At 34.3% G+C, this 63,655-nt stretch overlaps 1 protein-coding gene and 1 long non-coding RNA gene across 2 annotated transcripts in view; both read left to right on the top strand.

Moving 5' to 3' along the window:
* The window catches only part of LOC124368636, a 1,998-nt gene extending 370 nt beyond the window's left edge, over positions 1 to 1,628 (top strand). Inside the window, exons 2-3 of the long non-coding RNA XR_006922976.1 lie at positions 545 to 651; positions 1,535 to 1,628. This is a non-coding gene — a long non-coding RNA (uncharacterized LOC124368636). The remainder of the gene's footprint in view (positions 1 to 544; positions 652 to 1,534) is intronic.
* A 34,372-nt stretch (positions 1,629 to 36,000) lies between these two features.
* On the top strand, positions 36,001 to 62,891 carry LOC124370010 (proliferation-associated protein 2G4). The gene is made up of 8 exons (XM_046828284.1): positions 36,001 to 36,158; positions 46,938 to 47,066; positions 47,478 to 47,583; positions 50,190 to 50,352; positions 51,785 to 52,006; positions 56,891 to 57,116; positions 58,419 to 58,546; positions 59,777 to 62,891. The coding sequence occupies exons 1-8, from the start codon at positions 36,074 to 36,076 to the stop codon at positions 59,873 to 59,875; spliced, it is 1,158 nt and encodes a 385-aa protein (XP_046684240.1). The 5' UTR covers positions 36,001 to 36,073; the 3' UTR covers positions 59,876 to 62,891.
* The last annotated feature ends 764 nt before the right edge of the window (positions 62,892 to 63,655 follow it).

Below are 63,655 nucleotides of genomic sequence, written 5' to 3'. Positions count from 1 at the left end.
ATACCGGCACTGTATCAATCGTTCTAATATGTATTTTTTTTTATTAATATTAATTGGTTTCCAACATTCACACGCACTGGACTTGTTTTGCTTTTGTTATTTGTAAATTATATTAACTCATCTATTCAAAAGGGATCATTACTTAACAAAGATATTAGAAGATACGATCCTTTGCCTTCATTAAATGAAAGAAGGGAATGACCTTTTGTTTCTTGTGTCTGAGGAAAGTTTTATTATCTGTAGTAATTATAGTCGTTATATAGTTTATATGTTTGTTTAAATTGTTTGTGTTACATGGACGTTAAGTGTTTGCATATAACTCAATCTTCAATATCTCATGTTGTACCATTAGTGCTGGTAAGGAATACTCTATTAAATATTACGTATCGCTATGAAATAAAACCAGTATGCCCTGAAATACAGGGCTAGAATATATTTATCAATGTTATGCACACGTATAATAGAGTATATTCACTGTATCCTTGTTAGTTTTTACATAGGTTAAGGTTTACCTCGCACTAATAAAGTGTATATATGTTTCTAGGACCATCCTCTGCCATCTTCCAGCGTGCTATGAAAGTAGCAAGAGATATTCTGGAATGTTAGGCCAGCCACAGCATCACCTTTAAAGAACATTGATGTCTTGAGTTGGTAAGTTGTGCACAAATTTGGACCTGACTGATCTCTCCCCACACCCTATTTTTTCTTGTCACCACAGACAATAATACTTCTTATCTCGCAAATTAATTATTAGAGGTCCTACTTCAGAATTACTCACGGCAACGTAATATCCATATATTATCGTAGCTAATTACTCATATATATATATATATATATATATATATATATATATATATATATATATATATATATATATATATATATATATAAAGAAATTATCTATTCACCCAAATATTTCATTCAACTGTATTATTTTCTTTACCTTTTACATAATTAAAACACAATTTATTACTAAGCACAGGCTGTACTGACCATGTCAGCAATCATTCTAATACTATTAATTGGTTTTAATAATATTAATTTGTTTTCAAAAATGACACTCACTGGACTTGTTTTGTTTTCGTTATTTGTAAATTATTTTAACTCATCCATCCAAAATTTTCAAAAACCACTACTTAATACAGAAATTAGAAGATACGATCTTCTGCCTTCATGAAATGGAAGAAGAGATCACTTTTGTTTCTTATATCCGAAGACTTATTTAACTGTAGCAATTTTGATCGTTTTATAGTAATATATTTATTTAAAGCGTGTGTACACATGGACGTTTAGGTGATTTCAAGTAATGTAAATCTTCAATCTCTCATGTTGTACCATTAGTGCTGGTAAAGGATATGCTATTAAATATTATGTATCGCTATGAAATAAAACCAGCACGATCTGAAACACACAGGCTAGAATATATTTATCAATGCTATGCACACGTAAAATAGAGTCTATTCACTGTAACTTTGTTATTTTTTACATAGGTTAAGTAATACGTCACATTAATAAAGGGTCTATATCTTTCTAGCAAAATCCTTTGCCATCATCCAGCGACCTGTGAAAGTAGCAAGACATATTCTGGAATGTTAGGCCAGCCACAGTATCGTCTTCAAAGAACATTGTTGCCTTGTGTTGGTAAGTTGTGCCAAATTAGGTATCAAGCATTTTGATAACAGCTAATTGGATTATTTTATTCTTATTAATTATCTGTTTTAGGGAAACAAGGAAATAAGATTTTTTCCAGGCATTTAGTGATGTAAGTAATTAGTAATACTGCGTTATGGATTTCTGTAAAAATCCTTCATAATCATTCCTTCATCAGTGAGACACTTTAAACAAAGAATTGACCCATTATGTAATACTGTACAGTTCATCTTAAATGGCAATAAATAAAGATTATTATACTGTTTACAGCAAATTTACTGGAGTACACAACGGATGATTAATCAGCATAACATCATCCAATCACAAAATTTTAGAGCAGTGATTCCCAAAGTGGTCCAGGTGGACCCCCAAGGGTCCACGGGAGACTTGCTGGGGGTCTACGTAGGCGTGAACAAAAATTGGGGGTCCATAAGATGTTAATGGGGGTCCACGAAAAATTATCTGCTTTTGATAGTAAAGAGCAAAAATGTAAGCACAGTTTTTATAAGGGCCTACCTACATTGTTTTAAGTACCTAACTAAGCAGATAATATTTTAATACGGCAAGCGACTGTTACTTGTCCAAACTTGCGTATTCTATATTACGTACAAATTCGTGTACATGTACAGACTTGCAAAGAGCTATCCGCCCGACAATGCTTAATGCTTGTTCAGACATGAACTTGATCACCACTATAAATACTTGATGCCAAAGGCAAACTCATTCATTTGTTTCCAGAATTTCGAAAAAAAGGTGTGAAAAAATTTATATCAGTGTTTTGCTAGTGCCGGAGAAAAGTAAGTACATACCTTTTTTTTGTTATAGTACTTAAGTATTTTGTTTACGTGTACTAGTCGGTTGATCACAACTGCTTGTATAGATAGGTAACTTAGGAACTTACTGATATTTTAATTGTCCTCTTTCGATTTGATGACAAACACAGCACGTTTTATTCAACTGTTTTTTTTTCGCGAGAGAAGCACTGTCTCTCTAAAAAGGCCGAATAAGCAATAGCAATTAATTTTGTAATTTTTCTTGCAAATAACTACTAATTTTATAAAACAGTAATTTCACAATCATTTTGAAGTAACTATTTTATCAAAACTATTCCTTTTCGGAAAGAGCGAGCGGTGCGCGGGCGACGGGGCTAGAGCTTCGATGACAGTTTGTCACGTTTTAACAATGAAGCCGCAGACAAAAATACGCAAATACACGGAGCGCGTGAATTCATTGATTTGATGAAATGTTAGTTATCGTTTTTATGGACAATCTTGGGATTTCGACTTTTATTTTTTCCTACACAAATATGATCAGTATTCGATACTGAGTAGGCTACACCAATTTTTATTTTTACTATTAAAAATTAGTGGTAAATTAGGCACTTTAAAATTGGTACCGTATTGTGAAAACGTCTGTATTTGTCTTAGCGGTTTATTAGTTGGCCCCTTTACAAGCCGTAATTCTATTTCCGCGTGCTGACAAAGGCTGCGGTGTGATACCTATATTCAGAAAAAAACTTGGTTACTAAAACATTTTGTTACAGGTAAGGTAACTGACACGAAACATGGCTACAGCAAAGAAAAAATGTCGACAATATAGTGTCGATTACTTGAAATATGGTTTTGTTCCATCAGAGGCAAACAATTGCCCATGTGCCTATTATGCAACAAAGTTTTGAGCAATGACTCTATGAAACCATCAAAGCTCGAAGATCATCTAAAAAGGTGTCATACTGATAAAATAGGTAAAGATTTAAAATATTTTTAAACATTGAAGGGAAAATATGAAAAGAGACCCACCGTGCACAGTATGTTCGCTTCAACATCTCAAAGTAACGATCATGGCTTGCGGGCATCTTACAATATCTCATTACTTATAGCAAAATCTGGAAAACCGCACACTATCGAAGAACAATTAATTTTACTCGCTGTTGAAAAGGTTTTAAAAACTGTTTTGCACAAATCTCCATTTGACGTACTAAAAAGAATTCCGTTAAGTAACAATACTGTTCAAAGACGCATTGATGAAATGAGCTCTGATATCGAAAGTTTTTTGTGCGATCATCTGTAAAAAAACTCATTTTTCCATACAACTGGACGAGTCAACGTTACCCGGTAATGAAGCATTATTATTGGCATATGTCCGATTTATTATGGAGGAAGAAATTCACGAAGAATTGCTATTTGCCAAAACTTTGAAGACTGACACTAAAGGCGAATCAATATTTAATGTTCTGAGTAATTTTTTTACGGAAAAATCGATTCCATTTACAAACATTATTACAGTGGCAACAGACGGAGCTCCTGCAATGGTCGGGCGATATCGTGGGTTTATAAGTCATCTCAAAAGAATTATACCAGGACTTACAGCTATTCATTGCGTAATCCACCGACAACATCTTGTGGCAAAACATTAAGTGACAGGTTGAACCGATCTCTTCATTTTGTAATAAAATCTGTCAACAAAATCAGAAGCAATGCATTGAATACGCGTTTATTTGCTCAATTGTGTGATGAAAATGATGAAGACATCCAACGACTGCTGTTACATACTGAAGTACGCTGGTGGTCGAAAGGTGCATGCTTAACGAGATTTTACTCTGTTTTCGATTCCGTATTAGAGTTCCTAGAAAGTAGAGATCCAGATTTAAGAAGAAAACTTGATCAAATTCAAAGCAGACATTGCGTATTTGACAGATTTGTTTAAAAAATTTAATGATATCAACTTTTGCAGTTACAAGGGGACAGCCTGAATTTAATAAAAACAAAGGGGATAATTTCGGCTTTTCTTGGGAAATTGAAATTTATGAAGCAAAACATTAGTCGGCGCGAATTCTCTCAATTTCCAAACTTGTCGCAGGTAGAATGTATTGATGAGGATATCCATACCTACAGTCAACATTTAAGTGCCCTGCATGATGACTTCAAAACCAGGTTTGAAGTTATGCTGACGATGGATATACCACCATGGATCATAAATCCATTTGAATTTGATGAAACGGAAGTGGCCAATGTTGTATTACAAGAGGAGCTGCTCGAGCTAAGCACCAATGAGGAGCTGAAGGTGAAATTTAGAAAAGGCTACCAAAAATTTTGGCTGCAAGCAGAAATACCCGAAAAATATCCTGGACTGTGGGAAATCGTAACGAAAGTTTTAATAGCTTTTCCCTCGTCATACCTTGCCGAAAGGAGTTTTAGTGCCGTTACAAACCTCTTAACAAAAAAAGGAGCAAATTAAACATCACAGAGCGGGGGATTTGCGATTATTGCTCACAAAAATAAAGCCAAACCTTGATCGTTTGCTGACACTTCATCAAATACATCCTTCCCATTAATTAATATTATGACCTGAACCTATATTACCTTATTAGTTTTTTCTTGTAATTCTATTCTTTTAATAAATAAAGTGATATAAAATGTACCATTTTTCGTTTATATTTTGCCTATCGGAATCTAGGGACAGAACTCAGAAGTGACACAATTCTTATTTTTTGACGACTTTAAGAATGTGGTAGAAATCTAGCAGCAGGGGGTCCACCGAAACCAGTAAAATTTCAAAAGTGGTCCACGAGAAAAATAAGTTTGGGAACTACGATTTATAGCATCTGGTATTCAAAACGTTACCAGTACGGAAATACTAATTTCAAATATCCAGTATTTAAAGCGTTACATGTACGGAAATACTGGTTTAGAGTATCTAGTATTCAAAACGTTACCAGTACGGAAATACTAATTTCAAATATCCAGTATTTAAAGCGTTACATGTACGGAAATACTGGTTTAGAGTATCTAGTATTCAAAACGTTACCAGTACGGAAATACTGATTTCAAATATCCAGTATTTAAAGCGTTACATGTACGGAAATACTGGTTTAGAGTATCTAGTATTCAAAACGTTACCAGTACGGAAATACTGATTTCAAATATCTAGTATTTAAAGCGTTACATGTACGGAAATACTGGTTTAGAGTATCTAGTATTCAAAACGTTACCAGTAGGCCTACGGAAATACTGATTTCAAATATCCAGTATTTAAAGCGTTACATGTACGGAAATACTGGTTTAGAGTATCTAGTATTCAAAACGTTACCAGTACGGAAATACTGATTTCAAATATCCAGTATTTAAAGCGTTACATGTACGGAAATACTGGTTTAGAGTATCTAGTATTCAAAACGTTACCAGTACGGAAATACTGATTTCAAATATCCAGTATTTAAAGCGTTACATGTACGGAAATACTGGTTTAGAGTATCTAGTATTCAAAACGTTACCAGTACGGAAATACTGATTTCAAATATCCAGTATTTAAAGCGTTACATGTACGGAAATACTGGTTTAGAGTATCTAGTATTCAAAACGTTACCAGTACGGAAATACTGATTTCAAATATCCAGTATTTAAAGCGTTACATGTACGGAAATACTGGTTTAGAGTATCTAGTATTCAAAACGTTACCAGTACGGAAATACTAATTTCAAATATCCAGTATTTAAAGCGTTACATGTACGGAAATACTGGTTTAGAGTATCTAGTATTCAAAACGTTACCAGTACGGAAATACTAATTTCAAATATCCAGTATTTAAAGCGTTACATGTACGGAAATACTGGTTTAGAGTATCTAGTATTCAAAACGTTACCAGTACGGAAATACTAATTTCAAATATCCAGTATTTAAAGCGTTACATGTACGGAAATACTGGTTTAGAGTATCTAGTATTCAAAACGTTACCAGTACGGAAATACTAATTTCAAATATCCAGTATTTAAAGCGTTACATGTACGGAAATACTGGTTTAGAGTATCTAGTATTCAAAACGTTACCAGTTACGGAAATACTGATTTCAAATATCCAGTATTTAAAGCGTTACATGTACGGAAATACTGGTTTAGAGTATCTAGTATTCAAAACGTTACCAGTATACGGAAATACTAATTTCAAATATCCAGTATTTAAAGCGTTACATGTACGGAAATACTGGTTTAGAGTATCTAGTATTTAAAGCGTTACCAGTAGGCCTACGGAAATACTGATTTCAAATATCCAGTATTTAAAGCGTTACACGTAGGGAAATACTGATTTAGAGTATCTAGTATTTAAAGCGTTGCCAGTACGGAAATACTGATTTCAAATATCCAATATTTGTAACCAGTATTTGTACTCAGTATCGCCGAGTAACGGTATCAGAAGTACCGGTTACAGGTTCGTACTGATTTAGCCCATCTCTACAGTTAATTTAATGCAACAGCTGACAGACAGCGACCTGCCGCCCCACCTCTCCCCCGCACCACTCCTCACTGCCTGTTCCACACGGGCTATGCTCTTCTTGAACAGCTGTTTGATAAAAAGAACAACTGGTCAGCTGTTTGTTTACGAAAAGTCTAACGCGTCGTCTACTTTTGATATATTTTTTTTAAATCTTTTTCAAAAAAAATGTGTTTAAGAGTAAAATAGAAACTGAAAATGTTTATAACTTGAAGAAACTCAAGCCATGGATAAATAATTTTATTTTTTGAAGTGAAAACTTCTTTAGGCGCGTTGAGCGTTTTGGTAGAGGGTAAAATCCTCGGTTCGCGTCACCGACATGCTAATGATACTAACCTGCATGAAAAAGTCAGTCTCGCTGTGTTTTTAACCGTAGACTTGGCCGCGGACTACTAACCTGCATGAAAAAGTCAGTCTCGCTGTGTTAAAACTGTCCCGGCGGAGTATTAAAACAGACTGCGAAAATCAGTGACCTTTACGGCTTCCTCTCGCGATTTAAAAGTGAAGCCAATGTCGTTACAATTCTGAAAGATGCGTCAAATTAAAGCTCTTAATATTGGCAATCTATTGGTTACATTTTTAAATATTAAAAAAAATTTTGAAATAATTTTGATTATTGTTTACATTTTACATAGCGTTTACAATGACAAGAAAAAAGTAGTAAGCGAGGATTTTTTTTATTTTTTGGTCAGACAAAATTTGTCAGCGAGAAAGTTGTGTGAAAATAGATGAATATTTTTTTTTAATTTATCATTTTTTTATTGGAAGTTTAGTTTAGCCTGTAGTAGCGTATGAAGTGATGAGTGAACGTTTCTGCCGGAACTGTAGTTGGCGCATTGGCTCACTGATACCGTATTAACTCAATAAATTAGTTTGTTGTGCAATAAAAATACCTTTACGAAAGAACCAAGTTAATTTAACTAATTTATTAGTTTTTAAAAATATTGTGGGTTTAATTGTTATTGCAATTATATACTTTATCCGTAGCAATAACTGTATTATTTACAACGGTGTTCAACTCACTGTTGTTCACTCGGTGTTTACTCACTTATAAATGAATAATGAAAACAACGAATATATTTTTAAACATTTTTAATATTTGTACGAATATTTGTATTTAAAATTTAGCATTATTCATTTTAATTATGTTTTTAATATTTAACCTCTTCATCATGAAATGAGTATTATTACGGTATAAGATTTATCTTACTAGCGTGGTAAAATAGATTTCTCGTTATTTGATAATATTTGTTCGTGGATTTTAAAATTGGAAAATTAAAAACGCGTCACATTTACAATTACAGATGTACTGCTACTATAACGTATTGTTAATTACTCTCAACTTAATAGTTCCGTTTTCACTTCTATCGGCAGTCCCACGACTGCTGTATTTTTTTTTTAATTAAGAAAAGAAATCATTTGTATAAGCTTGTGAAAAAACGTCCTAATAATGAACATTTAAAGGAGTACTATACATATTTTAGAAATATATTGCAGAATGATATCAAACGACTAAAGATAACTTTTATAAGTAAATTTGAGAGGTGTAATGGAGATTCCAAAGGAACATGAAAAGGTATAAATGAATTGACAGGACAGTCTAAGGTAAAGTTAGACATTAATAATGAGTTAACTAACGACTAAAATATAATGACAAATTAATTTAATAATTTCTTTTTAGTAGTAAATAAGATAGGGTTGGATGAAAATTTTGACCCAATTTTTGACACATTACCTTATAAGAATTATTTCCTAGAGATTATCAAGTGCAATCGATGGTTATTGGCTCTGGTCTTCCTAATGATTTATCATTAGATGCAGTAAACTCTTTAAAAAATAAAACATCTCCTGGCATGGATGGTATCAGTTCATTTACAGTAAAAGTGTCATAGCCAAAATAACAAACTGTTTGCTTCACTTAATCAATTTAAATCTCAATACTGGGGTATTTCCCGAAAAATTAAAAAATGCTGTAGTGATACCAGTTTTTAAAAGTGGATCAAACCCTTTGTAATAATTACAGACCGATATCATTGTTGTCTTGCTTCTCCAAGATATATGAAAAATAATGAAGATGAAACTTCTAAACTTTCAAATTTTTTAGCCACAAACAATTTGGATTCAAAGCTGGTCTTAATACAGAACATGCTTTATTGAATGTTATGCCTGATGTTTTTAAAGGTTTAAGTGAGGGTAAGTGGATTATTTTTAGATATAAAAAGCTTTTGACACCGTAGATCATAGAATGTTATTTAACCAATTATTTCAGTATGGTATAAGAGGAGTAGCTCATCAATGGGCTCTAAGTTATTTAAAACATATTATTAAAACAACATATGAAATTTAATTCTGTGCACAGTGAAATTGGTGAAATAAAACATAGAGTACCACAAGGGTCAGTTTTAGGAGCAGTTTTACTTATGATGTATATAAACAATCTTTATAAAGGTACATTAACATCTTTTGCTGATGATACAGCATTTTGCTATTCTGAAGAAGATTGGTAAATAGTAGAGCAAGCTATGAACAGTGATATAGAAGCACTTAAATGGTGGTTCATGTGAATCATATAAGTGCTGAAAAAACAAAATATGTAAATTGTAATCTCTGAAACAAAACACTTTTTAGAACCCATAAAATACAAGACAATAGACAATAGACAAGAATCTTTATTTGTAGTTTCTTCAAGAAATACAATGGCGTCAACAGAAATGAAATGATATTTTATGTCTCTTGCTTTACAATATTGTAGAATTCGTTAATAGTGTAGACAGGTCGTTCCACTAGCCAGTCCTGGAGACGTCTCTTCAGTTCATTTCCTCTGAGGTTTTTGAGGTTTTGTGGAAGTGAGTTTAGAACTTTACGGCCCAGGTAGGATGGTTTTTTACTAAAATGTGTTGTCCGATGGGTAGGAAGAGGGTAGTTTAATGCTCCTCGTGTATTGTATGAATGAATGTCTTCATTCCTGGGAAAGTCCATCTGGTCGGTGTAAATGACTGCTGCAAGAAGATAAAGTGCTGTTACGGTTAGGAGCTTCAGTGACTTGAAGGCATCTCTGCAGCTGTCTGTATGATTCAGGTTTGCAAGTGCTCTGACTGCTTTTTTCTGAAGGACTAAAACTTTATTCATGTTGCACTCAGATGTTCCTCCCCAAGATAGTATTCCATATCTGATATGGGATTCGACAAGAGCATAATAAGCTGCTTTGGCTGCATCTGTGCTTGCAATCCACTTTATTCTTCTTATCACGTAGATGCCTGATGAAAGTTTTTTTGGTGAGGTTGTGTATGTGGTCATTCCATGAAAGATCACTATCTATAGTTACACCCAGTAGCTTTGTTGTATTGTCAACTATAATATTGGGAGTTTCCGGGATTTGCTCATGTCTTCTGCTGAAGTTGATCTGAGTGGTTTTAGACAGATTTATTGCGAGATCGTTTTGAAGACAGTATTGCATTGCATTGTCAGTTGATGTTAAAATGTCCATGTGTAGTCCGAGAGGTGTGTCATTTGTAAAAAGTAGAGTTGTGTCATCTGCATATAAAATGGGTTGAACCCTGGGGTCATTAATGTAATTAGAAAAGTCATTGGTAAAGAGTATATATAGAAAAGGACCCAGGACTGACCCTTGGGGTACTCCTCTACTTACTGGAAGTTGTGTAGATCTATACACACATTTTTTCTTGTTTGCAATTTGTTGAATTTCAACAATTTGCCTTCGACCAGTTAAATAGCTGCCCAGCCAATCTTTTGATAAACCTTTTATCCCCAAAGTTGGTAGTTTTCTCAAAATGAGATCATGGTCAAGACAATCGAATGCTTTACTATAATCCAGCAAAACGGCCGATACAAGCTTCCCATCATCCAGGTGATCAGTTATTTGTTCAATCAGACTTGTGAGAGCTGTGGTTGTTGACCTTCCTTTAAGAAAACCGTGCTGGTTATTTGATATCAGGCTGTTTTGTTCAAGGTGTTTTGAAATACGTGAAAGTGCTATTTTTTCTGCTATTTTTGAAAAGGTTGATATCAATGAAATCGGGCGATAGTTTTCTACTTTTGTAACTGGACCTTTTTTATGCTTCGGATATATTTTGGCAATTTTCAAAGAAGATGGAAAATGACCAGATTTGAAGGATTTATTTATAATGTTTACCAATGGTGGTGCTAATTGTTTAGCACAGTGCTTTACAACTTTTGAAGGGACTTCATCCAGTCCACAAGAAAGCTTAGATTTGAGGGAGGATATCACTGATAGGACTTCTTTTATGGTTGTTGGTGTAAGATTCAATAGCTGTTCGTTAAAGTCTGGAAAGGTGAGTGGTTTGGTTATGTTTATGTTATCCAGTTTTTTTTCTATTTTCTTTTAGTGTGGAATCTGCTATTGTTGAAAAATGGTGGTTGAAGAAGTTAGCTATTTGGGAAGTATTACTTAGCATATCCCCTTCTACTTCAAGCATGAGTTTGGATTCTTCTTTTTGTTTAGACTGCTTTTCTGAATTTATAATGTTCCACAAGGCTTTGGGTTTGCTGTCTGAGTTAGAGATATATTCAGCAGTGACATTTCGCTTAAGATTTCTTAGCTTTAAATCATAAGCTTTCTTTTTTGTTATCATAAGTATTCTGTCGTTTTCGCTTCCAGTAAGTTTGTACCTGCGTAGAGTGGTTAAAAATTCTTCTTTGAGCATAGCTGTCTCTTCGTCGTAGTGGACTCTCAGTTTATTTCTTGTTTTTATTCTAACCTGTTTTTTGGGGCATACTTTATCTAATGTGTACCTTACAATCTGTTGAAAGCAGTTATAGGCCTTCTCTGTGTCATGAGTTTCAAACACACTTTCCCAGTTTTCTTCTGCAAATTCACTTCTCAGACAGTTGAGGTTCTGAGTAGAAAAATTTCTCTTTTCACAAGCAGGTTTCTTGGAAGGTTGTTCGAATACCACTTTCAGAAAGCAGATTTGACCAGTATGGTCTGAAATACCAGCTTGAAAAATTGTAAAGTCAACAGTGTCTTGTGAGATGTTTGTACAAATACAATCGATGGAGGTTGTTGATAGGTTAGTTATTCTTGTAGCTGGAAGGGGTAGCCGTCTAATACCGAAGGTCAGCAGTTCGTTTTCTAGAAGTGTGCTGTCTGAATTTACTGTTAGGCGATCTATATTTATGTCTCCTATTAAAACAAAGGGTTTGGTTTCAGGTTGGATTGAGGTAAGTATATTTGATAGAAAGTCAACGCCTAACTACGTTTGTCCAGCTGGTGAACGATATACACCTAGTAAGTAGAAGGACTTGTTCTTGATGTTACATTTTGCTAATGCAGCTTCAAAAGTTAGTTCTAGACATTTGTCTGCTATGTCAATGGCTTCTACCTCTATAATTGATGTTTCACGGATATAGATAGCAACTCCCCCCAATCTGTGGTCTTCACTGCTATATTCTGTTACAAGATTGTACCCAATGATGTTGGTAAGTGACAATCTATCTTGGCTGAGACCGTGCTCTGTTAGGACTACAAGTGTTGGATGTAAGTCGTTCAAAAGGTGATTTATTCTTTCCACCTTATTTTTTAGTCCTCTAACATTTTGGTGTAGGATAGTGATTGAGGTGGTTTGGTTTGTTTTTGTGCTGTGTTCCAAAAGGTTCTGGTGTTTGGCTTGTTTGTGATCAGTTTGTATTTTTCTCTCTTGTGGATTATACCTAAAAAATGAGAATCATTTAATAGTGAGGTATGGTCTGATTCTCTGGATGCTGTGTGCGAGATATCTATGTTAAGATTGTGTGGAGAGTCCTGCCCTGCGGTTTTTGACAAAACATGTTCAACTTTTTTACAGGCAGGGGATATTGTCCCTAGGCTATCTATATATTTGTTCAGAAAGTCTTCATATGTTTCTTCTTTTTCCAGTTTAGTAGCAGTCATTGGTGGTTTCCTGTCTTTAACTTTGTGCACTGTCAGAGTGTTGTTTCTTGGTGGTCTAGTAGCCGTGACTTCCTCATAGTTTGAGTGTGTATTGTAATGCATTGCATTTGTGACAGTATTGCTTTTTTCTTTTACATGTTTTTTGTTTTTTGCTACCTGGAGAGAAATGCTGAACTGGTTTTGGCGCTGAACTGGTCTTATTTTACTTGATGCTAAGCTAGTTATTTTTGAAAAAGACCCTTTCCTAATAATAGGTGTGTTTTGTGTTACTTTCACAGATGTGTTTGGTTCCAGCTTATTTTGATTTTGCATTTGTTGGTGTAGCATCTGTAACTGATGTTCCACTTGGTCTTGACGGGTAGTTAGCTGAGTGAGTTGGTACAGTACAAGAGCAAGATTGCCTTGCTTGTGCAAGTCTGTACCAGTAGTTTGCGCTTCTGGAGAAGTAAATTCTATCACCTTGGTGTGTAGGTCAGCACTTAAAGTTTGCGTTTCCACATTTTTACTTACTCCAATTTTTTGATTTCTTGTATCTCGATTTGAGGTAATGTTCTTTTCAAGATTTCTAATTGTATTCTTCAAGTTACTAATTGTCTTTACATAGTCATCAATAAATTGTCCTTGTTTATTGCCGTGCTCTTCAAAAAAGGCTTGTGTGTCTAAGCGAAGTTTCTTTTCTTTTTCCAATTGGACTTGCGTTTCAGAAATATTCTGTAGTAGCCTTTCTATTTTATTGATGAACTTATTTTCTTCACTTTCCATCTTCTCAATCTTTTCTTCCAGAGTTTCTATTGTAGCGTCTAGTCTAATATTTTTCTCCTTCAGGAAGTTATTTTCTTCTAGAAGAGCTGCTCCTATCTTTGCGGCCATTTTTAATTTTTCATCATTATCTTCTAGATTGTGTAGAACGTTACTCTCATTCAGACTGCGTTCGAGTTCATCTAATGAGGTACACAAGACATCTGGGCTTTTGGAAGAGCTAGCTTTATATGCCACTTCTGCTTCAGCTAGGGCTTTGTTAAATTTTCCATTTTTTAAATTTTCTGTTTGTGGTATACCGTGGATATGAACGTTTGTAGAATATAAAGATAGACAGGACTCTTTCACTGTGGCTGTTGTACTGTCACCAAAAAATGTAACAGAAAATGTTGAGGCTTTGTTTTCATGTTTTACTATTTCTGATATTGTGGCAGGCCAGTGACGTATTCCTTTTAGTTTAGCGAAAACTATGTCCCCCTCTGAGAATTGTTGTTTATTGCAAGCCATATCTAATAGGCTCAAAACTGAAGTGGGTCAGTTTTTACAGCCTGCAGTTTTGACAGAATCCTATTGCAATACACTGTTGTTGTCTGGTTGCATTCTTAAATCAGCAGGCACTGACAGATGTGGTTGATATTAGATTGGCTCAGTCCTCTTGGTAAACTAAAAATTTACTGAGCCAGTTACCTTCGGATTCTTGGATGTGATTCAAGCAGTACACTGTTGTAGTCGTGTTGCGTCGGTGAGATGCAGGCACCAGTGAGTGTTTGCTCTTTAGCTTAGAGTGGTAGTAGTCTGGTGCTCTGGTTGTGAAGGATGTCAAGTTATTGAAGAGTTATTGATATATTATTTGCATAATATTTCTGTCAGAAAAGAAATACTTGGGAATAAATATTAAGTTAGTTAGTAATAATAGTTAAGGATTGCAAGTAATCAAACTTGTTCATTATCAGATAACACAAGATGCATTAAACAACCTCAGTCAAGTTTCAAGGTCAACACAATCAAGATAATAGTCAAAGCTTTATCAATTGTCAATGTCAAAGTTCGATTGTGCTGTGGTTGGGGATGGAATAGTCTCAGACAGGAAACTACCACAGTTATCAAATGCAGGTTATAACTTCTTGTCAAAAATAAAACTAAGAGATTGTTAATATTACTATTTCCTTATTGAAGACACTGGAAGGAGTGTTAGTTTTTAATAAAATCTTGACTACTTGCAGTGATTTTCACAACCCTAAGCTTTTTAAATAATAAACCACAGTTAATCCAACAGTCACAAAACATGTGATTGAGTGAACTGTATAGGTGAGTTTTTTACAATGTTATTTATCCCTAATACTTAAATTTATGGAGTAAAATTTACTATCTCAAAATTAGTTAAATACTTAGCCAAAACACCCTTTACACTTTTCTTTCTAAAACACTAAAAAGAACTTGATTAACACAGTATATAATTGGCACTTGTTGTCACACACATAAGCTCAGTCACAGTCTCACGGTGATGTCAAGTGAATAAATGAATAAATGATTTATTTCCATATAAATAAGGTAAATATAAAATACATGTAATAAATGGAAATAATGTTGGCCTGTTACTAGTATATGGCCAACATGAGTTCAGTATTTTTTACAAAATATTATAAAGCTCGAGCACGCCTGCATTACTATAAATACAATTTATTACAAATCAAAATAAAAAATCCGCAACATCTGTTGCTAACAACTGTGCTAAATTAACCAATTCATTGTTTACAATTTTACATTAAATGCAAGATTTACCATTTAGATTGAGATAGGCTAAGGCTAATAAACGTAAATAAATTCGCAGATATACATGGAATTTACTTGCAAGTAAATATACTTTTTACTCGACTACTTACTTTTTATATATGTTCAGTTTCATACAAGTTAATATTTCCTTCACTGTGTGTGACAAACATAAGAACAAACAGAACAAATTAAGAAAAAACAATGATAGCTTATGACATTAAGAGGTATACAATTTTTATCTAACTTAAGACTGAATTTAAAAAGTCAATTTCGGCGTTTTGTAATAGCCAAGATTGCATTTGATTGCAGAAACCTTTTAAATTGGTACACATTTTTATATTATTTGGTAACTGGTTGAAATACTTAGGGCCATTGTACCCATAAGCCTGTCTAAAAATAATTTTGTTAACTTTTGGGATTCTAAAAAAATTTTTATGTAAACTTCGAGTTTTATAAAAAAGAGTATTAGTGCCTTGATTTCCGCTTCTGATATAGAACAATCTGAGAACTTTAAATATATATAGATGTTGGATCGGTAATATTTTTAATTCAGAATAGATAGGAAAAGAACTTTCCCATTTTCGTTTTGCCTTAATGATTCGTATAAAATGGTTTTGTGTAACTCTTAGTTTGTCTATTAAGTATTTGAAAGCTTTACCCCAACAAATTATTCCATATTGAATTCGAGAATGAATTAATGCAAAATACAGTGAACGCATCAAAGACTGGTCACATATATTTCTTCATCATCATCATCATCATCGTTAGACGTTTCCGTTCTCACGGGTCGTCGTACACAGCCTCCTCCACTTTAGTCTATCGTTCCATGTCTCCTCTTCATCCACCTGTATTTTCTGTAGTCCCCTTCTCTCTATGTCTTTCCACACTTGGTCCTCCCATCTTCCTCTCGGTCTTCCTCTTGGTCTTCTTCCTCCTTCCTCCTTCTCCAGTGCTATTCTAGGCATTCTATTATCTCCCATCCTCTTCACATGCCCCATCCACTGTATTCTTCTTCCTTCCATTGTCTCTTGCAGTGAAACTACCTTCAATCTTTCTCTGGTTATTTCGTTCCTTATTCTATCTCTTCTTGTAGTCTTCTCTATCCCTCTTAAAAATCTCATTTCTGCAGCTTGCAATCTGCTTAAATCATTTTTAGTCCACGTCCACGTCTCTGCTCCATATAATAAAATTGGTTGGAAATAAGATTTATACATCAATACTTTTGATTCTTTCCCAATGTTCCAACTCCACACAATCTTCTTTACCATATTGAAAAACTTTCCACTCTTCCATATTCTGTTTCCTATCTCTTCTCTTATTGTGCCCCTATCTGTTATGATACTTCCTAAATAACAGAATTCCTTCACCTTTTCAAGTCTTTTTCCTTCAACTAACACGTCTTTGTTATTTCCATCCCTTCTCTCTACTTTCATTACTTTACATTTTTGTATGTTCATCTCTAAACCATATTTCTTCGCCACTTTTGCCCATTTGTTTAACTCTCGTTCTAACTCTTCTTCCCTATTTTCCCATATCATTATGTCATCCGCATATGCTATTGTCTTAAGTTCTTCTGCTCCTCTGTTTCCTTGTACTTCTAGAATAATTTCATCCATTATAATATTGAAAAGGAAAGGTGACAATATGCTTCCCTGCCTTACTCCTCTCTCTGTTTTAAAAGTATCTGTATATTTTTCTTCAATTCTTACCCTGTTTTTACATATGCCGTACAGGTTCTTTATTCTTTCTACTATTCCCTCACGCAATCCTCTCTTTCTCATACTCTCCCATATCCTTTCTCTCAGTACCTTATCATATGCCTTCTGTAGGTCTATAAACGCTACCATTGTATCTTTTCCGTATTCCCACCTCTTTTCTAACACTTGTCTCATCACAAAAATAGCATCCACCATTGACCTACCTTTCCTAAAACCACATTGCTCCTCTCTTCCTGTTTCTTCCAGTACTGGTCTAATTTTCTGCAACAGTATTTTTTCATAAATTTTTTGTGTATGGCACAACAAAGTTATTCCCCTGTAATTCTCGCATTTTTGCTTATTGCCTTTCTTAAAAATCGGCACTATTATTCCCATTTTCCAGTCTTCTGGTATCTTCTTTTCCTTCCAAATCACTCTCATCACTCTGTACAACCATTGAATTCCCAATGGGCCCGCCGCCTTTATCATCTCAGCCGTCAGCTCGTCTATTCCCGCAGATTTCCCCTCTTTCATCTCTTTAACCGCTTTTTCCAATTCGCACATACTAAAATCCTCTTCATCTTCTGTTTCCTCTGTCATATCTCTTCTTTCCTCTTCATTTTCTGTTCCTTCCAGTAGTTCCTTAAAATACTCTTTCCACGTCTTCAAAACCTCTTTCTCCTCCCATTTGATTTCCCCTGAAACATCCACCACCTTAGTCAAAATTTCTTTAGGTTTCGTCTTGTTCCTTATCACCCCATAAAAAATCTTCTTATTTCCTTTGAAGTTTGATTTCAGCTTTTCTTCAAAATCCTTCCATGTCCTCTCCTTTGCCTCCTTCATCATCTTTGCTGATGCCCTTGCAAGTCTCTTCCATTTATCCCTCTTTTCGTTTGACCTATCCTTAAACCATTCTCGCCAAGCTCTATTTTTGTTTTTAACTGCTTCAGCAATTCTTTCATTCCACCAAGGGGTCTCTTTATCCCTTCTTTTACCTGAAGTTCGTCCACATGTTTCTTCTGCAGCTTTGACTATAGCATTCTTGAAATTTGTCCATTCCTCCTCTCCTGTTTTGACCTCCCCCTTGGGTATCGTTCCTCTAATGTTTATTTACAAACTCCTCTCTAACTTTCGTATCTTTTAACTTCCATGTCTTGATTCTTGTTAGTCTTTTGCATGTATCCTTTCCAAACCTCATTCTTTGAAAATCAGCTACCACCAGCCTGTGATCTCCTCCCATACTTTCACTGGGTATAACTTTTACATCTGCCATGTATGGCTGCAGGCATTTCCTCACTAATATATAATCTATTAAACTTGGCTGTTCACCATTCCAATTGTATCTTGTGTATTTGTGGCTATCCCTTTTCTTGTTCCAGGTGTTCCCTATCACTATATCATTCCTTAAACAAAAATCCAGTAAATTTTCTCCTTCTAAATTCCTTGTTCCTACTCCATAACATCCCATTACCTCTTCATATCCTTGTCTAAACTTACCCACTTGTGCGTTAAAATCCCCAATTATTATTGTTCTCTCTTCTTTTACTTGTCTTTCCAGATCCTCTTCAAACTCTCTCTTCTCATCGTCCGTGCATCCTGTTTGTGGTGCGTATACCTGTATTATGTCCATTATCTCCCCCTCCATTCTGACCGTAACCTTAATAATTCTTTCACTTACCACATCCACTTTCATCACTCTGCTTGTCATCTTTTTGTCCATGACTATAGCTACTCCATTTCTTCTTCCAATTTCTCCTCCAGACCACCAAATCCTGTATCCCTGTCCCACTTCTCTACTTCCACTACCTTTCCACTTTGTTTCACTGATTCCCATTATGTTTATTCTTCTTCTCTTTATCATCTCTACTACCTCTTCTAACTTGTTCCTAAGCGTCACAACATTTATTGTACCAAATCTTAACCTTAAACAATTGCCGGGTCGTTGCCGTAAATTTCCATCCTTTCCGAGGCTGTTCTTATTTTTGAAAGCAAGTTTTATCCACTACCGGCTTGCTAGACCTGACGTAGCTTCACCAGAGCCCCGTTAGCCGTCTCTTTGAGCCGTTGCCCGTCCCTCACGACGAGGACGAGGGGTTGGACTTAGAGGGACACATATATTTCTTAAGAAGTAGAATTTTCTTATATTAAAGGCAATTGACTTATGTAAGTTTACAATATGTTATATGACTTATGTAAGTGTATTGTACGTGCAATAAATAAATGTTCTATTGTTGAAAAGGTTAACGACGTTAAATATCTAGGAATTTATGTTGATTCTGATGTTAATTGGAAAGTACATTTACAAAAATTAAAAGAAAAACTTAACAGCACACTTAGATATTTCTATTTCTTACAAAATATGAGAAGTACATAGATCTTGAGAGTGCTGTACTTTGCCATGGTACAAAGCAGGATTGAATGTGGAATAATTTTATGGGGCAATACGTATGAAATCTTCTTAAATCCTATATATTTTCAACAAAAGCATTCAATAAGATTGATTTAATTTTAAAGTAAATTTGAACCCTCATCCCCATTATTCTTATCACAAAATATTTTTACTCTAAAGTATCCCTTCTTGTTCAAAGTTCTGAAATTGTTTTATGATAAAAGTGGAAATCTTCCTCAGAACAAAAATACGTATAAGCTATGCATAGGAATTTCAACCTCTATACAGTTCCTAAGCAAAACAATACATTTTTACAAGAACTTTTAACTTTATAGCACCTAAAATTTTTTATAAATTGCCAGAAAACATAAAAACTTCACCTATTAGGAAAATATTCCTTGTGAAGTTAAAAAATGGTTGCTTGAAACTGAAGTTGAACAAATACTGCTCTTGCAGCAATGATTATACACTTTTGTATGTATTGTATAATTAAGTATTGAGATTCATTTTAAGTTATAAAGTTATTTTTAAAGATGAAGTGAACTAACAGTAGTACAGGGAAGAATATTTATTTTATTATTATTTTATGTTTTTCATTGTAAAGATGTATGTTTAAGAAATGGCATAGATTTATTTTTAGTTTTATACCACTTAAAAAAGTATAAGTATAATTTTTGTCTGATTGCACATTAAACATTTTTTTACTAATGATTGAACCTCTAAACAGGCTTAGCCTTAGAGGCCCTAAATTTTCTCAAATTATGTACTGTATATAATTGATATTTAGTTGTAGAATTAGTGATGAATTGAATTTTTTATTTAATTTCTTGTCTACAACAGTTAGATAGTTTGATTTACAATTTATATGTAAGCGTTTATACAAATATATATAATTTTATTCTTGAGGTCAGACCTGGTTTCTAAGAAATTATTCTAACAAACCCTTCACAAATCAAGGTACATAAATATCTGACATTGTTTTACACTAATGTGGAATGGTAAGTTGGTTATTTTTGTATACATCCACTTATACCTTTTCCATTTCAAAAAATGACAAATCAGTAGTGTCAATATTTATTTACACTTATTTTGTGTACATTTTCCCATTTTTCTTTTGTTTTATTTATACTCATTGTTTGTTCTCATATTTTTTCAACTATAAATGGCACAATACAAATATAAATGTTCAAAAAAGGTATTCCATCTTACAATAAAAAGCTTAAAAAAGACTAAACAAACTTACTTTATATTAAGTACTACTTATATCACGCAAACCAAGTACCAGGTACCCCTTGGGGTTCCAGGTACTGGTCGAACCCCCTTGGGTTCGTAAGGGTCAGTATGGCCCATTTTCCAAAATGGGGTACATAGAAGATCTCAAAATTTTGGAATGGCTACTTCCTTACTTTTAATTATTATATAGGGTTGCTCTGAAAATTCTAGAAGATTTTAAACACAAAATAACAATACTTGCCCAAAATGTTCATCTTACCAAAAAAAATGTTCATCCATTTAGAATTTTGAACTCTGTATTGAGAAATAAATAAACAGCCAACCCTAACTATATAATTCACTGAAAATAATTATTATATTTGTATTGTTTGCTGTAATGCTCAAGTTTGAAATAAAATATTATTAAACTTCCTCTTTCAAGAAAGGTATTTCCCAAAACAAAACAAAAATTTTAATCCACCACAATTTCAGACAGGAAAATGATTACAAGTATATTCAATCAGAATTTTTATCATGTAAAGACTGTACGAAAAGTCCAATTTTAAAAGAATTTTGAAATTAGTTGGTCTCAAGTATAAACTTTTTTATTTATCCTACTAAAAAAATTAATTGTTTCTTTATAGTTGTTTTAGGTGGTATATTGGAATCTTATTGGCAAAATAGATATCAGAGCACCCTTTCCAAGGTACTACAAAGGTGATCTTTTGTACATTGGAAAAAAAAAAAAAAAACGCCAAGTAAAAAGTTGGAACTAAGAAATAAAAAAACTTACAATGTTCCACGAGTTACATTATAGATAAAAATAAGTAACAAGAGCACTTATGAATAACTTACATATTTTAACTCACTATAATGCATATCTTATGACATAAAATTCATAATATAGTTGTTTGCAAAGAACTTTGAGCCTATTTAACTATTTAATAGTTAACAGCGTAACTTCAAGAGTTGGTAATTGAGCAAACTAATTAATTTTTAATTTGCGTATAATTGACCAAATTTAGACAGCTATACCTTACAAAACTCGTTTAAAATTCAAAACTTGTTCTTCCAAAAGTGTATTCCAAAGATGTGTAGAGAGAATGACAAGTGTATATGGTGATATTAAGTCTTGGCGTGTTCGGAAACATAACATTAAGGAGGTTTTGTCAGTGATAGACAATAGACAATAGACAATATCCTTTACTACAATTTCTTCAAGAAATGTTACAGCGTCAAATTTAAGTCAAATTAGTGTAATAGGTACAAAGTGAAATGAAAAGGCTTCTTCAGTGTTATGTGGGGTCTCCCCCAAGTAAAGAATTCATTTAGGGTGTAGAAAGCCTTGTCTAGCAGTCATCTCTGTAGCTTCCTGTTCATCAGCACAGGGCCTCCAGCTTTCAAGTGGTCTAGTATCTTGTTTAGCATCTTCACTCCTGCATACAATGGTTTCCTTTCATACATGGCTGTTCTGTGACCTGGCAGCACACAGTTTCCTGCATATCTGGTGTTGTATTCATGCACGTCACTTTGTTTAGGGGGGTCTTTGGTCACACAGTAAAGGACAGTATCTAGGATGTAGATGGAAGTGACCGTCAGGATGTTCAGGTTCTTGAAAACATCTCTACAGCTTTGTCTTGGACTTAAGCCTGCTATTACTCTGATTGCCCTTTTCTGCATACCCAGGACGCGGTTGAGATTGCCCATAGTGGATCCACCCCAGACAGTAATACCATAGCGTAAATGGCTTTCAAACAATGCACAGTATGCAGTCCTTGTTGCCTCAGGGGTACTAGTTGCCTTGATTCGTTTTATGGCATAGAGAGCTGACCCGAGTTTTAGGCAAAGATTGTCCACTTAATTATTCCAGGATAAATTTTCATCAAGTGTTACACCTAGGTGTTTGATTTTATTAGCTGCTGTCAGGTTGGGCATTTCAGATACTGTAGACTTTTTATTCCCAAATGACATCTGCTTGGTCTTACTTTCATTGAGAACTAAGTCATTTTTCATACAGTAGTCTTGTGTCATATTGAAGGCAATAAAAGTGTTCACTTCTAGTTGATCTACGTTTCTGTTTGCAGTGATGGTGAGGGCGAAGACGTTGGGCCGTGATCACTTCCAGGTCTCTTATTTTGTTAACAGTCAAGGCTAAGCCCATCAATATTGTTATTAAAGGCTTTGCTTTCATTGCTCCACCTGTACGTCACTTTGCTAAATTGGGTTCATGGCATTGGCACAACATAAGTTATTGATACCATCAAGGGAACACTTGAAATGTTCTTTATACTTAAATGTTGCTAATTTTATTCTGCTCGTTCATGTTGTTTTATGTTAAATAAATATAATAGAGTATAGAGTTTATATGTGTAATGAATTGTATATTTTATTAATAATGTTTTATTTATCTTGTCTATGGGTAACTGTTTTGTTAGTTGTTTTACATTTTATTATATCCATATACAATTTGTGAATATTAAAACTTTTAAATTAAATTATTATTATTTTTCATTAATATACAGTATATTTATAATTTTATATTATGTTATTACTAAACACATACTTTTTTTTGTTTTATTGGAAATGTAAATGCAAATTTGTATTTAAATATTTTGTAATTTTTCTTCAGTTATTTTATTGTTTGTATTTAATTGCAGAACTCTTTGAAAACCGTTAGAAAATAGTGTAACTGTACTGAGGTGGCTAGTATTATGCATTAAAATTAAGATGCTTAAAATACACACTCAATAAATGTTAATATTTTATCAAGTTATATATTTATTTTCTTCCTAAAAGTCTCCTTATTTGCTAAGAAACAACACTTTAAAGAGTACAATGAGATACATATAAATATATATTGTTACAAATTAAATTAAAAAGAAATTACACCATGTTGACACAATTTAGTTTTCTGAAGCGATGCCTTCTGACAAAAAATCAACGAGGAAGCCGGATTCCATTCTCAAGCCTGGCCAGACCTGACCGAGGATATTTGGGACAATGGGACTTTGACAGGTGCAAAACTACTGAGGAGCCCTTCCATATCCTGTTCTAAAAATACAATATACTGTCTTTAGCTTTCGTCTCCTGTATGTAGTTCCAACATTCGCCGCACCTATGGAGCGGTACAGTCGACAACGAAATATTTGCTGGATGGATGAAGCCGGGATTTGTGAGAATCCATTCCACCAATAAGTGAATTGCTTTCTTGCAATTCACTTATACAGCCATTAAACATTTCAATGCATTCATAATAAACTATGGTAACAGTCTATTGTACGAACCGAAACCAAATTTAAGTTGAAAGCTAAAGAATATGTGAAAGACCTACATTCTTAATTGTTTTATTTTTATTGTTGTGTCACGTTACATATAGTTTATCACATAGTTTAAAATTTTTTATATATTTAAGAGTTTATTATCATATGTCTACTGTTGAGCTGCCATTGTTGAAATTGTTTTTTAGATCTATATATTGTTGCATTTGTTACCGTTGTATATACATATTTTATATTAAATCTGGTTTTGTTGAACTTCTATTGATCTTGGTGCACCTTGGATCTGTTAAATTTGTACCACCATCTGATTATTGATTTATCACATTATTAATTTATCTTCTAAATGAATTTTACTATTAAATGTCTACTGCCAAGCTATAGTTGTTGAAATTTTTTTTAAATACCTTAATAAATTTTTTACAGCTTGATTCAGTTTTGTATTTAATCATGTATTACTGACATATATATATATATATATATATATATATATATATATATATATATATATATATATATATATATATTAAATCTGCCTAAGTAGTCCTTAAATTTGTTAAGCATTTTACTATCAATTGTTTTTGTTTGATACTGATTTATTTGTTTATAATATCTAAAAATTTTGAAACATGTTATTTATTTAAATTTAAGTTCACCCTCTGCCAAAAGATGACTGGATAGGCTTCGAATATACTTTGCCAACGGTAGTATATATGACAATATATTAAAAAAGAATTGTTTTTCTCTTCCACACGTGCTTTGTATGGAACGTGGAATTGTATTTTTTGTAAACTATTTGAATTATAAAGTTTTTTGTGAACTGTGAACATTTGAGAGCACTGGCAGAGGTTGGGAAACACTACCATTACACTTGATAAGAATATGAGGATGATCACTCCTGTAACTCCTTATACAGTGTAGTAAAGATCCCCACACGTCATAACCCTTCAGCTTTATCAAATGCCTTGCTGAAGTCCAGGTGTATGCCCACCTGAGAGTGGACATAATAAACTAAATGCTGACATAATAAATTAATGAAATATAATTTAGTTAGTTGTGGTTGTGACACCCAGCATGTTATGTTGTTCTGGGCAAATACAGGTTTTTAAGGTGATAACATAAACTGCTAGGATAAAACTAAACGTCTTACAGAATAATAGGATTTGGAACTTTTGTCATTGTTTTATTTTACAAAAGGTATAACACAATGTTTCGAGGATTGGAATCTATCCTCTTCGTCAGGTGAGGGAGGTAGTAGTATATACAAAAATATAGAACAGAAAGAAGAAGAGAAGGGAAAGAAAAGGGTTCAAACATACCCAAAAGCTGCTTGGACTATAGTCCAGGCGTTGTCATTGCAGAGAATGCAAGTCTCCAGCATAAGTCACGAGTACGAGAAACACAATCACACATCACACCAGCACGGATGAAAGTGGGATACTAACACGAAAATCGATGTTGGCTCTTTCTTTGGCACCGCAACGTATCAACTGAAAAAGTGGGACAGGAAGGCGATGGTCAGGAGGAGGAAGGGGTAAAGGTAAGCCGCATCCGTTCCTATGTTTTGGTCCTGGACCTTGGTGTCATGGTGTGTGTACGAATTTTGTTGGTTGAGGTTTCTTTAATTGGTATAGTCTTTTTAGGTTTCCTAATTAGTTCTTTTTTTAATATTGGCACCAAAAGCAGCCCAATCTCAATTAGCGGTTGGTCTGCTAATTTTATGTATGAAGCCTCAATAAGTTTTCGTTTAAAAAATTCTCCTCACCGTGTATTATGCTTCATCCCATTTCATTTGATGATCCTCAAAACGTTGTGTAATACCTTTTGTAATATATAACGATGGCAAAAGTCCAAAATCCTGCTATCATGTCAAACCTTCCACTGTCAATAACAAATTTCAAATGTCTTAGCTACAGTTTATTTTATTCATTGCATACTTGGCTGTATCTTCCGTTCCCAAGTTGTATTTTGGAAAAATTGTAATTTTCCCATGTCAATATCACTACCAAACCCCATTTCAATTTAAAAAAATTAATTTCAACAATTTTAAATGTAACTGTTATATTACCGTACTCTTCTGATTTTTGCCAACGATATCACACTTTCTTAAACAGGACATTTAGCTTAGTCCAACTTTTCAGTTTAAAAAAGCTTTCTTAGAATGGCCTTCAGTCTGTTTCTCACTATTTTATGATTATACAATATATCATTATCTTTGGTTATCCAAAACTTATTTATAAACTTATTTGAAGTTTTATGAATTAAACAATATTCTGGTTTCCCTAAGGGGCCTGTTTTTCTTAATGATTCTTTTAAAAACAATAGACATCATAAATATTTCTAATGTTTTTTGTAATAAAGTTGTTTTGCCAGTAGATGGCATACCATCAAAGGACCTGCACTTTTCTTTGGCTAAATTAATTCAAGCTTGTCTTGCACTTTGGGGGTATAAAATATTCAAGTGTATATTGTTTGATTACAGCCATAATAAAATTGGTGTGGAGATATCAGAAATGATAAAAACTAATTTGAAGTACTGAACAAAGAGATCGCTTTTACTGGAAGGTTTATTTGTTACAGATGAGTCAAACGCCATGTGAGTTGAAATAGCAGGGTTGCTCTTTAAGCAATTTACAAGAGACTACAAATATTTTATGTTTGAAGGTATACTGTCTTTCAAATCTTCCAAGACACTCAAAGTGACACTTTTGCACAAGATTCTAGCAGTCTCTTATAGTTCTTCGAAAAGTTGTAGGAAAATAAAAAGGCTGTAGGAAAATAACATTTTGAACGCTACATGCCACCATTTCTTCATGATGACAAGATGCTTCAAAGTCATTGAAAAACCACATAAATTCCAGATAATCACAAAAACTGCCAAAAGGCATGCTCTGGACTTTCCAAGTCGATTGTCGAAGAGATGGCTATAAACTAAGCCATATTACACTTTTGAAAGTAAAAGTTGACAGTTATTGAGTATTAGTTTGACATTTAATTTCAAAATGCAACTTTTCACCACTCAGTATTAGTGCAATAGCCAGACAAAACCAAGCTCATCAAATGGCAAATTTATCATAGTAGGTTTGCAATTCCATACTAAAAACATGATCTAAACCGATATAACAGAATCTCAGAATTCACACAACGGTTCATTACAACATAATTTGAAAATAATACAACTACCCAAGCAATTTGGTTAATTATATTGAGACTTTTCAGTATTTATAGTTAATTTTGCATTACTTGTATTGTCTATCAGAATAAAATGTGTCTACTATTTTTTAAGTATTAATTTCTGAAACATCCTTAAGGTTTTTGAATCTATTTTAACCCACTGCTACATTATCATTCAACTAATAATTAAATGACTTCAGTGCTTGTGAAAAATTAAGAATATTTTTTTGTGTGAATAAATTAAGAAATATTAAATGAACACTACGTTGCTCATAGTGCTAACCATATCATGGCTCCTGGAAGTACAAAACCCTAATTTTATATTCTACTAGTATAAAGTTTATCTCTTACTTTGATAATTACATACTTGATTATTTTATATATATTTGATAAACTTCATTCCATAGCACACTTATTTAACTATTATACATGTCTCTTGGTTTTATATCCTCCTACATTTTCAAGTAACAATTTTAACAAACAACGTTCAAGACAAAACTAGCACTGACCACAAAGAATTACATGTGTTCTTGTATTTATAATGGAAGGTGAGAATAAAGTGAAGTTACTTATAAAGCATTAGATCTGAATAGGAATATTCTTATTTGGAGGCGAATAAACAAGTGCTTAACTCGTTAAGAAGCAATTGCTGTATGGATTGATAAATATTTAAAAAAGTATTAAAATTGTTTATTTTAGCTATTACTTCAATATAGTCCTGGTCTTTGTGTTTTTATCCGTGCCTAAGTCGATTGTGGTTTGAGTTTGTACTGTTTAGTGTGCTCGGGATATGTATTACTTGTGTTTATAAATCACTTAATGTTTTAGGATTAGTAGGAGGAAAGGATACTTGTAATTTTTTTGTAGAGCTACTTCTCTTAAGAATTTATTCTTTACATGACTATTAAATATCTGGTTCACTTGAAATCTGAAGAAGTGTGAACCCAGACTTACTTGATTTTTGTAGCGCAATTGCTTAAAAAATTTAAAGCAACAACTTTTATTCATTTCGTTTCATGAACAATGACTCCAGTCCAGAAAATCTTGAACTAATGCTCAGCAAACACAGTAATAGCTGTTTTATTCACTTAAAATTGTATAATTTCTCAAAATATCCAAGTAGGAGCAATTACTTAATTTTATTCACATTATCTACCATGTAGCTCTAGAATAGTTTCTTTTAGGGGGGGGGGGGGTTATACCAGAGGGTTAATTATAATTAAATAAATGCTAATTAAATTTTTTTTATGAAGAAGTACATAATATTTAGTGGTACAACGTTTTTTAAGAGTAAATACATTACTATCAATGGGTAAAAAAATTACAATAAACACAGAAAATTATAATACTAATGTCAGTCATGCAATTTTAAACTTTCCTATCTCAGTATGTCTAACACTTTAAAAATTGCTTCCCATTGCATATAGATATCCGTAGTTTTCCAGGTTTGGCAAGGCTGAACGAAAAGGTTTGTGGTGTCGAGGATTTCTATCATTGGTAACTAACATCAAGGATGCTCGGAATTAAGTGATTATATAATTAAAAATATATTTTTAAACGTTTTTGTTTTCAACAATTTAGGTGGCCACGAGGTTTCAGGCTTGTTGTGAGAGATGAGAGGTTTCAGATACTTAGTATTAATGTAATTGAAGCGACTGTAACTGTATTCTCCTAGATTCAAATGTGATCTACTTTGTAAACGCTCTGTTTATTTCTAAAGCTAAGAAGAACATTGATTAATTAATGTGAATTTCACAACATACAATGTTTTTCTCTTATACATCCTGGTCCTATGGCTCTAACAAAGGGTTGTTGTACTAGTTTTAGTACCTTGAGTATGACATAGAGTCCAAAATAGGAACCGCTGTAATACGGAAAGAGCAATAAAGGCTGTGCAGAGGGAATTACTATTCTGGATAGTTATAATTATAGTATAAGTACGAAAAAGTTTCGACCTCCTGCTCTTACATATCGTGGTTCTGTATTGAACTCATACTTTGGAATTTGTATCCCAGTAAGTATATGTAATGGCAACACAAATAGGGTTATTTTTGGATGGGAATCTAACTTGGGATGAGTACATTTTGGCTTTGCACAAAAATTATCTCTTCCAGATTATTTGCTCTTAAATCCATGTTCAAATATTGCTCAATAGAAATTCAAAAACCATTTACTATGCCCATATACATTTTCATATAACCTCTTTGGTGTTGCGTTGTATGGGGCCACTAATAATAAAAATCCGCAAAGCATTCTGCAACTTCAAAAAAAGGTAATAAGAATAATACTAAATTTAAAGGTCCAGGATTCTGTAAAAGATTATTTTTCTAAAGTGGGAATTTTAATTGTTTATGGAATGTATATACTTGAAACAGTAATGATAGTAAGATCAAATGTTTAGAAATTATCTCGATTAGGGTCAAGTCACGACTACTTTACTCGAAATAGAAACCAATTGGCAGTTTCCAACACTAGTTGGAATTTCATTATAAGAAACCAAGCTCGGCAGGAATTAAGTTTATAAATACAATTCCAAAAGACTTACTCAGTATAGAAAATAATTTATTGTTCAAAAAAACGCCTTAAAATATCTTTAACCAATAAAGTTTTATATTCATTTGAAGAATTTAGGCAATACAAAAATATTTTTAATAAAATATTACTGATGCCGTTCTCTATTTGTATGATTTTATATGTAATTGTACAAATATATGAATAAAGTTGTTTTGAATTTGAATACTTTAGGTATTTCAATAACTATTTGGTTATCCTACCTAAATATCATAACATGTTCACGCTGACCATGATATTTTAGAGGTTTTATCAAGAGCACACTATACATGTAACGTTGGACAAGATCGTTTGGGCTCACTGGCTATAGGATTCAGGTAGACTTTGGTTGTTGTCTTCTACCAATCGCTGCTGAACGAAATCCAGCTTCTGCCTGTCTGTACCTGTGCATCATATGCAGAGGTGCCAATCTCTCCCAACGGCTATGACGGGGCTAACAACTTTTTCCTGTGTTTAGTGGTTATGGAAAATTGATCATTGATTTCATCATATGATTACTGGTTCAAAATATCAGCTCCACTACTTAAATTAATGAACTATTCAACCAATTGTCACTCATGCTTGTTCTGAGCAGGTTTCTACTATTTTATCCAACTCATAGCTCTTTCAGCTGAACAGCTGATTACAGAGAGAGAAAGCTCCAAGAGATGAAGCTCACTTGGTGTACAAGCGTGCTAGAAGAGGACTGAGTATGAAAAATAACAGTAAATGCCTCAAGTGGGAAGAGCTTAGAGATGACACTGGTCAGGGCATGCCAATGTTCACAGAAGAAGAATTAAAAAAAACCTGCAAGAACACTTCGAAACAAGAAAGCTCCAGGGTCAGATGGCATACCGGTGAAGTTCTGAAGGTGGCTGTGCAGGTTTGCCCGGTAGTACTCCTGAGGATGTACAGCCGCTGCTTGGAGAAGGGCGTTTTCCCAAATATCTGAAAAAGATAGCGTCTAGTCTTGATCAGCAAAGGTAAGGGGGTTCCATCAGCGTACATGCCTCTCTGTATGCCCGATGTTGCATGGAAGCTGTTGGGGAAACTCCTCCGGCCGCGCAGTACAGAGGCGATTCAGGAAGTTGGCGACCTCTCCGCATGGCATTATGGCTTTAGGCAGGAGAAGTCAACCATAGGTCCCATTAAAGAAGTGGTAAGTGCATTTCAGGTGGCACTTTAGAGGATTCTCTACTCCAGGGAGATAGTACTCATGGCCACTCTGGACATCAAGATTCCTTTTAATTCGGAAAGATGGTTTGACAAGCTGCAGGCCCTTGGAGAAACATTTCAGGATCCCGGAGTATCTGCTCAGGATGATGCAAAACAACCTTAGAGATCAGCAGCTCGCTCTTATGACATCAGATGGCGAATGCAGGACGGAGATGAAAAGCGGAACTGCTCAGTGTTCCATCTTGGGCTCCGACTTGTGGAACGTTTCCTACGATGGAATTTTGATTTTGAAATTACTCCCAGAGGCTAACATGGTGGTATATGTAAATAACATCGCTGCAGTCATTGTTGCTGGTAGCACAGAAAATGCACAGTTGGTGCGAAACATGGTAATACGACGCGTGAACTCATGGCTCCGCGAACATGGTTAACACTAGCGACCGAAAATACTGAGTTGGTTCTACCCACACAGAAAAGAATTCCTGCAGCCATCCAACTCCATGTTGGAAGAGTTGAAATTCGTACAAAGCCTGACGTGAAGTACCTTACTGCGTAACTGGATACCAAGCTCTCATTTTGGAAGCATATCCGGTACTAATGAGAAAAGTTACTAAGGTAACAGCAGCGTTGAGCAAACTTATGGCGGATATCGGGGGCCCGACCGCCTTGATGTCGATTACTGACTCCATGCTACTCTATGGATGTGAGGTTTTTGGCCGACTCAAGGAAAAGAAAGTATCGAAAGAGAATGGCTTCTATTTAGAGAAAATCCGCTTTGAAGGTCGATAGCTCGTATTGGGCAGTCTCTGGGCCAGCGGTTTAGATTATTCCAAGTGTAATGACAATCTATTTAAAAGCTCAAGAAAGTTTAAAGTATGTTTTTAACAGCAAGGAGAGCTCGGAGTTAAGGAAGTAGAGCGAGTTACAAAAGTTGTGAGCTTGCAGAGTTGGCAAGTTTGCTGGGATACTGAATCTCGAAGTTGGACGAAGAAGGTGATCGGTAACATCATAGAGTGGATGGAGAGACAGCACGGCAAAACGGGCTTCTTTCTCACTCAGTTCCTGTCGGGCCACGGTTACTTTGGATCGTACCCGCACAGGATGGAGAAGCGGGAGTTGCCTGCTAGCGTTCATGGATATTACCCTCGGGCTTACGCGCAATATGCCTTCTTTAGGTACAGACGATGTACAGAAGAAAGAAGAGAGCTGACCACGCAGCTGCAGGAAGATCTTCAACCACAGACTATCATAGGAGTTATAACAAGGACAGGAATGCTGGGATGTAGTGACCAAATACTCGGAGAAAGCCCAAAGGCAGAAAATGGTGACTCTAGATTGTGAATAACTAATCTAGGTAAAAAACGAAACGAGATGAGCTTGAATAAGGCTCAAACAAAAGGCTTAGCCCGAAGTATTGAGAATACCATTTCCAGGCTGGTCCAAGGAGAGAAATGGGTGTTTTTCAGTGGATATGCCTTCAGGAATACACATGTCGGAGGGACCCACACTTATTTGCTTAGTTACAGCAAGGCAAGCGTTTGTGCAGTCATGTATTTATAACAAACACCCAATCTGGCAAAAGAGTATATATTCAAGCAAAATAATTTGTCCTTTACTCCTTCAAAATAATAATATTTAAATTCGTATATCTGCTCTTTATTAAGACAATATACTAACACTTATAATGTAACAAGACGATCATTTATTACAGTACAGGGGAAGCGGCTGCAACTGTCAGCGCCGCGCGGTAGTGGACTAATCGAATCGGCCAATGGAGTAATCAACCCGTTTTACTTAAATGAACTGTTTTATCTAATTGGGTCGTAAGGTCACGAACGAATGGACTAATTGAACATCAATATTATACAACGGGTCGCCGGCCCAAGGAACAGTGTGTAATCAAACCTATGCATTTACAGCCTATACCTATAAAGGTTTACTTGTTATAGAAATGAAATTGTTGGCCCAACGAACCATATAAGTTCATAGTATTTCTTGATAAGGATTAGACTGTTGGGTCAACGACCGTGAGTGTAAATTTACTTAGTAAATTGTATATAAGTTGCGTTGCTCCAACGAACTATATAGATTATGTTTTACTTTTTGAAATAAATCGGAAACACTAAGGATAGTTTCCGGTTTCTGGTTTTCCTGGTCTTGGGTCTTATTCTAAGAATTCCCTATCGTGACATAACAAATTAAAAGACTTTGCAATAGCACAAGAAGAGCATTGCTTACAATACAAAAACGTCACGAGAGTAAGAATTTCCTTAGGTGATTTGCCTTCTTAAGTCAACTTTATTACAGCTCTAAACTCAATTTTCTACAAATCACACATGATTATAATCTTCCAACATCGCTGTCAATGGACTAAGTCTGATTTCAACCTGAAAGTTAGGTTACATACAAATACGGAGTCTACTGATACCTTATTAGCTTGAGGTGTTGTCCCAGTCATTATAAATAAGAACTAATATGGATAGAATCTTTCCAGATGAAGCTTGTATTTTATAATAAATATCCGTTCCTTAACAACCACTCACGTCCTGTTATGACTATAAAAGGAGTTGGTAACGTAAGCGATTAAAAAGTAGCATTTGAGTTTGGAGGGACCAAATCCATTAAACCAGAAGGAGATAGAATATTTATTTTTTAATATTAAGTATTAATGATGCATGTTCGAAAAATGTGGACGAAAACTTCTGAAAAAAGTAAACAGGTTTTACTATTTAAAAACTGTACAGAAACAAGACAGATTCTCCTACAATGATTATTCATCACCTACTAAATAAAGAGCTTGAAGTATATATTTATTCCTATACAATGGTAGCTATATATTATATGAATTAACGAATATATTTACCATCCCTAACCTTGCATCAGTAACAGTCGGATCCGGAAATAAGTCCAAACCGTATTTGACCATAATGAAATTCCTAAACTTAACGCATGCAAATTATATCAGCCATTTATGCGATGTATATGCCAGATTTAAGGTGATGTCGAATTTTATTTCTGATGTATATTATATTCGTAAGCATTTACATAAAAAAGAATGTTGGTTGTAATCTTATAATCAAGATTCTCTGTGCCCTTTTCTACGGCAATATCCACATTCCTTCATCTGCCCTTCTGTAGAGTTTCTACATCTAATATAAGAGTATAAATCACTACTGCAAATGTTGAGCTTCCAAGCTATACACTTTCAAATAGGTACCATAAAGACAAGCTATAGTCCCTCAAGGTTCTATTCTCAGTCCAATTCTTTTCCTGCTTTATGTTAATGACGTAAATTCATCGTTGACCACGGTGCAAGCGTGCAATATGCATATAATACAACCCTTTGCTTCAACGTAATTTCAAACTCAGTTTTGGAACCAAACGCCTTTATTGGCACCAACAACTGGGTCCAACGTTTCAAAAGCCTCAATCCGAAGCCAAATCCTTCACAATCCAATGTTTTTCATTTTTCTTTGCGCTCGGTGGATTTCGAGTCCTATCATAGTGTTGGCCGAAATAATACTAGATGAAGTTTACAATACAAAATTTCTTGGAATTCACTTAGATCGGACCTTGATATTCAACGCTCACGTAGACCACGTCTGCTCAAATTAGCCTCAGGCATTAATGTTTTGAGCGCCCTTGCCAAATATTGCCCTACTCAGGTTCTGAAGACGGCTTATTATGACTTGATTTATCCCTAACTCACTTACGGACTAATGTTGTGGTGTTCTTGCGCCAATACACAGATTTTGAGAGGGTTTAAATTGCAAAAACAATCAATCCTAGTAATTGGACAGTCTACATTCAGAGAGTCATCGTGCAGGCCAGCTTTAAAAAGTTTACAACTGTTGACTCTGCCGAGCCTCTACATTCTGGAAACATGAAAATATTTATTATAATATTCTTTTAGTATTCTATTCGAAAGCCCATAATAATCTCCCGTACCTGAGTTACATAGCCTATTGTTTAATTTAATACGGTATCAGAGATTATATTAACCCAAGTAAAATTTGCATTAAGAATATTGTTAATATTTCTAGTTCTTAACATTTTATACATTAACTATATATTTACATGCTCATCTTTAAGTCCTAATTGCTTCTAATATTTACAAAATACTTATTAAATTCAGTGATAGGTATAGGAGATCTCTTTCCATTAACATTATACATACGTAAACGCGCGCGCGTGTTTCATGTTGGTTTTAAAATTAATACCATTCTAGACTGTTTTACGAGCTTTTCAGCCCTATTAATATATTTCTCTAATGTCTAACATCTGCTTCTTTAGCTTAACTCTATGTAATTTCTCAAGACGACAATAATGCAAGTCTTTGAGACATCAAATCATGATTTACTGTTATGACAATCATGAGCAGTAATTGTAGATATTTAAGATGCCGTATATACCACTTTTGAATTAAGAAATCTTTCTTACATGTTTTGCCTCTGTTATTTTCGGCATTTTTACAATCGGACAACAAATATTTACAGTTTTAGATATTATACCTAAACCATTTTGAAAGCAATCTTCTACAGGTTTATTATCAGGTGCCAAAGGTAGCCTATATGCGGATAAATTAGTTTTTAAATAATCTAAACTATCTTTATAGATCTTGCGGAAATACCCAATCTTCTTTTAAGTTATATATGGTAACCGATTTTCTTTATAGTATAAAGTTATCTCATTCAGCAAGCCCATATGGCCCGAAAATTGTTTTTGGACAGTTGAAAATATAATCACCACTAAATCTAGCATTAGTGATAATGTTTTCTAGGCACACTTCTCTCCTAGTCAGTTGATAGTTCAAACAAAAGAAATTTTGTGATCTCAACATGTTAAGAAATATAAAGAGTCCTCTCCATGCACCTGACTTCAACATTTAGATCAGGTGAACTGATATAAATATTTTTGGAGATGAACCTATCTGAGCTCAAGAAAGCTAAGAAGATTTGTTGGAAATCACTGAGACGATTAAATAATACCTCTATTATTATCATCATGTTATAACAATATTTTGTGTGGTTGTTATTGAAAATATAACTATACATTCACTACAATTTAGATCTTCAGCCACTTCAGAGCGAGAAAAAACTGTATATTCTATGGTTTGATTCTCTTGGCGGTTTTCTCTGGTCACGTGACTGTCTAGTCGGCTTCAGCTACAGATTAAACTGTTGTGTTGATTTCTGTGCTTATGTTGGTTGTGCCCCAAGCCATTTGGTTGAAGTAGAGAAATGGCGGACAAAGACGACAATGAGAAAACTATTGCGGAAGACTTGGTTGTTACCAAGTATAAAATGGCAGGAGATATAGTCAATCGTAAGTGAAATCTAAAAAATAATAATTTAAGTTAATCGCAAGTTTAATAGTAAAACTTTTATTGTTTAAATGACTTGACCCATATGGGTCGGTATCCTCGGCCTTCTCCTCTAAGGTGCCATGTGGGCAGATTTTTACGTACCTAGTTTTCTTTTAATAATCCTCAATGTAAAATAGTAATTTTCTGTGGCAAACTTACAATTAATTTAATAATAATTCTAATATTTGCTTTTATTTTGAAATTTTGTTAAATCTTAAAAAGGCTTATTTATCCTATTGGTGATAAGTTATCCACTAAGGATATTACTTTACAATGTATTGATACATCATTTGTTATGATCAGATTATATTCTAATAATTAAGCATGGGGTTACAAGTTCTTTGTGGTTTCTGTTTGTTTATTGAAGAAATCAAACAGTTGTGTAGTAGTAAATCTTAACAAGCAGCTTAAGGTTACATGTGATTCAGCCATAGTAGGTTTTCCTAATTAAGTAAAACTGGATGTGTTATGAGTTTGTGGTAGAGTTAACAAGCTTTAGCTTTATATGTTGAAGTAAATAACCAATGATTTGGTTATATCTGACAGGTTTCTCGGTGACGTTAAGTAGGCTACTGTAGCCTATCCATCTGTTACCACCCAGGTATGACCAGCAGTGTGTGAACATGTAGACTAGACTGATTTTATGGAACTTGGTCTTTTAATTATTTATATACAGTAAATCATTTTAAGGTACACATAATAAGACCCACTTCGTCCATAGTATAATAAGCGGCCACACCACAATCGAGTCAACTATCGATTGGAAATATTTAAACTATAAAATTTAAAAACAACACGACATATATATTCATGGTTAATAATTACCAGTGTTTTCATTTTACTGAATATCTATATTGTTTATTACAAGCATAAAAACCTATGACGTAATTCGGTTGGACATATTGTTCCAAATGATTTCAAAACCAAGTTAAATTGTGGTATTTGAGTAACGCGTGCTAGATGTTATTTGTAAATAACCTATTACCTAAATAACGTGGTCTGGTATTACGTTTGAGTAACATTTTAACTAGCCGATCCACTCTCGGTTATAGCATTATGCTACGTAATCTGAGCTTGAATATAGGTAGACTACTATCTGGAGGGATGTTTTTCTTTTTTCTTCAGAAGTGCGGGTTGGCGCCTCTGAAGCCCGCAATGACGGCCAAGGGCGTTTCCGATCGGTATGTTCCCAAGCTCATATCACGTGCTGGATTGTCCAACATTATCTGACGTCGGAGAAATTGGAAAATCTAGCATGTGATCTGAGGTCCGATAATTACTGATCGTAAATGCCCCTGGCCATCAGTGTAGGCTTTGGCGCAACTTTCACTTCTGGTGACGACAGAAAAACATCCCTCGAGATGTACCCGAATTCAAGATCATGTGAGCGCTTATGAAGATTATCTTTAACTTTAATACTACTAATAAATTATTTATGATAACCTAATCTAAACCTATTCATATCACGTGATAATGTAACATTTCTATTTTTAGCCTCATTGCTTGCACGAAATAGCCTCGGATGTTACAGGTTACTGAGTAACCTAATACTAGAAAGACATCATGAGAACGCCAAATCATTCAGCCCACTGTTACTGAAATAACGGAGTTGCTGGAAAGTACTGATCGGAAATGCCCCTGGCCCTCAGTGTAGACTTTGGCGCAACCCTCTCACTTCTGGCGAAGACAGAAAAAAATCCCTCGAGATAATACTCGAATTCAAGCTCAGATCATGTGAGCACTATTGAAATACTAGAGTGTTGCTGGTATCACTCGTCCCAGTTATACTGTAATTTAAAATACCTATTACGTTATTTGGTTTCATTAGTTGTACGAGGATTCATTACTGATGAATATAGGTAATTCGATAATCATTATTATTGATGACTCGATAATTCGATTGTCGTGGTGGCCGCTTATTACACTGCAGCCCCTACTTCACAAAGTTTATTGGTTTTTCAAATGGAAAGTGTTTACTAAAGCTCTTGAGTAGAGCGTTTAGCTCTCAGGTAGGACGATTAGCTCTATATCTAGATACCTTTGTGGTTTCAAGCATGTTTATGTACGGACAGAAGGTGATTGGCAGTATGCCAAGTGCCTACCACTTAAACCTGTTTTTTGATTGAAAAAAAAACTAAATATATAACGTATTGAATAAATGATTGAATTTTTGTAAATAATTTGTATGTAGTTGGTATTTTCTATATTTTTTTATATCACTGATAGTCTATTTGTAGACAGCAGCTGATCTGCATTATATACAAATTACCGATAGCTGAAATGTGTTATTTTCTTACTTCATGTGTGATGAGATGTAGATAGATAAAATAATCATTTTATTAATAGGCCTATTACTTTGCTTACAGTTAATATATTTTATACTAATATCCGTGCATTGCTGCAAGTGACTGTCGTTTATATACTATTTTTTATAATTCATTGCGGTTAACTTAGGATCGCTTTTAAGAGGTCTGTTGATGAAGGTTAACCTTCGAAACATGTCACCATAACCATTAAGACCCATGAATTTGGATTGAATTGACGGAAAGATATTATCTATTATATTTTTAGTTACTATTTTTATCGTGACTAGAGATATTTTGAAATTTTTTTATAAATTTTGGTTGAAAATACGTTTTATAAGTACTGTAATATAATACATTACAGATATTTTGATAGTTTGGAAAATTAAGTGCCATGTTTCATTTTGCAAATATGTAGTAGCCTATAGAACTTAATTTGAAATTATGTTCATAATTTTCTTAAAGTAATATTAAGAGATCTATATAAAACATTTACACTATATGTACAAGTCTTAACAATTTTTATGTATGTAATAATAATAACCACAGTGTTAGCTTTCTTTACCAATATTTTAGTCATAATTGATTCATCTTCTGACTGGGATTATTGCTTTAAATATTCTATTAAATTTGTAATATTCTCAACTAGGCATAAATAATTTATGTACTGCCCAAATTGTATTATTGAATTTTTTATTCTGCAGATCAATTTTTAAAACCCAACACATATTTCAGCCACATAATGTTAGTAGTAAACTCATTCTGCTTGTAAACTATTACTACTAAGTTGGATTATGTTTTCTGGATTTAGTAAAACTATTTACTATCTTATGTCAAAAATCTTTACAGAATACCGAAAACACATAGAATTAGGCTATGCTCGAGTTTTAAAAAAGGTTTCAGTAACCACCCTGTTGTTCATGAACAAAATCACATTTTTTCTGTGATTCTTATATTTTTGCAGTAGTTTTGTTTCAAATATTAAGATTGTAGATTAAGGAATTCTTTACATTGAAGGATCTTTTCCCTCATACAGGAATTTTTCTATGTTTAGGTCTTTCTTCACTTTTTTCTTTATTTTGCATTCCTTAACTTATTTTTAGTACTTTCCACTAAAATATCAACAAATCAGGTGAAGTGGGACTTGTAAACATTTATCAAGGCACATATCACTTTGTCATAGAACTTCCATTGTTGTCATATATCGTATCGTTGAATGTGGATTCACTTACTGAGTGAACATATAAGTTTTCACTTCTCAAGAATACTTAATTGTTTTGATCCAATTACCTTGACAGTATTTTATTGATGTGCTTGTCAATGTGCAAATCCTCCAGTATGAAAGTTTGTCGGAACATAGTATTTAGCTTTGGAGAGTGAAGTAACTCTCAAAGTACACTCGCTTTAACCCTTAAACATGGTTTCACAAGACAGTTGCTGCCGAAGAACGAGGCCGACTAGTGGTTTCACGTGAACATCATAGTTCAGTGAAGACCCTAAACATATGCGATCTAGGATGTCTGTTGTAGGCTACATCTGTTATTTTTTAAGACAACAAGAAATTCTCCAGTCAGCATAAAAATTATTTCTTAGCCTTATTACTGGCTGAGTGCTATTTCCAAATTCATATCTGAATGCTTAGTTCTTATACATTTGATCACTGCTATTGTCAACTGCCAGATGTGTTATTAGCCGTAGTGAAATATTCTGGTCCAAATGTGCTTTCAGCTGAATAGTCTTATTGTTCGTCTCAAATACGTGAGTCGTTGGTTCACATTTGTTTCCTACACAGCCTTTTTGTTTGGCCAGTTTGTTTATCACCTGCGGTGAGTTTGTCCCGTTTACATTTATTTCTGCTGCATAGTTTTTCTGTTTAGTCAGCTGTCAATCGTTAGTTATTCAGCTTTTTATAAGGTTATACATGTTAGACAATGTTTGAGATTTTTAATGTTGTTTGGGCAGTTCTGTGGATATGTTACATTTAGACCACAAAGACAGTCCAAACACTTGTCATAATATTATTACAACCAAAATTTTAAACAAGGTTCAGCCAATTAAAAAAATTAGTAATAATCTGTTGAGTACAACCTGAAAGTACGAGGGGTATTAGAAAAATAAGGTTCCCATGATTTTTTTAAATAGATTTTTTTTCTACATTTCTACTTAGTGTTATACTGCCCTGCTAAGCAAGACTGCAGTATCTGCAAAATCCTCAAACTGAGATATTGGGCCTTAAAAGTTTTTTAAAGTGCCCTTTTCAATGTAAATCCTAAAGAATGATTGTTTTAATACTTTTTAGACTTAAAATTACACTAAAATTCATTTAAAATGGTTAAAAGTTAATGATTTTTGATTTTTAATGGTAAAAAAATCACTTACTGCACTTTTGCTTAGTATAGTCACATCCATATGGCTGCAACTGCCTACCTCTCTGCTAAGGAAGAGTGCAGTATCTGCTGTTCAGGTTTGATGTTCATAACTGTAAACTCCCCTTAGCATGTTTATTTTAATATACTTGTAATTTTTTTGGAGAACAATAACATTTATTTCAAACTTCCATGGCCCTTAACAAGTAATAACCATGAGAAGAATCTTAACAGACAAAATTATTCTCATTTTGCTCCAGAACACAAAATTTATTAATGTAAAAGTCAATATATAATAAAATTTCCCTATTTGTAGATTTAAGATTTACATCGAAACATGTATCGTAGGTCAAAGACTAACATTAAGTAGGCTAATAATTTATCCGTTAGGCCTATCAATTAATGAACAACACGATATTTACTGTTAATTTAAGTCCTAATTGGTTACAACAGAGTCTTACAACAATTAATTTTTAAATGGTACTTAACAAAAAGAAATGTGTATAAATACATTACTTTTGTATATTAATTTGTGTGCTGAAATATGAAATCGAACAAAAAAACAAAATGACCAATTGATTAGGCCTACTTATTCACTGATGTTGGCAAGTTCACCCAAAAAGCTTTCCGATTTCTCTGGCAACACCTGCCTTACGTTTGTAAGTAAGTTGTCCCCTTTTTTCTTTTGGAAACCCGACTGGTTCAGTTTTTTGCTTCGGAAAGGGAATTTTGTTGATATTTTTCTTTTTTAACAAAATCCAATTTCGTGTAATCACTCTCTTCATCGTCCGTACTCCAGAACAATGGCTCTCAGACTCCACGTGATGCTTTTATTTCAACAATGTCCTTCAGATACACTCTGTCTTTAGTTTTTTTGTAACTTAGGCTGCGATGATCAGTCGAGCCACTCATAAAAGTCACCCACTTGCATTTTTAAAACTTCCTCTTTTCCAGAGTTTGCTGTGGAGACAGCGGACCCAAAATCTTCAAAATCGTAGTTTTTTCAGTTTTTTAGTAACAGTTCCACTTGAAGGTGGAAGCTGTCGGCGCTCATAAATGTGTGCCCTGGTTCAAAGTAAATCAAACGTACGTTATTCACGCCTGTTTCTGATGAGTTCACAACATACACCAAAAAGGTCAGCAAACACCAGTTTTTATTCTGGCTAGAGCAATTGTCTAGCCAGATGACAACATTTTTTAGCATTCCGGTTTTTGCTTGAAGAAAGCATAGAATACACTAATTATTTCTTCTTTATTGCATCCAGATATTGCCTCATGCCACAAATATGCGTGAGGTTTGAGGCTTGATGTTTTTTCCAACCGGTGCAAACGTTTCATGATAAGCAATTAGCCTTGGCGTAAGTAATACTGTTTTAAAACATATCAATTCATAATCAACATATCATAAGTCTTTGGAAAATCCAATACACTGTCATTGTTATGTACAATTTCATTCAAAACATTCAATGTATTGCTTGGAGAAGTGTTTTTTCAAGCTCTGGTAGTTCAATTATAAACTATTTCATTGTTAGCTATTATTATTAGGCTCAATAGGTCCATCAGGATTTTCCTCAATTTCAATTAAAGTATTTTTCCATGAAATCTAAATCCATTGTCATGAGAGATGTCGTTAACAGCCAAAACAGTTACATTATTGCTAGGCACAATCATGTTTTCAAGTTCTGTAAACTCAACAGATATTTCATTGTTTATGGTCTGGTCAATTCCGCAGTCCTTCAACTCTTTGTAATACAATTGGTTCGTTGACAACACTAATCACAAAAATTTCAGCTGCATGATTTCTGTTTTGGTATTTGAATATTATTAGATAAAGTTTGGTTACCTTTTTGTAGTGCAAGTTCCATTAACCTTTTAGAACGATTTGACACATAAGGTCCAGAACTCATCATTTTGTAGATGATTTAACCTTTTCACAAACACATAAACACTACTGAAAAAATTAAAACAACCGTTAAACAAACTAGTCTTTGTCTGGTTTTAAGCAAAATAGTTCACTAAATAAAATATGTACTCACATATCCTTAACCTCACTTTAATTGCTAGACTAAATGATGCAACAAACTGGTCAGAGTAAACAGTATCTGCAACAGCTGAGTGAACCATGCTAAAGCATAACTGCCGTATCTACTGTATACTAAGCAAGAGTGCAGCATCTACGCCGTAGATGCTGCATTCTTTCTTCCTTAGCATTGTGTACTTACGGCACTCTTGCTTAGTTTTTAGAAGGCGTTTGAAGGTAGATACTGCAATTGAATATTAAATAACTCTGAAACGACTGCAGATACGGCATTTTTGTTTAGGTCCAATGAATTCCTCGTGGTCCAAAACATGGAAATCAATATAAATCTCAAAAAGTGAAATTTTGCAGATACGGCACTTTTTTCTTAGGAGGGCAGTATACATCAATTTAACACGTAAAAGTTAAGCTATTTTTCCACATAATCACCGTTTCTGTCCAAACACTTTTGTAGACGATGCTCCAACTTTTCTATCCCCATGTGTAGAATTCTGCCGCCAAACCTTTGAGTAACCTCTTCCTTGACTTCATCATCGGTACTGAAGCGTTGGCCACCCAAGTGTTCCTTTAATTTTTGAAATAAGTGATAATCACTTGGGGCTAGGTATGGGCTGTAAGGGGGATGGGGCACAATAGTCCAGCCAAAATTTGTCAGCAGTTCTTGAGTTTGACGTGAGACGTGAGGTCGAGCGTTGTCATGGAGAAGCCTCACGCCACTGGACAATCTTCCTCTCCGGCGGTTCTGGATCGCGCGTCTCAGTTTTCTTAATGTGTCGCAATATCTGTCAGAGTTTACTGTGGTTCCTGTGAATGGTGATTCTCCGATCTTCAAGCAGTATTGTCTCAACTTTTTCAACAACTCCATCTGAAACTGAAGGCCGTCCACTTCGGTTTTCATTGTGAATTTCCATGCGGCCTTCACTGAATTCTCTACACCATTTCCGAACGAGTTGAACAGATATGCAGTTTTCCCCATAAACTTTGATTAACTGACGATGAATTTCAATAGGTGAAATCTATTTTGCATTTAAAAAACGTATCACAGCACGAATTTCGCATCTGGTGGTAACAATGACAGGGAGCTCCATCTTCGAAGGCAGCTAGGCCGGCACTGTTGGACGTAGCGAGGCGCGAGTGGTATGGATAGAGAGAGGGAGAGTTGATGAGTAAGACAGTGTTGCCAGATTTCTCCCAACATATCGCATTCTGTCTCGGCAGCATAGGGAACCTTATTTTTCTAATACCCCTCGTATTAAGTGATTTTGAGCAAAGGACGAAGCTGGAAACAATAGATTTCAAAGTTTACAAATATTATTTATTAAACTGTTTTCATATAAACACAAACATGTAATAGGCCCAGTATTTAACATTCGTATAAATTTGGGTACTTCTTATCAAACCTAGTCCACCCATTCAAAGCACGTTGCGGATACCATGGTAAGGCGAATGTACAGTAAATATTGCTGAACGGTTTCTCTTCATTTTAAGGTAGTTATCTAGATCAGGTAATTTTTTGGCCACCGGCAAGTACCAAGCTGGTCAAGGTTATTGGACTTGTGCTGCGAGAGCGAAAATACACGTTAGTACCTCTTCTTACTGTACGTTTTATCTTATGAGTTTTATTTAGACCCTCTAGAATGTTTATATTTTACTGATCGATGCTACCTCCAAGGATATTTTTCTGTTCACTGTTGAAGGCCGGAAACATTACTTTTAACCCATTGAAAGGTGATTTTAAAAGAGCACAGGTTTTGATTATGTCAAAATCATGAGATTTATTATAATATAAAACTAGAAATAAATACATCAACATGTTCGCATAACCTTCTGATTTCATGTTTGAAAAATGATGTTGTGTGCATGTGAGGTAACAGCAACACCGTCATGAATGTACGCAGTGTTTGGTTAGTTCGGTCAGAGCAAAGACGTCTAGAACTATTAAGGTCAACTGTTGAACCTGTCTCACAGAACTATTTCATGAGACTGTGAACCGTTGATTAATTTGGTGCTTCATTACTTCATTACGCCCTAGAGTAATGCAAGGTTACCTGACAGTAGCTGCATAACTCTCCACTCTGATGAAACGTTTTTATGATTAACACTTGTTGTGTGGGTAAAGAACATTCATCATACAAAAAACCAACCGAGGCTCAGCGTCAATTATGACAGGCCCTCAACCGTTCTGCGGTATACCAAGGTGTGAATCTTTGGAGCTGTACCGAAATGGGTTCGTGCGGAGCATGAGAGAAGGTAGAGGTTGCATCCAGGCATGAGAATGAGCAGAATGGTACTACAGTCGCCTTCCTCCAGAGTGGCGTCTGACCTTCTCTCACTAAATAGATCAACTAGTTTTCTTGTAGGTTTTTTCTGTTTTTTTATGTCTTCTCAAATTATAGGTCTGATAACGGGACATGGTCACCTGAGGAAGCATCTTCACAGAGTCGGCATCCTTCAGGAGGATCTGCTCTGTAGAATGTGTGATGAGCAGGGTGGAACTGCCGAACACCTGCTTTTTGATTGCCCTTCAATAACAAGGGAGCGGTATGCCATCTTTGGTAGTTTGGACAAGGGTGGTGAATTTCCCAGGAGGACCTGATAGGTTGCTTTTGTTGGTTTGTGGAACTACTGAAATCACAGACTGGTAGGCCTCATGGTGTGCTTCCGGGGTGCGCAAAAGGCCCTTGAGGCGTGCATGTCAATAGGTTGCCCCATATAAGAAGAAGAACACTTATTGTGCATAAGTAAATTTGAATGAGAGAAATACCAGGTGTTTCAACAATCGGAATGTTCCCGGAAATAGAAACGAGGTCAAACATTGTTGCAAACTGATAAACGAAATATACCCGCCATTTAAAAACCAGCAATCTTTTTGAATCACTCTATACTATTTTGTTTTCACAATGTTTTCCAAACATTTTTCGGGCTTTCTGAAATATATAACAACTTATGAATGGGTGGCATACATTTAATGAGAAAGTACAAAATGTGTAACCCTTTGAGTGCGAGGTGTCGTTGCCATTTGTGGTTCAGAAGGTTTAATTATATATTTTGATTCAAACTAAACTTACTAATATCTGTTTAGTACTGTACTGTTAATTAATTAGGCTTCATTGTGCCTTATACCTGATTGTGACATTTTGTTGTTTTTTTTTCAATCCCTTAAAAGTACAAGCTAGTGCTACTGAAATCTATTATAATTTCCGTGATATAGGATGCGATATAATGTCATATCTTTTGTGCATCTAAATATTTTGATTACAATTTTTAATACTGATTTGTCTGGTACTAGTAGTAGTACAACCATATTTCAAGAAGTATTTATTGAATATTGATTGTAAATCTACTTAAATAAAGTTTTCATATTCCTTTTGATGTTTTGTAGTAAATATAAATATAGGTTATTCCTAAATCATTTTCTGATTGCTAAAAAATAATTTAATATTTGACCAAACCAGGTCTTTCTGGCACCTTATTTCTATAGCATCCGATTAAGAGTAGCTCTCATGTTTTTTGGGAGCACCAAGGTAAAAGATTAAGATAGCTTGAAGTTCTTCGAAGCAAAACCTTCCTACACAGGAGCAAAGTTTTTACATGTCTTGCCCAAGAGTGTCAATGATTTTAAACTGGAAGGAGTTACCATGGCAATTGGCAAATAGACTAAGTGTTCCAAATAACGCATAGTATGAACTGGCACTGACTTTGTCAACTGTTTTTTATTGTTTGTACTCTCTCTAATGTACATGACGCTTGTTTTTATCTTGATGATAGATGATTGTAAGAACGTCCCTGAGTCAAGCTCTCTGGTGTGTTTGGCAACGCAACATATCTCTGGTTGACTGAGGCCAAGTGGCAGGTTATACAGGGTATGGCCTCAACAATCTTGTTTACTGCACTTGGGCTAAGGTGGCTGTTTAGCCTAAAGTTATAGGTGATAAAGTTATGGGATGATAATATGTTAGTTCTGTAATGTCACATTAGGCTATATTTCATGGTGTGGACTTGGTTTTTTAAATTCAGTGTGTTGTGTTGTAGGAGTACTGAAACAAGTTATAGCCAAGTGTGTGGCAGGAGCTTCAGTCCGAGAAATTTGCATTTATGGAGATGAACTGCTTGTTGAGGAAACAGGCAAGGTCTTCAAACGAGAAAAGGATCTTAAGAAAGGTAAATAGTAATTTTAGTGCCCTGGTGTTATTTTTCAAAACTAAATTTTTAGGATATTCAATATTTCAGGAGATTTCATTGGCCTACTACCAGTGTTTTAAAAGTACCCAGTATAATAAACGTTAGTGATTCTCTTATTTGTGTAGAAACTGCAGTATTTGGTCAGACTAAATTACTTAATATCTATAAACTATTCAATGTTTTAATGGCCTGATTCAGTGGAAAGAGATGCCCTTGTTCCGGTTTTGCAAAACAGTATTCAAGTTTAATAATGTAGATTATTCAATATTTTAAACCGTGTTCTCAATTTGAATTAATTGATTAAATACCCCTTTTGGATTAAATTGACAATTTACCAGTTGTGTGTTTTCTCAAGCAAGATCATAACAATTATTGTTCTGTTATTTTCAGGAGTTGCTTTTCCTACATGTGTATCAGTTAACAACTGCATCTGTCACTTCAGTCCGCTGCATAGCGAGCCGGATTACTTACTGAAAAACAACGATGTAGTTAAAGTGTGAGTACCTCGCCAGCTGTTAATAAAATTATAATCGCAGGAATAGATTGTTCTAAACATGTCTTAAGTTTTGGAAAAAATTCATAGATTTATAGAGACTAATATGTGGAAATTTAAAACAAATGTATATCTTAGTTGCTAGCCAATAAATTATTCTATAAATGTATACATTTATATTACTTAATGGAAAGGCAAGCATTGTAATGAAAACCCATTGTAATATAATCCTGTCATGGTATAATGGGCAATGAAATTTAAGTTATAATTGGGCATACTATATTTATTTTAGAGTAAGCAAAACAGTACAGCATAGAGGTGATGTTAATTTTTAAATTGTGTGATTTGGTAAACCATAATGACCATTATTGAAACTAGTAATTGCTATAAACAATATTTTTCACATGCTTTGTGAATTTATTGTAGATAAATTCAGACTATTGTATTTTCTTGGATGATTGTGAAAAATCTTCACAAGAAAAACGGGCTTAATAAAAACAATAACACTGTAAAACAGAATTTTGGAACCTTTTCTGTCTTAACAATAATTCACTTCTAGTGGAAACTTTCTCATTTACAAAATATATATCCCATTTTCCTTTTTACCTTGCTTTAAACATTAGTTTTAGGTTATTAGGATTTCTGACTTTACATTCAATTATAGGGAACGGAAAACAATGTAATTTTCTTTGCTGTCAGATTTACATTTATGTACTAGCTTAAATTGCTGTCGATAATTAGCTGTAAGCATTTTGTTTTGACTGTCCAAATTGAAATTGTTATACAATCTTTAATCATAATTAAGAAGGTATCTAAATTTTCTTTTTGTCAGTACTAATTACTTGAAAACTGTTTTAGTTAATATTTATAGCTACAAATATCTACTGACCAGAAACTGAAATTTTGTAAGGTGCAACATGCCCCGTATGTGCAATTAAAAATTTTAAGAAAAAACAAGTAGTGGATCTGTAGTATACCGTGATTGTTACATTGCACACGGACGAGGTGGAAGTTGTGATCGCAACAGCTGCTTATTTCGCGTTAGGCAAACGAAAAAAAAAGTATTTGGTACACAAAGTATTTAAGGTGGGAGACGAGGAGGGAGAGTTCCACACTCTTTTTCGAAGGTTGAAGGATGACCCGCTTTATTTTATGAGATACTTTCGGATGGTATTTTAAAAGTTCAAGTATTTGCTTGGCCTACTTCCGAGGTCGAAGAAAAACACTAAATGGAGGAAATGTATTCCTAACGAAGAAAGACTTACCTTGACCCTTAGGTCACTGTAAGTTCTTTATTATTAATATTAATATATTAATTATATATATATATATTATGTTGTTATATATATATTATATATATATATATTATTTTGTGCCGCATGAGCGCCCTAACAGGTTATCTTTGTAACACGCTCCCTGCTTCTGCCGTGCCACTGCCACCAACCGGTCACATGCCGCGGATCGCCCTCACGAGCAATCGGATGAAAACGGAAGAGGCATGGCAGGGGCAAGGCAGACTATGTGTAAATCGTGAATCTGCCGTCTCATGTAAACTAAACGGCAAATCCAAAATAACTATTTTGACTAAAACGGCATGGCAGTAGCACGGCAGGCTATGTGTAAACCCACCTTTATACTGCACATACGGCCTATCATTAATTTTTAACTTTGATCGACTTGTAACTTTATTGAAGGAAATATTAACCTTTAAACTTACTATTGTATTTTGATCAGTATTGGTGACAATATTTTGTCACATTCACCTAACTTTAAAAAACCTTTGATTTTACAGGTAATAGGATATGACAATTTTTCTATATGGAAAAGTCAGGGAATTTCTTCAAGCAACTTTGCAAGACACATTCTCTGTATAGTCTAGTTTGTTGTTGGCTTTGAAAGAAATATACTCATGTGTTTATTTTACTACTAATAACTCTTCTATTTTAATACATTTCCTATTTTGTATTTGTGCTGATAAAAAGTTTTACAGGATAATTAATTCACTTTTTCAAATTCCTCACTTATTCAAAATAAATTTAAATTTACGCAAATAACGTCATTGTAACAACATTTTTATGTTATTTTTAATAAGTGTACATGAAATAGTGTATAATTAAAAAATAATTTATTAGATTAAGGCAGTAACTAAACATCATCTAACCTTGGGAAAGACTCACGAGGACTACAAAAATTGTTTCAATCGTCCTGGAATTTTAAAGATATGTACTTGACAATTGCGGGAATTGTACAGGAATTTCTCGATTAAAGTTGGCTGGACACCATGTTATTCTACGGAAACTACTCAACACAATACAATGAAATGTAGGCACTAAACAGATTTTAATATCCTAATTTAGAACTCCGTCCACTGACTTTGTGAGTGTCTGTAGAAACTATTAAAATATCACATGTTTAACTTGATGTTGCTGTACAACCAGATATCAGCACTTGGTATTTTTCTGTATCTGTGTATTGTAAGTTAGTATTTTTGTGTAAGCATACAATTATTACTTACAATCTGCACAGAACCATGAATTGTTGGCTGTTGTTCCATCCATAATGTTTATGATTTTAAATCGTTCTGTGATAAGTTGTTAATGTTTGAACAGAGATCTTGGTGCTCATGTCGATGGTTTCATTGCGGTTGTGGCCCACACGATTGTTCTGGGAGCTTCACAGTCCAGTAAGGTGACCGGAAAGATAGCCAATGTCATGATGGCAGCACACTACGCCTCGGAGGCAGCGCTCAGATTGCTCAAAGCCGGCAATGAGGTTTGTATTGCAGATGATAAAGAGAATTTTTAATGCTTTGTTTTGAAATTCTTCCAAAAGTAGGTGTCAACTATCCCAGAGGGATTTTGGCTGGTTCTGTATGTGTTTGGGATTTTAACAGGTTAGGTTTTGAACTGAACAGCAGGATTACCTATGAAAGCCCAATTAATTTAAGGAGACCTCTTTATGCTGATATCTTTATCATATTGTATCAGCTGCTTACTGATCGGGATGTTGTGATGGAATCGTGCAAATTTTTATTAGTGACTGAAAAGTCCTTTAATCAATCGTAACAAATTTTGTCAACATTTTTGTCAGTCTGCCGATCTATACAAACAGTAATGATCCTAATGCGAGACACAAGTTAAAGTATCTGCCTAGATGAGCAGTGTTTGTTCAGAAATTGATTAGTAGATTTGCAGAGGTTTAATATGAGTTGTTCCTAGTATACTTTAAACCATTTTCTGGACCACTGGCCTGTGCGAGGATCTCAGCGAACAGAATAAGGGGAGAGGTGAGGCAGTACAAAGTTAATGGTACTGATAAACAGTTTAACAGCCACAGACAAGATTGAACCTTTGCTATCTCTTTACTCATATCCATTTTAATTTAAAACTCAGTCTTGTCCTAAGATCAACTAAGCATGCTCACAGGTCAAATGTCCCAGTCAGGGTTTTTCATATTTTGTGCTATCAGACGTATTACAAGAGTTGTGGTATTTCCTGTGGCTAAGGCAGTATAATATTGGCATTTCCAGTCTCTTTTGTCTCATGAAATATATTTTGGAGTCATTGCAGTTACAGTAACAAAATCTTTATCTTTCAAAAAAAGCAATACAAAAGAAATTTAAACATTGTCTGCTCTTTACATTTTAAAATGAACTGTATTTGTAAAAAAAAACACATGAATCCAAATTTCTAAATATCAATCACCAATATAAGTTATGGTTCAAGAAACAAAAATTAAGTTCCATTATCTTATCGTTTCATTTTTTTTATAAAGTGGACGGTTTTATAAAGGAATAAAATTGTTGTACAATTGGCCACCAAAAATCTTAAGTTTCAGAAAACCTCTTGTAGTTCCTCATTAAAACATGTCTTTCTAAGATTTTAGATTATGATCCAAATGTCATAATAAACATCATATTTAATTATTTCATTTATTGTTCATGTAATTTTTTCTTGATTTCATATTATTAGTTTAAGTTTTTATATAATTGAAAATGATATGTTATGTGTTTACGGTTGCATTGCAATGTTCCATTATTGTGAACTTATGTAAGAAATAAATAAATAACTGTACAAGTAGGCCTGAAAGCAGAGAGTAGTTATGAGCCATACAAAAATGAAACAAAGTAATAGTATTAACCTTGTTAAAAATGACAGGTCACACGAGTTATTGACAACGTTTAATCGTATTGAATGTTTTACAGACGTACACAATAACAGATACAGTCCAGAAGGTAGCGGAGGCTTACAAGTGCAAACCTATAGAGGGAATGTTGAGCCACCAGTTGAAACAGTTCAAGATTGATGGGGAGAAGACCATCATTCAAAATCCGAGTGATGCCCAGAAGAAGGAACACGAGAAGTTTGAGTTCGCTACACATGAGGTCTATGCCATGGACGTGCTCGTCAGTTCGGGCGAAGGAGTGGTAAGCGTTTTTTCTTGTGTTTAAAGTTCATCTTTAATGAAAAGTTAACACATTTGCTGCTGAAAAAAATTTGACCCGTCATGGTAAATGCGGGACATTTTTTTTTTTAACTTACCCAAAATGAAGTCAGAGCGGCCAAAAAGGTTGTCCAGGTAACCCAACTGCCAGATTTGGTGACATCATAACTATAACCTCAATTTTTGTCCGCCGCGACGGCGCCAGTCCCCGCTTAGTCAGTACTGCAGGACACTGCGTCTATTACTCCCGAATGGCACTGTCACTCGCGGAAGACATTGTCAATTGCACAAAAAAGAATTGCTGTGTGAACAAAATTTAAAACAGTCCATAAACGTGGAAAAATAGAAATTGAATCGGAATTGTCCTGTTCACTCAAAGTCTTCCACTAGTTCATTGTCGTCCTCCATATTTCCTAAATACAATAATAAACACACATACACAGTTATCCTACACCATACACTACACACAATAAACAACGTATGAAACAGGCACAACAGCGGCAAACGCCACAACGTTACACGGCAACTGATAGGCTCACACTGAGGCAATAGCGGCCAAGCAGATGTCTGCTATTGTTGTCACCCGCAGCGAGTGTGTTAACACCTTGTTATTTAGTGTTTATCTCTGAGTTATATAAGCCCTTATTACACAAGCTTGTATCTTAACTAAGGGACTGGAAAAATTAATCAGAATTTTGGTTTTTCTATAAAATTATTGGAAATATTTCAAAAGTAGATTTTTATTGTCAGAATTTACTCAGTATTATTAAATAAGCAAACAAATTTAATTTCCTTAAGTGGAATTCCAAATAATACGCATTCCACTAATACTTATTTTATTTGCAGCTATGAAAAACTGTATTTACATTCAAGCACTAAGAACAAGTTTTTTTTATACAAAATATCCTAATACCTAAAATTACGATAAATGATTATAATTATAAACCTGAAATTTGCTTGTATCTAAAGATCATATGCACTAGACAAGAATAGTGCGAATTAATGTTTAGACTTGGGTATTTGCCATTATGGCAACATGGGTACTCCCATAAGGAAACAGCATCCAAGGTATCATAAATAATTTCGCCGAGAATGGTAGAGGTGGTGAAATTTTATTGAAATCTAGTTGAATAGTCGATCATATAATATAAACGTGCAGAGAACTGTAGTTGGAAATGATGAATTCGAGAATGTGAGCCTTGAGGCAACATTTTGCTTCGGCTGTGAAGTTCATGAAAGCTTTGATCTTATCTGATCCAATGCATACTTGTTTTCCACAAAGGGATTTTGTTATGTTTGCATTATGATATGTAGAAATAGGTAACTTTAGGTGCTTATGTTAATGGTAGAATATGAATTGTACTCGTCACTAGATTTTGACTTATTGGAGAAAAGTTTTATTTGAATAGTCAATCATATAATATAAACGTGCAGAGAACTGTTGTTGGAAATGATGAATTCGAGAATGGGAGCCTTGAGGCAACATTTTGCTTCGGCTGTGAAGTTCATGAAAGCTTTGATCTTATCTGATCCAATGCATTCTTCTTTTTTTCACATTAACCACCTTTAATTCTTGAAAAATAGTTATTTTATAAATACAGGGTTTTTCAAAAAGGATTTTACAACTTTAAAAGTTCATATAAATGTATTTTAAAAAGGTACAGTGCTGGTATTAGTGTTGTTTTAAAGGAAAACATAATGTTTACCTTATACTAAAGATTTTCTATTTCTTTTGGTTGGTTATTCTGCAGACATCCCATCAGTAGTCGGTTTCTTCCGAAACTCGCACTGTCATTGCAGGTGTAAGTTCCTGTAGAGTGGCAGCAAAAGAGGTACATACACCATATCCTTGCTGAAGCCCCAGAAGAAAAGTGTGAGGCCTGGGGATCATGGGGCCTATGCAGTTGGCACAGTACGGTCAATCAATTGACCTGGAAAGCGGCCATTGAGAAATTTCCAGATGTCAGCCAAATAGTATAGTGGTGCTCTATCTTGCATGAAGTAAACATTTTATTCTCGGTCATCCTTATTGATCTGTGGTATCAGAAATTGTTGCAACATAACCAGGTACACTATCCCGTTAGTGGTTCTCTCTTAGAACAAAAAATGGGGCCGTATATTTTCTTCTTGTTCAACGCATAAAACACGCTCAGCTTAGGGCTATCATGAGCATGTTGCAATGTTTCATGTAGATTTTCACTGCCCCAAATCCTACAGTTATGTGTTTTAAAACTTTCCACTGTGAAAAGTTGGCTTGTTAGAAGATTATGTTGTCCAAGAAATGTTCATCATCATCCAATCGATTTAACGTATTTGCACAGAAGGTCTTCTGGAGAATTTTATGAATGTCTTTAATTAACCCATTCGTGACTGAATAAATTACTATAATTTTTGGACCACAGGACTGGATATTTTTCCATGCTTTTCGTGTAAGAACAGGTGCACTTTGCATAACACTTACTGTATAACATGCTATGAATATTATAAATTTACCTTAGTTATTCCTTGTTATTGTATGAACACAAAATGTTAGTTTTTTAAAATATACATATATTTGCACTATTTACAAATTTTTATTGTACTTCTTTAGAAGTTGGTTTGGGTATGAAACACCTCAAAACATGTTTCCAGATGAAGTGGAACATGACACTTTTTACATTGGTACACTGTTTCACTTCTTTTCCCCCCTGTGAGGCACAAACTTTACATTTTCTTGAGGGCCTGGCTTTGGTGGTTGGAGGTATCTTTTCAATAAAATGCCCCCAAAACTTTCCTTGAAGGCGCAGTGGGGATTCCCCACAAGCGGGAGGCCTACCAGCAGTTGGTCTGGGAGGTAGCTGCACATTCTGCAGTATTTGCTCTGCCAAATTTGTTCTGAATGTTGAGATTGATTGTTTTTTCCCAGTCATTATATTATGCACTATTAGACAATTATATAGCAACATCAAAGAGATAGAAAAAAATCTTTTTGTATCCTTTTACGGTTCTTTGCATCACTGGGAAGGAGGACAATCTCTGATCTTGTTTATCAACCCCACACATTGATTGGTTATAATCAACCACAACATTTGGTTTGAGAGTTGATTTTGGGTTAGGCCTACTTCTTTCTCTTTGAGAAACGACATCTACAAAGTCCGGTCGCTCATGGATAGTAGATAGCATTGTGACATCCTTCCTGTCCTTCCATTTGAGACACAACAGGTTTTGGGTGGAACTAAAGGTAAGCTCCTCTCCTTTTTTCAACTTCTGTTTATTCATATCAGCAGGTAAATTTTGCCTATTGGCCCTGACAGTCCCCACAGCATATGTCTGTCTCTCCAGAAGCTCCTTGAAGAGTTTTGGTGAACTGTACCAGTTGCCCATGAACAGTACACGGCCTTGATCCAAAAGATCTCAACATAAGTCCAAGACAACTTGTTCACTGACTGAGAACTCTTGACTAAGCCTAGCAGTAGTTTCTTTCCCCGTATAGATTTTAAAATAATAACATTACCCAGATTTTGAATCACATACTTTATAGATTTTTATATCCCAAACCTGGCTCTTTTTTGATGGGTTGAATTGTATCCAAGAAAGCCTTCCCGAAACATCATCAAACTCTCATCAATACAAATATGTCTATCAGGGGTGAAAATCTTTTTAAAAACTAGTAAGAGATAATCAACTATGGGCCTGATTTTTCTCAATTTGTCTGTCGGGTTTTAGAGACGATGAAAAATGGAGATACCTTGAAATCGATTTGAACCAGTCCCTTGCCATGGTTTCACCAAATATGGGCATACACTTTACTCTTCTAGTGGACCAATAGTCACTAAATTGTAGACTTTGGATTCTGGGCCAATAAGATAACTAAAGCAAAATATGCCTTTAGTTCATTTACAGAAATGTATTTCCATTTAGACACTCTGTTATTGTCTCCCTCTCCCAATCCTAGGCTATCACTGGCATATTTGTTCGTTTCATTACATACCTGAGCCCAAAAGGTTTCGTCACAGAAGTAATTGAACACATCTGATTCAGTGCAGTTTTCTCCTAATAATATCAGATGATTTTCAGCAACGAAGAAGAAGAAAAAAACATAGACTAGAATATTGAGAACAAAATATGCAGCAAATGTGAATGCCTCTGCGATCTATCGGCAATATATTCAACTACGTCGATGTCGTGTCAGGCGGACGAGCGCTGCCCGTCTTTAGTCATTGGGCCGCGCAAAGTGAAGGCCGGAAACTGCCCGTCCAACGTCTTGAATGGGTTAATATTAAAGCGACAATCTGTACGGTTTCAAATGCACACATTTCATAAACACACGCCAAACCGTTGTTAGTGGGATTTAAATCTCACGAGATGCACACCAGGTAGTTTCGTAGGGCTGTTGACAAAACTGTCTCACTTGTCAATGACTTCATCAGATGTGATTGGACAACCTGATGATTTCTTATGTTTTATTAAGCACCCTGTTTCTACAAAACATTTATGCCAGTCATAAATTTTAGGACTACTTGGAGGATCTTTAGAATATTTGGTACGAAAATTACGCTGAACTGTTGTCACTGACTTATTCTTGAAACCATAAACACACACAGCTAGCACGCTCCGGTCCAGTAAATGTAACTGCCGCTAGCGCTTGTTGCGGCGCGATTCTGCACTCGCGAACTACGCGAGTCAAAACTTTATGCGTTTCCCTTTAAAACAACACTAAAACCGGCACTGTACCTTTTTTTGATGAATTTTGAAAATTCAAAGTTGTAGTCATTTTTTAAATACTGTGTATTAAAAATGTAAAAAAAATGTTGCATCCTACATAGTTAAGGCAAATGAAACTTTGTAGTGTAAGTAATTGATACTTAAAAAGGTGTCGATATTCCAGGGCCGAGAAATGGACACCAGAGTGTCCGTGTACAAGAAGACAGATGAGACATACCAACTGAAGCTGAAAGCTTCTCGCATGTTCTACTCAGAAGTAACCCATAAGTATGGAACCATGCCTTTCAATCTGCGAAACTTTGAGGAGGAGAAGAAAGCCAGGCTGGGTGTGACAGAATGTGTCAACCACAAGCTTATAGAGCCTTTCCAAGTACTCTACGAGAAAGCTAGTAAGTAATCAGTTTCTCATTATCACATGGTTTGTTGTGCTCACAAGTTCTGCCAAATCAGAGCTTTAATTTTGTTAAATATCGAGAGTCATGTCTCTTTTTCTTGACGAAACCCATGCCACTTATGGGATAGCTTAGTTAGAATTTCCTATACTTTTTTACTGTACGTATTAACCTCTCTTTTTATCGTACATAAAAAATTGAATTTTTATCTGGTTATAAAACATTGAAATTTTATTTCGTTATATTAATTGAGTCAAATAATAAATTATACTTGTGTTTTTACTGTTGTACAAGAAGTTATTTGAGTGACCAATCCCTCAAGATGTGCCATATGGCTTTGATTTGGTAGCATTCTCTTGATGTACTCATACAGAACATCCAGGTCTTCTGTCGACCGTGATGTTATGTGTTTGGTATTCGTGTGCGATAGGCCTATCAAATGTTGTGTTTCTCGTATTATTTATTTATTCGTTGTGTGTTTTGTGCTTTGTTCGTAATTTTAAACTATTGACGACTCCAGATGGACAATCTGCGCTTTTAATATTTATTGGCACCAACACCAGAAGATGACTTATTAAAAGTCGAAACTATGGTATATGACTACAGTTTGAACTGTTTTATGAAGGTACGTTGGTATTGTTGTTTGAAATATAGCTAGCAAGATCTGTTAGGCCTCATTCTCAGTCTAGATGATGCCATCAATAATCAATTCAGGATCAAACATTCCTTCCTAGTTGTTGTAGAAGATAATCACTCAAGATCATCTCTGAATTTTAGTGGTGTGTCAAAGCCTAGAATCCACCAATTAAGTTTCTAATTTGAAAATCCTTTGACAAGATTCGACTATCAAATCTGCAGCGATTTGTACGCTCTTTACTAATTATTTGGCAGAAATCACTTTCATGTCCCACCACTTTCAGCAGCGTTTGTGCGTCAATGACATTGTAAGCCTTAAGGACTGGACTATTACTTGACTTAAGCTATTCAGGTCACTGCTTCCTCAGGGTCATTCTTTTCCAATTCTACGTCTGTTGTATTTTTATCCATTTCTCGCCAAACAGTTGGGCGTTACATCAGCGTATATGGTAGCTGGTTGCAGGACAGAATGTTAAATATTGGGTGCCCTTTGCAATATCTTAAATATGCTTAACGTTATAGGCTAGCTGGTTTTATATCTGTGTTTTCTGATTCAAACCACGTTGAAGCATCTTAACACAATTAAAATCTCGAATATTTTGACCTAGCTATAGAGAACCGTCTTCAATGTAACCTGAACACTAATTTAAGCTTGTTTTGCAGATGAAGTGGTTGTTCAATTCAAGTTCACAGTGCTGTTGATGCCAAATGGTCCACATAGGATAACTGGTCTGCCTTTTGAAATGGATCTGTATCAGTCAGAATTGGCCATCAGTGACCCCGAGTTGAAGGTGAGTACAACTTATGTAATATATTCCTCTCTACAAAATATTATTCATACTCTTGATAAAATGACAAGAAAAATATAAAACTCTGTAATTATTTTACAAAAATGTTTTGTCAAGTCTACATTTTTAAGTAAAATTTAACTTTTTGAAGCATTCCGATATTAATTTTTATTTGACATTTACAAAAACGTATAGTGTGCATAATTTTGTTACTTTTTTGTGGTGTTCCATTCGGTAATTTTGTAAAAAATTGAAGAAAAAAAATTGAACACAAAAAATAGTCCATATTTTATATTCTGTAAGCTTTTTTGGCAAAATACATGACTATTTTTTATTTGTTAACAATAATAAAATATGATGTGTGTCTTACTCTTGCTTGACTTTATTGCAGAAAATAATAACAATTGGTTTCATAGCTTTCGTACCCTTGAAACACTTGTGCAGGTTTACATAACATGCAAGTTATTCGTGTAACTTTGTTAGGAAATGGTTGCTGCGCTCAAAGGGTTTAAACAATTCAGTAGGGTAGAAGTGCTGAATATAAATTCTAAATTGTTCTAGACTTGAGGAAATTATAAAAATAACAATTTTATAATTCAAATAAAAATGATTTTAAGGTTCCTTAGATATATTATTCAAATAGACTTTTGCTGAAATTCATCATAATGAAACCTTCCGTATAAATGATCTGTATAATAGTTTTAATTGTTATTAAATATTAAAATTCATTCTTCTCATTTAAATGATTTTGGGAATAATCTATAAAATTACAAATTTTCTAAAAACGGAAAAGGAGTTTTTTTCTTTAAATACACCCACACATGCCTAATTTTGTTAAATTTGACCTGTTGTTTATTCAGCTATAGCTGCTGGTCAGCTTACGAACATATGCACAGGCATAAGTTTTCCAAAACTTACACTCAAGGGGTCAACAACGCCCAGGAGGCACTCAGAGGGTTAAACAGGCGTTTTCACTAAAATCCTAAGTTTAGGTTGTTTCCATCACATTTTTTTACCTATCTACAGTAGATAAAAGTAATGTAGAAAAGCGTAAAGTTTAATGTATGAAATAAGTTGTACTTTTGCAGTGTACATTTTGAAATTTAAGGTCTCTTATTTGTGTTTGAAGAGGTACAGATCTCTGTAATCATACAGTTTTTGGAACATAATGGCCACTTATGATGAGTTTGTCGATTATGTTACATTTTTATCAGCAATTCTCTTTGATTGTAGACAATACTCAATACATCAGCCAAGGCCAACAAGAAAAAAAAAAAGAAGATAGGCAAAGCCGAAGAGGAAATAGTGGGTGAAGTGGAGGGAGAGGCTTGAAGTGGCAATATTCTGGAACTGAGTGGATACAATACAAGGATTACAATCAAAACGATAAACGAGAAAGGAAGCACAAAGTGCCACACACCGGGGAAGGACTGAAGGTTTTAATTTTTGATTTGTAGGAATACAATTTTGTATTTGACAGAAAGAACTTAGTATTTTATATTTAGATGTGAAATTGTTTTCTCCCAGTTTGGGTCTACCCCATCCCAACCGTGCCTTGCCCGGCCTTACTTTTACTTCATTTTAATATCAATTGCACAATGTAATTTGTTTTTTGTTATGTTTTAGTCATTGACATTCAATATTTAGTTTTAATTTTTTAGCTCTATGTTGTTTCTTTAAAGCGTCAGTATCGTGTATCATACAAAATTTGTATCAAGGTATGTAATTCACAGTAAAAGTTCTTTTCCAAAGGGATGGGTGAGTGCTTGACATCACAAAGGTATTGAACATAAAAAGCTCAGTCTAATCTATTATGTATTCTTTCTTATTCTACGTATGTTTGAATTTTGCTTATTTTGATAACGAAGTTGCATAAAACGTACCCGACAGTGTGAAACAGCAAGTGCAAATCCGTAATATATCCTTTTTGTTATTAGCCATTTGGTAGAAACTGATTAAGAACGTTTAAATTAATTTTGTTTTTAATCAGGAATTTGAAATCTATCCGGGATCACCATATTTTTGTATTTGTTTCAATAATTAATAAATAAAGTTTATGTTAAACAAGGTAGCTAATACTAAATAGTTTATACATCCAATTTGATAATAAATGGTTTATACATTATTCGAGAACAATTGAATTATCCCCTCCAACATTTATATGAAATCTCTTTGCTCTTTACATTTTTATAAAGTTAAACTAGTCATACCTTTTGGGGAAATTGATAAGTTTTATCCAAGTTTGGCAAATATAAAATACCCCTAGTCCAACAGGGGGAATTTTTAAATTTTAAAAATTCCCAGGGGGGAATTGGAAAAATTTAAATTCTCACTTAGTACAATTCACCGAAAACCGTTTAGGTTTATCTGGATGGTGTAAATCAGCCAGAAGTGAATCCTTCCAAGGACTTAAAACTCTTACTTGAGATGTTACAACTAGAATTACTTATTCAATTAAAATATTGTGACAGTCAGTTAAAACGTGTGAAACCACTAAATAAAATAACTTTTAATATATACCGGAACTTGGAATAATATAAACCGAACTGTTGCGTTGGCTCTCTTTACCATAACCTAATGCTAGCTTTAAGTGCTTTTTTTCGTTTAGTTTCTTTTAACTTATCCTTCGCCATTTAAATTCCCAGAATATGCAATCTGACTACTTAAACTGTAAGCATTTAGTTTCATTTGAATTATGATTGGTTTTCATGTTTCGAATTGACTAGAACATGTGGTAGAAGGAATGCCCATTTAATGTAAACTACTTTGCTATTCAAAATACTTATTCCCGTTATTTGTGAATCCTTACGCCATGTTTAACGAAGCAGTGCTTCGCCCCACTGTTGCCGGCCAACGATTTTAGCAATAATTTACATCTAATAAATAGTTTTATATGCTGGACTTGTTGTCTCTGTTAATTGCAGCTGGCCTCCAGTATTCCTCGAAAATAGGCTGAAAGGACTGAAACTCATTTAGACTTAGGCTAGAATCAAAACCACCAAAATCTGAATATGAAATAAAAATTTGTAAGTTGGCTTAGTATACAAAATATTTTCAGACGCATTCAGTCTCCACATTATCCAGTAGGGGTACACATTCCTGGTACTGACATCTGTGTCAAGTTCGTGCCTTTTTATGCTGTTATTTTACAACTGTTAATTACAGGGTGATTAAAAATTAATGCAACCATGTTAAATTCATCGATATCATTTTACATTTTTTTACATACATATCCAAAATGGTTTCAATTTCACCTACAAAAATTAACAAGTTAACACTAGTAACAGAGTAAAACCCCGTGATAACAATTTTCCAAAAACATTTAAGAATTAACACAAATCATCTTGTCAGAGGACAAAAAAGCTATTGCAGCTTTACTACAGATTACATTAATTTTTTATCACCCTGTTTAATTTTAAAGTTAAGAGTGTCTCAGAAGAGTTTTAATTGTAACTCGGAAAACCCAAAGCATTTTGGTTTTCTCAAAGGAATTAACAAAATTGTGTTATTATATCATTATTTTAATTTGATTATGTAATTAACAACCAATCAGTCAAAGGAAGCTTTGCATAAGCTATTCGTCAATTTTATGTATAATTCTTACATAAATAAATTCTTGTTCAATATATGTTGTATTATGAATTGTAATGTAAATTTTAATAAAAAAATGCTTGTTATTCCTTACAAATACTATTAACAATAGAAACAACTCCAATCAATATTGCTGATCTGTATCGTCACCAAATAATTTTTACAATTACAATGTATCACCATCAAATGCCTGATCATTAAGTACAATCTTAGAGTGACATATATCTTGTTCAGTTTTTTGTTTTATGCATTTTGTTGTTATTCAGCCAGATTGATGTAGAGTATAAACACGTTTGGTGTCCGACGTGCTGTGACATGATCAAAAGCTGGGTTTGTCATGTTTTGATTCTTACAAAAAGTCAATCTTGCCTATCCCTTATGCTTAGTTTTCTCTTTAAAATGATATTCTTAATATTTTACGTTTCATTGAGGATTAATAATTGTTATCTAATCTCCTTTATGCAATAATAATCATACTTTCATTAGCATCGTTACTTTTGTTACCTTTAAGTTTTACGATTTTAATGTCAGATAATGTAATACCGTTTTTGTAAATATTCTGAATCTTCAGAGATCATGTACTGATGAAAAAGATCATTTCAACGATTCCCAGTGGCTGGGAAATAGACAGCAAGGTTTGGTTAGATGAGATGAAATTGGTATCTCACAAATAGTGTTTGGATTTCTTGTTCTTGTTGATAACAATTTTAATTTTGTACAATAACTTATTCCTCTATTAAAAGTTATCAATTTGTGAGCTTGTAAAATGGTTATTTACCCTGTGTACACAATATCGTGTCTAAGATTCATATATGTTGTAAATCAGCTGCATCAACAGAGAGCTTCAAGGTCGTACAAAATTGAAATTCACGAGTTGAAAGCAAAATATAAAGTATGCATATTGGTGGTAAGTATAAATCTACAAGTGGTTTACATTATGGTCCAGCCTAATTCTTGCAGCAGTTTCTGGGTTTGACAGGAGGTGTGGGGTCGTCAAGAATGTCGCACCTCCGGACAGTTTCATGTGTGATAAGACGTAAGATCTTTATTGCTGTTGATCATATATACAATAAAATAGGCATTGTCAATACACTTTTTAATATAAAACATACACTAATATAGAAACAAAAAAAAACAGATTTAACAGACTCAAAAACATTAACCTTACAGTGTAAAATAAACATATTTTAAAATTAAAACCCAATCTATTTAAAACTGAATATTGACAACCATATTTAAAAACTCGTCAATTGAATAAAATGGATGATTTAAAAACCACAAATAAAATGTTCTTATTAAATTACTTATGAGAGTAACATGAGCAATTTCTGGAAGCTTGTTAAAAAATCTGACACAATTTACCATAAATATGGGATGTTCCAAATTTGGTCAGTCGATGTTGAGGAATGTCAAGCTTATTTTTATTTCTGGTGTTGTGTGAATGAAATCGATTTCTAATGAAAAAGTTTCTGAGGTTTGCTTTAGTGTATAATATAATATGGTAAATGTAGAGATTAATTA

The sequence above is a fragment of the Homalodisca vitripennis genome, chromosome X (genome assembly GCF_021130785.1).
Source record: "Homalodisca vitripennis isolate AUS2020 chromosome X, UT_GWSS_2.1, whole genome shotgun sequence".
Classification (NCBI taxonomy): domain Eukaryota; kingdom Metazoa; phylum Arthropoda; class Insecta; order Hemiptera; family Cicadellidae; genus Homalodisca; species Homalodisca vitripennis.
Note: the sequence above shows the minus strand (reverse complement) of the source record. Positions and strands in the feature narration are given on the sequence as shown.

Bases quoted from the DNA above. Each gene is read 5' to 3' on its own strand.
- LOC124370010 (XM_046828284.1), top strand. From the start codon at position 36,074: ATGGCGGACAAAGACGACAATGAGAAAACTATTGCGGAAGACTTGGTT. The intron at 36,159-46,937 runs GTAAGTGAAATC...GTTGTGTTGTAG, and splicing joins GGCAGGAGATATAGTCAATC to GAGTACTGAAACAAGTTATA. The intron at 50,353-51,784 runs GTTTGTATTGCA...AATGTTTTACAG, and splicing joins TGCTCAAAGCCGGCAATGAG to ACGTACACAATAACAGATAC.